At 39.3% G+C, this 65,762-nt stretch overlaps 3 non-coding genes across 3 annotated transcripts; all 3 read right to left on the bottom strand.

The window, feature by feature from the left end:
• Positions 1–17,244: 17,244 nt before the first annotated feature.
• Positions 17,245–17,348, bottom strand: LOC112739894 (small nucleolar RNA R71). Its single transcript, XR_003170831.1, has one exon. It is a non-coding gene; the product is annotated as a small nucleolar RNA R71 (small nucleolar RNA).
• Positions 17,349–36,440: 19,092 nt separating this feature from the next.
• LOC112739729 (small nucleolar RNA R71) lies at positions 36,441–36,548 on the bottom strand. The gene has a single exon (XR_003170665.1). It is a non-coding gene; the product is annotated as a small nucleolar RNA R71 (small nucleolar RNA).
• Positions 36,549–61,431: 24,883 nt separating this feature from the next.
• LOC112739870 (small nucleolar RNA R71) lies at positions 61,432–61,535 on the bottom strand. Its single transcript, XR_003170805.1, has one exon. It is a non-coding gene; the product is annotated as a small nucleolar RNA R71 (small nucleolar RNA).
• Between the last annotated feature and the right edge of the window lie 4,227 nt (positions 61,536–65,762).

Below are 65,762 nucleotides of genomic sequence, written 5' to 3'. Positions count from 1 at the left end.
GAAGCACTTGCAAGAGCTCAACCAGCGGCAGATAGCCCAAATGAAAACTTTCAATGAGTTCAGTGTACTCAATGAAGGAAGGCAACTACATAGGGAGGAGTTCTATGTAAACACTCAAGTCGAGTTGAACTACATGACCACTAATATGCATCATCTACACTATGCCATCCCACATATGATGAGGTCCAAAAAGAATTTGTAGAACAAGAAGAGAGGAAAGTGAAACAGCAAAAGGAGACACTCAAGAAGAAGATGGAAGATAGTGGTTTTTGGAAGAAGCTGCTTGGAAAAGGCAAAGGAAGTGGGAGCACAAGCACTCAAGAGAGACACAATGAGGACAAGCAAGGAGGGGAGCACGGGCATCCACATGAATGAAAGGTGGTGGAGTTCCTTTTAGTCCATTGTTTTATATGCTTTAAATAAGGAAGATCTTGTATGAAATAGAACCTACTTCCATGTTATGTTTAAACTTTTTTAAAATTCTGTCTTTTAAGTTTCCTTCTGAATAGGTCTATGATTTCTGGTTTAAATGTCACTGCATCATTCCCTTATTTACTTGTAAGCTTGTCCCTTTTTATCAAATGAAGAAGAGAATGTTTATGTTCTTAAAAGACCAGAGTAGGGTTCCTAATGTGGAAGTGCATTCATGAATCTTTGGGGTAGTCATAAGTTAGCTAAGTTGGTTCAACCATAAGGCTAGGAGGACAACTATCCATCCTGAATACTTTGCTTTGGATACACTCATGAGACTAAGTTAATAACAAGATCCTAAGAAGAGAAAAGGGAAAGAACAACGGAAGTGAAAAAATAAAAGAAAAAGAGTAAGCAATAAGGCTAGGCATCAATGGTTTTAAGCTTGAGGCAAGTGTCTGTGGTGCTCCTGTGTGAGGGATATGCTTGGATGAATAAGCTCTTAGGGGTGCCTTATCACTTGGTAACTTGGGTTAACTAACTCGGGATTATCAGCTAAAGTCCACTATCAAGAGTAACCTTCACTACAGAACACTTAGTAACCCAAAGAGGTGCTGGACACCAAGGTCTCAAGAAAAGAAATAAATAAACTAAATGCCTGTAGTGTGTATGTATAGGGGATAGGCTTGAGGGAGTAAGTCCTTAGGGGTGTCTCAACACCTAGCACCTTGAACCAACTGGTTCGGGAGTGTTGGCTGAAAGCTTATCTTAAAGAGTTGCCCCCTTACAGAGCACTTAGCCTAAATAACACAAATAACCCTTGAAATAACAATAAAAGGATCAATGAATAAAAGTCTCATGAGATATAAACAAAGTAAGTGTTTAGGGACATGATAAAGGTCTGAAAGCCAGTAATAGAATGAACCTAAGTTGCTATGCATGAAACCACCATAAAATCAGTAATATGACTTCCACAAGAATGACTCATTCCTCTGGATATTCCATTCATCATTTTCTTGTTCCAGTACTTGCTTAGGGACAAGCAAGCTTTAAGTTTGGTGTTGTGATGCCAGGGCATCTTGGCCAGTTTCACTGACCTTTTCTTTACTGTTTTTAGGTTAGTTTCATGCATTTCTTTAAGAAATAAGCTAGTTTTGGGTAAATATTCACTTATGCCTTGACTCAAGCATACATTGTGCATTTTACATGATTTCATGAGGATTTTGCATAAGTTTAGTGACAAATATTATGTTGCATTACTCATGACTTGGACTAGAGCTTTGATGCACTTTGTTGCTTGATTTCAGGACCAAAAAGGAGCAAGAAAAGGGGAGGTAACTTGCAAAGATTAATGAGAAAAGTGATTGCCAATAACACTCTCAAAAAGCCATCAATGCCCACGTTAGAGAGTCACGTTAACCAAGTTAACGTGAACTCTAGCGTGGAGAAAAGAAGTTGAGCCAACGTTAGTGACACTCAACATTGTCACTAACGTTGGCAATTACTCATAAGTGGCCACGTTAGAAGCCACGTTAACCTAGTTAACGTGGCCTCTAATGTTAAGGGGGAGGGAGAGAAGAAAACGTTAGTGACACTCAACATTGTCACTAACGTTGGCCTATGGTTCTAAGTACCACGTTAACTCCCACGTTAACTTGGTTAACGTGGGAACTAACGTAGAGGATGAAGAGTTGTCGACAACGTTAGTGACACTCAACATTGTCACTAACGTTGAAGCAACCACACAACCCCCAAGAGTCACGTTAACTTCCACGTTAACTTGGTTAACGTGGAAGCTAACGATGAGAAATGAAGGATGAGCCAATGTTAGTGACACTCAACATTGTCACTAACGTTGGGATGGCTAAAAGATGGCCACGTTAGAAGCCACGTTAACCTAGTTAACGTGGACTCTAACGTGAGACCTAGGGGCACACTGGAACGTTAGTGACAATGTTGAATGTCACTAACGTTCTTGAAGGATGGCAAAGGCCACGTTAGAAGCCACGTTAACCTAGTTAACGTGAGCTTTAACGTGAAGCAAGAAGGGGGCACACTGGAACGTTAGTGACAATGTTGAGTGTCACTAACGTTCTCGAAGGATGACAAGGCAACGTTAAAAGTCACGTTAACCTAGTTAACGTGGGTTTTAACGTGAGGCAAAGGGGTGCATTGGAACGTTAGTGATAATGTTAAGTGTCACTAACGTTCCCAAACTTGGACTTTCACTAAATGATTAACACTCCTTACGCCCTGAGCTTAAGTCTCTGCCCACTTCGCACTTTCTCTCTGCAAGTAAAGCCAAGTCCAAATAAAGAAAGGAACTGCTTCAAACTCAAGATCCAAAGGCCCAAGACTTGAAGAGTGAACTAGAAGCTGAGAAGAGTAGTATATATAGGAGTAGCTTTGAATTGTAAAATAGTTCTGGAGGTTGAGGAATTACTCTCTGTATTTACTTTCTTTGCAATTTCTAGTTTTATGATGTATTCTCCATCTTTATTTTCATTTTCAAGAGCTATGAACAACTAAACCCCTTTTATTGGGTTAGGGAGATCTGTTGTAATTTGATGGATCAATACTAATTTTCATTGTTCTTCTTCTATCTTTCCTCTTGATTTTACTTGAAAGCTTTCGATCTTCATCCAATTGAGTAGTTATCTTGGAAGAGAAGCTATTCAAACTTGGATCTCTTTTGAACCTTGGAAGAGGAATGAAGAGATCAAGCTAGAAATGCTTTCTCATGCTGGACCAAATTGGGTTTGGATGGGTATATGACTGTAACCCTCTCAATACTTGGTTTGGGAAATGCATGTGGTATAATCAGTGACCATACTTCATCTCTTCTCATGAGCAATTGACCAAGGAATTGGCTATTGATCAAGATTTGAGAGATTGAATTGCAAGGAATTGTAATTCAATCACTTAAGATTGCCAAGGAGATCAATGAGTGCATTGATTGAGGAAGAGATGAAAATGAACTTGATCCAGAGAATTGCAACATCTCCTAAGCCCAATGAACTCCCCATCTCTAATCTTACCCATTCTCTTTAATTTCTGCGATTTACTTTTATGAGCAAATCCCCCATTCCCATTTACAATTCTGCAATTTATTTTCAGTCATTTACTTCCATTCATTTAATTCTAGCATTTACTTTTCTGTTATTTACATTTCTGCCATTTTATTTTCTGCAACTCTCAACCCAATTTCTGGATTCGCTCAACTAGAACATTCTTCTAATTAAAGTTGCTTGTTCAATCAATCCCTGTGGGATTCGACCTCACTCTATTGTGAGTTTTTACTTGACGACAACTTCGGTACACTTGCCGAAGGAAGATTTGTTGAGAGACAAGTTTTCTCCGCATCAATTACCATAGTTGTGGTTATGGCAATGATAGGATTCCTTAAACTCCCACTCCCAAGTCAAGGCTCTTTTCGCATTTATAGCATTTTCACTAGTTTTGATGTCATTTTCTCTTTACTTGCATTAATTACAATTTTGATCATTCCTTAGTTCTTTTATTGATTAGTTCTTTTAATCTTTCGTTCTTTGATTGCAAAATCTCTTTTGCCCCCTTAAAAACCGAAAGAGAGACACTCTCAATTGCGTCCTAGGGAGAACGACCCGAGGTTTGATTAATCTCGGTTAATTAGAAATTTTAAACTTTGATGTTTGGGATTTAAATTACCGGTTCGGTCTATACTCACAACGGAATTACTTTATCTAGTTTTTCGAATTGGTACAAATCTCATCCATCACCTGCTCCAAAGCATCCTTAAGATCTATGCAGTCCTTTGTCCTATGACTGTAGGATTTATGGTAATCACAGTATTGTGATTTATTTAAGGAGGCTCTTGGTTGTATCTGTCTTGCCTTGGGTAATATGCCCTTATGCGATATCTGTTGGTAGACTTCTGCTAATGACGCCACTAGAGGGTATATGTGAAAAACTTCCCTACGCGAGGAATGGATAATTTCAGAATAGTTTGACCCAAGCTCCCAGCCTTGCTAGGTGATTGAGCTGGATTAGCTGGATTCTTCAGTTTAGTTGAAACAACCTTGGAAACATCCTCATCCCCATGTATTCCAGCATAATCTGATGAATTTCTTCCATAGATTTAACATTTTTAGAGGTGAGATGCCTTCTAAAATCACCTTCAAATAATCTAGCAATAAGAGAGAGGGATACAACCTTGAGAGTTCGAATGTTGACCTCTAGGAGAGCTTTATTGAAATGATCTAGGTAATCTCAGATGCTCTCCCCAATTCTCTATTTCACACCTAGTAATGAGATGGGATGCTTGGCCTGAATTCGTCTCGTAGTGAAGTGTGCTAAAAACTTTATCTTGATATCGCAAAATGAGGAAATAGAACCAGAGGATAGAGTATTAAACCAGGCCATTGCTGGTTCGGACAGTGTGACCAGGAACGCCTTACACCTTATCACATCTCCCACACCTTCCAAATTCATTCAGGCCTCGAAGGCATCAATGTGCTCTTGAGGATCTGACTTACCTTCATACTTTAGATCCATTGGCTTGTCGAAATGGTTAGGTAGTCTAACCTGGAGTACATGTGAGGCAAATGGAGTTTCTCCCGTGATGATCTGCTCCCGAGAATTCCTTTACCTTCTATGACGCGGACTCCTTTGCGGAGTTCGCTTTCTTTTAGACTGGGCAGATTGGAAATTGGATCTTCCCTGCCTTCCATGATCCCAATATAATTTCTCATGTTAGGGAGATCATCGTTGATTGTCCTCATGCTGATGACCTGGGGATCTTTCAGGGGTTACTCGCTCCCGGCTATCTCGTCGCCCTCTAGTTAAACAACTATGGGAGTGGAATCGCTGAGATTATGAGCGTTCTTCAAGCTTGCATTCTATTTTTGCATCTTCTGTTATATTTCTTGCATTCTCTTGCATCTTGTAACGTATTTCCTGCATCGTATGGATGTAGTCTATTGGTCCTAAGCCAACAAAATGTTGAGTTCCTGCATTGTGATCTTAATGATGTTAAAAACCCGGTGGAACTTGATGTTCGTCCGTGGAATTGGGGTTAGTTTCATGTCTATTTTCATGGAGTATTTCTTTTTGAGGAGTGTTTGGTAGTATAGTTGATTGTATCTTTTGATCAATCATGGTGTGAAACATTCAAGGATCCCCATAGATGGTGGCACAGTGCCAATGTTCGTACCTATAGCTAGATACGAGTATATGAGATTTGGAGACTCTGAAGTTAGACGTATCAACACCAAGCTGTGGAGCGATCTGCAAAGCACTCCGATGCTAAAGTCAGTAGTACTCTTAGGATAGCTGTAATGAAAAAAAATGTACCTGGTCTCTTGGCTCCCCTTTCCCTTATGTATACCTTTTTAAGGTATCTGTTGTGCGTTTATGCCTTTTGATTGATGGTGCATGAAATTGTGATCTCAACTACGCCAACAACTTGGTACGATCGTAATCTCAACTCTTTTTCACAACTCCGCACAACTAACAAGCAAGTGCACTGGGTCGTCCAAGTAATAAAGCTTACGTGAGTAAGGGTCGATCCCGCGGAGATTGTCGGCTGATGAGCGGATAATTTATACACTTTTTGGCATTGTTTTTAGTATGTTTTTAGTAGAATCTAGTTACTTTTAGGGATGTTTTCATTAGTTTTTATGTTAAATTCACATTTCTGGACTTTACTATGAGTTTCTGTGTTTTTCTGTGATTTCAGGTAATTTCTGGCTGAAATTGAGGGACTTGAGCAAAAATCAGATTCAGAGGTTGAAGAAGGACTGCTGATGCTGTTGGATTTTGACCTCCCTGCACTCAAAATGGATTTTCTGGAGCTACGGAACTCAAACTGACACGCTTCCAATTGCGTTGGAAAGTAGACATCCAGGGCCTTCCAGCAATATATAATAGTCTATACTTTTCCCAAGTTTAGACGACACAAACTGGCATTCAACGCCAGCTCTCTGCCCAATTCTGGCGTCCAGCGCCAAAAACAAGCTGCAAAGTGGAGTTCAACGCCCAAACTGGCACAAAAGCTGGTGTTCAACTCCAAGAATGACCTCTGCACGTGTAACATTCAAGCTCAGCCCAAGCACACACCAAGTGGGCCCCGAAAGTGGATTTATGCATCAATTACTTACTTCTGTAAACCCTAGTAGCTAGTTTATTATAAATAGGACCTTTTACTATTGTATTGACATCTTTGATGAGTGGTATGCTATCTTAGATCACATTTTGGGGGCTGGCCATCTCGGCCATGCCTGGACCTTTCACTTATGTAATTTTAACGGTAGAGTTTCTGCACTCCATAGATTAAGGTGTGGAGCTCTGCTGTTCCTCAAAGATTAATGCAAAGTACTACTGTTTTTCTATTCAATTCATCTTATTTCTCTTCTAAGATATTCATTCGCACTTCAATCTGAATGTGATGAACGTGACAATCATCATCATTCCCTATGAACGCGTGCCTGACAACCACTTCCGTTCTACATTAGATTGAATGAGTATCTCTTAGATCTCTTAATCGGAATCTTCGTGGTATAAGCTAGATTGATGGTGGCATTCATGAGAGTCCGGAAAGTCTAAACCTTGTCCGTGGTATTCCGAGTAGGACTCTGGGATTGAATGACTGTGACAAACTCCAAACTCGTGAGTGCTGGGCGTAGTGACAGACGCAAAAGGATAGTAAATCCTATTCCAATATGATCGAGAACCTCCAAGATGATTAGCCATGCAGTGACAGCGCATCGGACCATTTTCACAGAGAGGAATAGGATGCAACCAACTACAAGGGTGATGCCTCCAGACGATTAGCCATGCTGTGACAGAGCATTTGGACCATTTTCCCGAGAGAGATCGAAAGTAGCCATTGGCACCGGTGACATCCTTACATAAAGCCAGCCATAGAAAGGAGTAAGATTGATTGGATGAAGACAGCAGGAAAGCAGAGGTTCAGAGGAATGAATGCATCTCCATACGCTTATCTGAAATTCTTACCAATGAGTTACATAAGTATTTCTATCCTTATTTTATTAATTAAATTCGAAAACTCCATAACTATTTTATATCCGCCTGACTGAGATTTACAAGGTGACCATAGCTTGCTTCATACCAACAATCTCCGTGGGATTCGACCCTTACTCACGTAAGGTATTACTTGGACGACCCAGTGCACTTGCTGGTTAGTTGTGCGAAGTTGTGAACCATGGTATTGGCATCATGTTTTTGGCGCCATTGCCAGGGAAAGAAAGAGCAATGAATTTTACATAATCAAAGTGTAATCACAATTTCTGCGCACCATCGGCTTGAAGCAAGCTATGGTCATCTTTGTAAATCTCAGTCAGGCAGATTCAAATGGTTATGAGGTTTTGATAATTAAAATATAAATAAAATATAAAATAAGATAAAGATACTTATGTAATTCATTGGTGGGAATTTCAGATAAGCGTTTGGAGATGCTTTGTTGCTTCAGAACCTCTGCTTTTCTATTTTCTTCTTCCAATCATGCGTTACCTCCCTCCATGGCAAGTTGTATGATCCTCTCGGATGAAAACAAATACATATGCGCTGTCATCGCACAGCTAATCATCTGTTGGTTCCCGCTAGCATCGGAATAAGACCATTGTCCTTTTGCACACTGTCACTTGTGCCCTACATTCGCAGGTTTGAAGCTCGTCACGGTCATCCATTCCCAGATCCTACTCGGAATACCACAGACAAGGTTTAGACTTTCTGGATGCCAGGAATGGCTGCCAATAATTCTAGCCTATACCACGAAGGTTCTAATCTTAGATAAGAAACCCAAGAGAATATACTCCAGCTGTCATCCAATGACTACGTTGAACATCATGTAGATCACAATGTGGTTATCAGGCACGCGACCTTGGCTAAGCGAGTAACAAAGATTGGGTGATTGTCATGGGTTACACCTTCATTCTTACTTAACTGAATTAAGAACGAGAGTATATCTTGGAGAAGAAGTAGGCGTGAATTGAATAGAGAACAGTAGTAATTGCATTAATTCATGAAGAACAGCAGAGCTCCACACCTTAATCTATGGGGTGTAGAAACTCCACCGTAGAAAATACATAAGTGAAAGGTCTAGGAATGGCCGTGAGGCCAGCCTCCAAACGTGTACAATATGGTTTCTAAGATTAAAGTTAACCAAAGACATAAAATAAAACTCTAAAAGTAGTTTTTATACTAAACTAGTAGCCTAAGATTACAGAAAATTAGTAACTAAGTGCAGAAATCCACTTCCGGAACCCACTTGGTATGTGCTTGGGCTGAGCATTGAAGCTTTTTCATGCTTAGGCTGTTCCTAGAGTTAAACGCCAGCTTTGGTGCCAATTTGGGCGTTTAACGCCAAGATGTTTTAGGCTGACTTTGAACGCCAGTTTGGGCCATCAAATCTCGGATAAAGTATGGAATATTATATGTTGCTGGAAAGCCCATGATGTCTACTTTCGAACGCAATTAAGAGCGCGCCAATTGGACTTCTGTAGCTCCAGAAAATCCACTTCGAGTGAAGGGAGGTCAGAATCCAACAGCATATGCAGTCCTTTTTCAGCCTCTGAATCAGATTTTTGCTCAGGTCCCTCAATTTCAGCCTGAAAATACCTGAAATCACAAAAAAACACACAAACTCATAGTAAAGTCCAGAAATATGATTTTTTCATAAAAACTAATAAAAATATAATAAAAAGTAACTAAAACATACTAAAAACTATGTAAAAATAGTGCCAAAAAAGGTATAAATTATCCGCTCATCACAACACCAAACTTAAATTGTTGCTTGTCCCCAAGCAATTGAAAACAAAATAGGATAAAAAGAAGAGAATATACAATGACTTCCAAATTATCAATGAAGATTAGTTTTAATTAGATGAGCGGGACTTGTAGCCTTTTTGCCTCTGAACAGTTTTAGCATCTCACTTTATTCTTTGAAGTTCAGAATGATTGACATCTATAGGAACTCATAATTCAAATAGTGTTATTGATTCTCCTAGTTCAGTATGTTGATTCTTGAACACAGTAACTTTATGAGTCTTGGCCGTGACCCTAAGCATTTTGTTTTCCAGTATTATCACCGGATACATAAATGCCACAGACACATCACTGGGTGAACCTTTTCAGATTGTGACTCAGCTTTGCTAGAGTCCCCAGTTAGAGGTGTCCAGAGCTCTTAAGCACACTCTTTTTGCTTTGGACCACGACTTTAACCGCTCAGTCTCAAGATTTTTACTTGACACCTTCATGCCACAAGCACATGGTTAGAGACAGCTTGGTTTAGTCGCTTAGGCCAGGATTTTATTCTTGTGGGCCCTCCTATCTATTAATGCTCAAAGCCTTGGATCCTTTTTACCCTTGCCTTTTGGTTTAAAGGGCTATTGGCTTTTTTTGCTTGCTTTTTCTTTCTTTCTTTTTTCTTTCTTTTTTCTTTCTCTTTTTTTTGCCAATTTTTTTCGCAAGCTTCTGCTATTCACCGCTTTTTCTTGCTTCAAGAATCAATTTTATGATTTTTCAGATTATCAATAACATTTCTCCTTTTTCATTATTCTTTCAAGAGCTAACAATTTTAACATTCATAAACAACAAATTCAAAAATATGCACTGTTCAAGCATTCATTCAGAAAACAAAAAGCATTGCCACCACATCAAAATAATTAAACTAATTTCAAGATATAATTCAAAATCATGCATTTCTAGTTCTTTTGCAATTAAGAACATTTTTCATTTAAGAAAGGTGATGGATTCATAGAATATTCATAGCTTTAAGGCATAGACAATAGACACTAATGATCATGTAATAAAGACACAAACATAGATAAAACATATAGCATAGGGAACGAAAAACAGAAAAAATAAGAACAAAGAAATTAAAGAACGGGTCCACCTTAGTAATGGCGGCTAGTTCTTCCTCTTGAAGATCTTATGGAGTGCTTGAGCTCCTCAATGTCTCTTCCTTGCCTTTGTTGCTCCTCCCTCATGGCTCTTTGGTCTTCTCTAATTTCATGGAGGAGGATGGAATGCTCTTGGTGCTCCACCCTTAGTTGTCCCATGTTGGAACTTAATTCTCCTAGGGAGGTGTTGATTTGCTCCCAATAGTTTTGTGGAGGAAAGTGCATCCCTTGAGGCATCTCAGGGATTTCATGATGAGGAATTTCCTCATGCTCTTGTTGAGGTCCATGAGTGGGCTCTCTTGTTTGCTCCATCCTTTTCTTAGTGATGGGCTTGTCCTCTTCAATAAGGATGTCTTCCTCTATGACAATTCTAGCTGAATTGCATAGGTGACAAATGAGATGAGGGAAGGCTAACCTTGCAAAAGTAGAGGGCTTATCCGCCACCTTATAGAGTTCTAAGGATAAGATCTCATAAACTTCTACTTCCTCTCCATTTATGATGCTATGGATCATGATAGCCCGGTCTATTATAACTTCAGACCGGTTGCTAGTAGGAATTATAGAGCGTTGGATCAACTCCAACCATCCCCTAGCCATTGGTTTAAGGTCAAGCCTTCTTAGTTGAACCGGCTTGCCTCTTGAATCTCTCTTCCATTGAGCGCCTTCCACATAGATGTCCATAAGGACTTGGTCAAACCTTTGATTAAAGTTGACCCTTCTAGTGAAAGGGTGAGGATCTCCTTGTATCATTGGCAAGTTGAATGCTAACCTCACATTTTCCAGACTAAAATCCAAGTAGTTCCCCCGAACCATTGTGAGCCAATTCTTTGGGTTCGGGTTCACACTTTGCTCATGGTTCTTAGTGATCCATGCATTGGCATAGAACTCTTGAACTATTAAGATCCCGACTTGTTGAATGGGGTTGGTGAGGATTTCCTAACCTCTTCTTTGAATCTCATGTCGGATCTCTGGATACTCACTTTTTTTGAGCTTGAAGGGGACCTCGGGGATCACCTTTTTCTTGGCCACAACTTCATAGAAGTAGTCTTGATGCACTTTTGAGATGAATCTCTGCATCTCCCATGACTCAGAGGTGGAAGCAATTGTCTTTCCTTTCCTCTTTCTATAGGTTTCTCCGGCCTTAGGTGCCATTAGTGGTTATAGAAAACAAAAAGCTTTAGCTTTTTCCACACCAAACTTAGAATGGTTGCTCGTCCTCGAGCAAAAGAAGAAAGAAAGGAGTAGAAGAAGAAGAAATGGAGGAGATGGAGGGGGTTATAGGTTCAGCCAAGGTGGGTTGAGTGTGTATGAAGTGTGGAAATGAAGGTGGCAAGGAGGGGTATTTATAGGGTAAGTGAGAGAGGGTATTCGGCCATGTGTGGGTGGGTTTGGGAGGGAAATGGTTTGAATTTGAATGGTGAGGTAGGTGGGGTTTTTGGGGAAGAGTTTTTTATGGGATTGGTCAATGGTGTTTGGGGAAGAGTGTTATGGAAAGGTGTGAAGGTTAGAGAAGAAGAAGTGGAGTAGGTGGGGATCCTGTGGGGTCCACAGATCCTGAGGTGTCAAGAAATTTGAGTCCCTGCACCAATTTGGCATTCAAACGCCCATTTTGTGCCAAATCTGGTGTTTAACGCCAGCTCTGCTACCTTTCCTGGCGTTAAACGCCAGCTAGATGCCCATTTCTGGCGTTTAACGCCAGCCTATGCCAGACAGCCCTTTCTGGCGTTAAACACCCAAAGTGCTGCCCATTCTGGCATTTAACGCCCAGAATGCTGCCAGGCTGGGCGTTAAACGCCCATTCTGCTATCCTTACTGGCGTTTAAACACCAGTAAGCCTGTCCTCCAGGGTGTGCTATTTTTGATGCTGTTTTTCATTCTATTTTTTATTTTTCAGTTGTTTTTGTGACTTCACATGATCATCGACCTAAAAAAAATATAAAATAACAGTGGAAAATAAATAAATATAATTAAATAACATCGGGTTGCCTCCCAATAAGCGCTTCTTTAATGTCAATAGCTTGACAGTGAAGCTCTTAGAGAGCTTCACAGAAACTCAGAGCTTGATGTTGGCCTCCCAACTCCAGACTTAGAAGTTGAGTGTGGGGGCTCTGTTTGACTCTGTATTGAGAGAAGCTTTTCATGCTTCCTCTCCATGGTTATAGAAGAAGATCCTTAAGCCTTAAACACAAGGTTGTCCTCATTCAATTGAAGGACTAACTCTCCTCTGTCCACATCAATCACAGCTCTTGCTGTGGCTAGGAAGGGTCTTCCAAGGATGATAGATTCATCTTCATCCTTCCCCACATCTAGGATTATAAAATTAGCAGGGATGTACAGGCCTTCAACCTTCACTAAGACATCCTCTACAAGTCCATAAGCCAGTTTCCTTGAATTGTCTGCCATCTCTAGCAAGATTCTTGCAGCTTGCACCTCAAAGATCCCTAGTTTCTCCATTACAGAGAGGGGCATAAGGTGTATACTTGACCCAAGCTCACACAGGACCTTCTTAAAGGTCATGGTGCCTATGGTACAAGCTATTAAGAACTTTCCAGGATCCTGTTTCTTCTGAGGTAATTTCAGTTGAACCAAATCATTCAGTTCTTTGATGAGCAATGGAGGTTCATCCTCCCAAGTCTCATTACCAAATAACTTGGCATTCATCTTCATGATTGCTCCTAGATATTAAGCAACTTGCTCTTCAACAATATCTTCATCCTCTTCAGATGAAGAATACTCATCAGAGCTCATGAATGGCAACAGTAAGTTCAATGGAATCTCTATGGTCTCTATATGAGCCTCAGATTCTTTTGGTTCCTCATTAGGGAACTCCTTGGAGGTCAGTGGGCATCTATTGAGGTCTTCCTCACTGGAAATCACTGCCTTTTCTTCCTCTCCAGGTTCGGCCATGTTGGTTATATTTATGGCCTTGCACTCTTGACGAGCGGATAATTTATACGCTTTTTGGCATTATTTTTAGTATGTTTTTAGTAGAATCTAGTTACTTTTAGGGATGTTTTTATTAGTTTTTATGTTAAATTCACATTTCTGGACTTTACTATGAGTTTTTGTGTTTTTCTATGATTTCTGGTATTTTCTGGCTGAAATCGAGGGACTTGAGCAAAAATCAGATTCAGAGGTTGAAGAAGGACTGCTGATGCTGTTGGATTCTGACCTCCCTGCACTCAAAGTGGATTTTCTGGAGCTACAGAACTCAAAATGGCGCGCTTCCAATTGCGTTGGAAAGTAGACATCTAGGGATTTCCAGCAATATATAATAATCCATACTTTGGCCGAGTTTAGATGACGTAAAAGGGCGTTGAACACCAGTTCTACGCTGCTGTCTGGAGTTAAACGCCAGAAACACGTCAGAAGCCAGAGTTGAACGCCAGAAATATGTTATAAACTGGCGTTCAACTCCAAGAATGACCTCTACACGTGTAACATTCAAGCTCAGCCCAAGCACACACCAAGTGGGCCTCGGAAGTGGATTTATGCATCAATTACTTACTTCTGTAAACCCTAGTAGCTAGTTTATAATAAATAGGACTTTTTACTATTGTATTAGACATCTTTGGAAGATCCTGAATTGTATTTTTGATCCTGTGATCTCGTTTTAGGGGCTGGCCATTCGGCCATGCCTGGACCTTTCACTTGTGTATTTTCAACGGTAGAGTTTCTACACTCCATAGATTAAGGTGTGGAGCTCTGCTGTTCCTCAAAGATTAATGCAAAGTACTACTGTTTTTCTATTCAATTCAACTTATTCCGCTTCTAATATATTCATTCGCACTTCAACCTGAATGTGATGAACGTGACAATCATCATCATTCCCTATGAACGCGTGCCTGACAACCACTTCCGTTCTACCTTAGATTGAATGAGTATCTCTTGGATCTCTTAATCAGAATCTTCGTAGTATAAGCTAGATTGATGGTGGCATTCATGAGAGTCCGGAAAGTCTAAACCTTGTCTGTGGTATTCCGAGTAGGACTCTGGGATTGAATGACTGTGATGAACTTCAAACTCGTGAGTGCTGGGCGTAGTGACAGACGCAAAAGGAGGGTGAATCCTATTCCAGTATGATCGAGAACCTCAGATGATTAGCCGTGCTGTGACAGAGTATTTGGACCATTTTCACAAGAGGATGGATTACAGCCATTGACAACGGTGATTTCCTTACATAAAGCCAGCCATGGAAAGGAATAGGATTGATTGGATGAAGACAGCAGGAAAGCAGAGGTTCAGAGGAACGAAAGCATCTCTATGCGCTTATCTGAAATTCTCACCAATGATTTACATAAGTATTTCTATCCTTATTTTATTATTTATTTTCAAAAACTCCATAACTATTTTATATCCGCCTGACTGAGATTTACAAGGTGATCATAGCTTGCTTCATACCAACAATCTCCGTGGGATCAACCTTTACTCACGTAAGGTTTATTACTTGGACGACCCAGTGCACTTGCTGGTTAGTTGTATCGATGTTGTGAATGAAAAACGATTTATTAAGACATTCATACAGAGTTTCTTGCGCCGTTGCCTGAGATCACAATTTTGTGCACCAAGTTTTTGGCGCCGTTGCCGGGGATTGTTCGAGTTTGGACAACTAACGGTTCATCTTGTTGCTCAGAATAGGTAATTTTCTTTTTGTTTCCTTTTCAAAAAATTTTTCAAAAATCTTTCAAAAATTTCTCCTTTGTTTTCGAAAAAATTTTAAAATAAAAATGTTTTCAAAAATATATTTTTTCTTCAGAATTTTTAAGAATGAATTCTAGTGTTTCATGAAGCATGTTGAAGCCTGGCTAGCTGTAAAGCCATGTCTGACCCTTCTGGGTAGGGAATGTCAGGCGTGTCATGTCTGAGTTACATACTAAAGCTTGGCTGGCTATTAAGCCAAGCCTGACCCTTTGATTGGAGCTTTAGACTAAAGAGCATAAGATTCCTGGAATTCATATTAAAAATTTTGGAATCCTTATTTTTCTTTTTCCAAATGATTTTCGAAAAAAAAATTAATTAAAAGAAAATAAAAAAAAAATCATAAAATCATAAAAATAAAAAAAATATTTTGTATTTCTTGTTTGAGTCTTGAGTCAGATTTAAAGTTTGGTGTCAATTGCATATTCATCTTGCATTTTTCGAAAATTCATGCATTCATTGTGTTCTTCATGATCTTCAAGTTGTTCTTGGCAAGTCTTCTTGTTTGATCTTGATGTTTTCATGTTTTGTATCTTTTCTTATTTTTCATGTGCATTTTTGCATCCATAGAGTCTAAACATGAAAGATTTCTAAGTTTGGTGTCTTGCATGTTTTCTTTGCATTAAAAATTTTTCAAAAATAAGTTCTTGATGTTCATCATGATCTTCAAAGTGTTCTTGGTGTTCATCTTGACATTCATAGCATTCTTGCATGCATTCATTGTTTTGATCCAAAATTTTCATGCATTGAGTCTTTTTCATGTTTTTCCCTCTCATCATTAAAAATTCAAAAAAATAAAAAAAAATCTCTCCCTTTTTCACTCATAAATTTCGAAAATTTGAGTTGACTTTTTCAAAAATTTTTAAAATCTAGTTGTTTTTATGAGTCAAATCAAATTTTCAATTTAAAAATCTTATCTTTTTCAAAATCTTTTTCAAAAATCAAATCTTTTTCATTTTTCTTAGTTATTTTCGAAAATTTTAAAATATTTTTCAAAAATCTTTTTCTTATATTTATCACATAATTTTCGAAAATAACATCATCAATTAATGTTTTGATTCAAAAATTTCAAGTTTGTTAATTACTTGTTAAGAAAGATTCAAACTTTAAGTTCTAGAATCATATCTTGGGATTTCTTGTGAATCAAGTCATTAATTGTGATTTTAAAAATCAAACCTTTTTCAAAACTAATTTTAATCATATCTTTTTCAAAAACTTGATTTCAAAATATCTTTTCTAACTTCCTAACTCCTTATCTTTTCAAAATTTGTTTCAACTAACTAACTAACTTTTTGTTTGTTTCTTATCTTTTTCAAAACTACCTAACTAACTCTCTCTCTCTCTCTAATTTTCGAAAATATCTTCCCTCTTTTTCAAAATTTCTTTTTAATTAACTAATTATTTTCATTTTTGATTTTAAATTTCGAAAATTACTAACCTTTTTCAAAAACTATTTTCGAAAATCACTAACTCTTTTTCAAAAATAATTTTCGAAAATTCCCTGTCTCTCTCATCTCCTTCTATTCATTTATTCATCTACTAACACTTCTCTTCATCTCACATCTCTGCTCTCCTCACCCTTGTGTTTCTTTCTTTACATTACATTCTTTTCTTCTTCTTTTCTTCTACTCACACAGGGACCTCTATACTGTGGTAAAAAAGGATCCCTATTATTATTATTTTTCTGTTCCCTCTTTTTCATATGAGCAGGAGCAAGGACAAGAACATTCTTGTTAAAGTAGATCCAGAACTTGAAAGGACTCTGAAGAGGAAACTAAAAGAAGCTAAATTACAACAAGCCAGCAAGCACCTTTCAGAAATTTTCGAACAGGAAGAGGAGATAGCAGCCGAAAATAATAATAATGCAAGGAGGATGCTGGGTGACTTTACTGCACCTAATTCCAATTTACATGGAAGAAGCATCTCCATTCCTGCCATTGGAGCAAACAATTTTGAGCTGAAACCTCAATTAGTTTCTCTGATGTAGCAGAACTGCAAGTTTTATGGACTTCCATCTGAAGATCCTTTTCAGTTCTTAACTGAATTCTTGCAGATATGTGATACTGTTAAGACTAATGGAGTAGATCCTGAAGTCTACAGGCTCATGCTTTTCCCTTTTGCTGTAAGAGACAGAGCTAGAATATGGTTGGACTCTCAACCTAAGGATAGCCTGAACTTTTGGGATAAGCTGGTCAAGGCTTTCTTAGCCAAGTTCTTTCCTCCTCAAAAGCTGAGTAAGCTTAGAGTGGATGTTCAAACTTTCAAACAGAAAGAAGGTGAATCCCTCTATGAAGCTTGGGAGAGATACAAAGAACTGACCAAAAAGTGTCATTCTGACATGCTTTCAGAATGGACCATCCTGGATATATTCTATGATGGTCTGTCTGAATTAGCTAAGATGTCATTGGATACTTCTGCAGGTGGATCCATTCACCTAAAGAAAACGCCTGCAGAAGCTCAAGAACTCATTGACATGGATGCTAATAACCAGTTCATGTACACTTCTAAGAGGAATCCTGTGAGTAATGGGACGCCTATGAAGAAGGGAGTTCTTGAAATTGATACTCTGAATGGCATATTGGCTTAGAATAAAATATTGACTCAGCAAGTCAATATGATTTCTCAGAGTCTGAATGGAATGCAAGCTGCATCCAACAGTACTCAAGAGGCATCTTCTGAAGAAGAAGCTTATGATCCTGAAAACCCTGCAATAGCAGAGGTAAATTATATGGGTGAACCTTTTGGAAACACCTATAACCCATCATGGAGAAATCATCCAAATTTCTCATGGAAGGATCAAAAGCCTCAACAAGGCTTTAATAATGGTGGAAGAAATAGGTTTAACAATAGTAAACCTTTTCCATCATCCACTCAGCAACAGACAGAGAACTCTGAACAAAATACCTCTAATTTAGCAAACTTAGTCTCTGATCTATCTAAGGCCACTGTGAGTTTCATGAATGAAACAAGGTCATCCATTAGAAATTTGGAGGCACAAGTGGGCCAGCTGAGTAAAAAGATCACTGAAATCCCTCCTAGTACTCTCCCAAGCAATACAGAAGAAAATCCGAAAGGAGAGTGCAAGGCCATTGAATTAATCACCATGGCCAAACCTGTGAAGGAAGGAGAGGACGTGAATCCCAAGGAGGAAGACCTCCTGGGACGTCCAGTGATCAATAAGGAGCTTCCCTTTGAGGAACCAAAGGAATCTGAGACTCATCTAGAGACCATAGAGATTCCATTGAACCTCCTTATGCCCTTCATGAGCTCTGACGAGTATTCATCTTCTGAAGAGAATGAGGATGTTACTGAAGAGCAAGTTACCAAGTACCTTGGTGCAATCATGAAGCTGAATGCCAAATTATTTGGTATTGAGACTTGGGAAGATGAACCTCCCTTGTTCACCAATGAACTAAGTGATATGGATCAACTGACATTGCCTCAGAAGAAACAGGATCCTGGAAAGTTCGTAATACCTTGTACCATAGGCAACATGATCTTTGAAAAGGCTCTGTGTGACCTTGGTTCAGGGATAAACCTCATGCCTCTCTCTGTAATAGAGAAACTGGAAATCTTTGGGGTGCAAGCCACTAAAATCTCATTAGAGATGGCAGACAATTCAAGAAAACAGGCTTATGGACAAGTAGAGGACGTGTTAGTAAAGGTTGAAGGCCTTTACATCCCTGCTAATTTCATAGTCCTAGATACTAGGAAGGATGAGGATGAATTCATCATCCTTGGAAGATCCTTCCTAGCCACAGCAAGAGCTGTGATTGATGTTGACAGGGGTGAATTAGTCCTTCAATTGAATGGGGACTCCCTTGTGTTTACAACTCGAGGTCATCCTTCTGTAAACATAGAGAGGAAGCATAAAAAGCTTCTCTCACTGCAGAGTCAACCAGAGCCCCCACAGTCAAACTTTAAGTTTGATGTTGGGAGGCCACAACCAAACTCTAAGTTTGGTGTTGAACTCCCATATTCAAACTCTAAGTTTGGTGTTGGAGAGTCTCAACAATGCTCTAAACATCTATGAGGCTCCATGAGAGCCCACTGTCAAGCTATTGACATTAAAGAAGCGCTTGTTGGGAGGCAACCCAATTTTTATTTATCTAATTCTATTTTTCTTGTTCTTTCATGTTTTATTAAGTTCATGATCATGTGGAGTCACAAATAAATATAAAAATTGAAAATGGAATAAAAAACAGCAGAAGAAAAATCACACCCTGGAGGAAGACCTTACTGGCATTTAAACGCCAGAACAGAGCATGGTTCTGGCGCTGAACGCCCAAAATGGGCAGCATCTGGGCGTTTGAACGCCAGAATTGCACCCTGGAGAAAAGCTGGCGCTGAACGCCCAGAACAAGCATGGTTCTGGCGTTCAAAGCCAGAAATGGGCAACAAATGGGCGTTCAACGCCCAGAACAAGCACCAATCTGGCGCTGAACGCCCAGAGTTGTGTGCAAGGGCATTTTGCATGCCTAATTGGGTGCAAGGTTGTAAATCCTTGAACACCTCAGGATCTGTGGACCCCACAGGATCCCCACCTACCTCCACTCACTTCTTCTCACCCCTCTTTCACACAATCCCATAAACACTCTTCCCCAAAACTCTTCACCAATCACCTCAATCTCTCTTTCCTATCACCACTTCACCACTCACATCCACCCACTATTCCCCATAAACCTACCTCATGAACACCACCTACCTTCAAAATTCAAAATCAATTTCCCACCCAAACCCACCCTATATGGCCGAAACCTTACCCCCTTCCTTCCCTATATATAGCCCTCCATTCTTCTTCAAATTCACACAACAAAACCCTCTCTTCCCCTTCTTGACCGAAACACATTTCTCTCTCCCTCTCCTCAATTTCTTCTTCTTCTTCATCTATTCTTTCTTTTCTTGCCCGAGGGCGAGCAAAATTCTAAGTTTGGTGTGGTAAAAGCATAAGCTTTTTGTTTTTCCATTACCATTGATGGCACCTAAGACCGGAGAATCCTCTAGAAAAGGGAAAGGAAAGACAAAAGCTTCTACCTCCGAGTCATGGGAGATGGAAAGATTCATCTCCAAAGCTCATCAAGACCACTTCTATGATGTTGTGGCCAAGAAGAAGGTGATCCCTGAGGTCCCTTTCAAGCTCAAGAAGAATGAGTTTCCGGAGATCCGACATGAAATCCAAAGAAGAGGTTGGGAAGTTCTAACAAAACCCATCCAACAAGTCGGCATCCTAATGATTCAAGAGTTCTATGCCAATGCATGGATCACTAGGAACCATGATCAAAGTAAGAACACGGACCCAAAGAATTATATCACCATGGTTCGGGGGAAATACTTAGATTTTAGTCCGAAAAATGTAAGGTTGGCGTTTAACTTGCCTATGATGCAAGGAGATGCACGTCCCTACACTAGAAGGGTCAACTTTAATCAAAGGTTGGACCAAGTCCTCATAGACATATGTATGGAAGGAGCTCAATGGAAGATTGACTCCAAAGGCAAGCCGGTTCAACTAAGAAAACTGGACCTCAAGCCTGTAGCTAGAGGATGGTTAGAGTTCATACAATGCTCCATCATCCCCACTAGACACCGATCCGAAGTTACTGTGGATCGGGCCATCATGATTTATAGCATCATGATTGGAGAGGAAGTAGAAGTTCATGAAGTCATCTCCCTTGAACTCTACAAAATAGCCGAAAAGTCCTCCCCCATGGCAAGGCTAGCTTTACCTCATCTTATTCGCCATCTATGTTACTCAACTGGAGCTTTCATAGAAGGAGACATTCCCATTGAGGAAGAGAAGCCCATCACTAAGAAAAGGATGGAGCAAGCAAGAGAGCCCATTCATGGAGCTCAAGAGGCGCAGGAAGCTCATCACCATGAGATCACGGAGATTCCTCAAATGCATTTTCCTCCACAAAACTATTGGGAGAAATTCAACACCTCCCTAGGAGAATTAAGTTCCAACGTGGGACAACTAAGGGTGGAACATCAAGAGCACTCCATCATCCTTCATGAAATTAGAGAAGATCAAAAAGCAATGAGGGAGGAGCAACAAAGACAAGGAAGAGACATAGAAGAGCTCAAGGACATCATTGGTTCCTCAAGAAGAAAACGCCACCATCACTAAGGTGGACTCATTCCTTGTTCTTACATTCTCTATTTTTTGTTTTCTATGTTAAGTGCTTATCCATGTTTGTGTCTTATTACATAATCATTAGTAGTTAGTAACTATGTCTTAAAGTTATGAATGTCCTATGAATCCATCACATCTCTTAAATAAAAAATATTTTAATTCAAAAGAACAAGAAGTACATGAGTTTCGAATTTATCCTTGAACTTAGTTTAATTATATTGATGTGGTGACAATGCTTCTTGTTTTCTGAATGTATGCTTGAACAGTGCATATGTCTTTTGAAGTTGTTGTTTAAGAATGTTAAATATGTTGGCTCTTAAAAGAATGATGATAAGGAGACATGTTATTTGATAATCTGAAAAATCATGAAAATGATTCTTGAAGCAAGAAAAAGCAGCAAAGAACAAAGCTTGCAGAAAAAAAAATAAGCGAAAAAAAATTTAGAAAGAAAAAGAAAAAGCAAGTAGAAAAAGCCAAAAGCTCTTAAAACCAAGAGACAAGAGCAAAAAGCCAGTAACCCTTAAAACCAAAAGGCAAGGGCAAATAAAAAGGATCCCAAGGCTTTGAGCATCAGTGGATAGGAGGGCCTAAGGGAATAAAATCCTGGTCTAAGCGGCTAAACCAAGCTGTCCCTAACCATGTGCTTGTGGCGTGAAGGTGTCAAGTGAAAACTTGAGACTGAGCGGTTAAAGTCAAGGTCCAAAGCAAAAAAAGAGTGTGCTTAAGAACCCTGGACACCTCTAATTGGGAACTTTAGCAAAGCTGAGTCACAATCTGAAAAGGTTCACCCAATTATGTGTCTGTGGCATTTATGTATCCGGTGGTAATACTGGAAAACAAAGTGCTTAGGGCCACGGCCAAGACTCATAAAATAGTTGTGTTCAAGAATCATCATACTGAACTAGGAGAGTCAATAACACTATCTGAACTCTGAGTTCCTATAGAAGCCAATCATTCTGAACTTCAATGGATAAAGTGAGATGCCAAAACTATTCAAGAGGCAAAAAGCTACAAGTCCCGCTCATCTGATTGGAGCTATGTTTCATTGATAGTTTGGAATTTATAGTATATTCTCTTCTTTTTATCCTATTTGATTTTCAGTTGCTTGGGGACAAGCAACAATTTAAGTTTGGTGTTGTGATGAGCGGATAATTTATACGCTTTTTGGCATTGTTTTTAGTATGTTTTTAGTAGAATCTAGTTACTTTTAGGGATGTTTTTATTAGTTTTTATGTTAAATTCACATTTCTGGACTTTACTATGAGTTTGTGTATTTTTCTGTGATTTTAGGTATTTTCTGGCTGAAATCGAGGGACTTGAGCAAAAATCAGATTCAGAGGTTGAAGAAGGACTGCTGATGCTGTTGGATTCTGACCTCCCTGCACTCAAAGTGGATTTTCTGGAACTACAGAACTCAAAATGGCGCGCTTCCAATTGCGTTGGAAAGTAGACATCAGGGGCTTTCCAGCAATATATAATAATTTATACTTTGGCCGAGTTTAGATGACGTAAAAGGGCGTTGAACGCCAGTTCTACGCTGCTGTCTGGAGTTAAACGCCAGAAACACGTCACAAGCCAGAGTTGAACGCCAGAAATACGTTACAAACTGGCGTTCAACTCCAAGAATGACCTCTACACGTGTAACATTCAAGCTCAGCCCAAGCACACACCAAGTGGGCCCCGGAAGTGGATTTATGCAACAATTACTTACTTCTGTAAACCCTACGTTGAAAATAGGACTTTGGAAGATCTTGGATTGTATTTTTGATCCTGTGATCTCGTTTTGGGGGCTGGCCATTCGGCCATGCCTGGACCTTTCACTTATGTATTTTCAACGCTAGAGTTTCTACACTCCATAGATTAAGGTGTGGAGCTTTGCTGTTCCTCAAAGATTAATGCAAAGTACTACTACTTTTCTATTCAATTCAACTTATTTCGCTTCTAAGATATTCATTCACACTTCAACCTGAATGTGATGAACGTGACAATCATCATCATTCCCTATGAACGCGTGCCTGACAACCACTTCCGTTCTACCTGAGATTGAATGAGTATCTCTTGGATCTCTTAATCAGAATCTTCGTGGTATAAGCTAGATTGATGGCGGCATTCATGAGAGTCCGGAAAGTCTAAACCTTGTCTGTGGTATTCTGAGTAGGACTCTGGGATTGAATGACTGTGACGAACTTTAAACTCGCGAGTGCTGGGCGTAGTGACAGACGCAAAAGGAGGGTGAATCCTATTCCAGTATGATCGAGAACCTCAGATGATTTGCCGTGCTGTGACAGAGCATTTGGACCATTTTCATAAGAGGATGGATTGCATCCATTGGCAAGGGTGATGCCTCCAGACGATTAACCATGCAGTGACAGCGCATCGGACCATTTTCCAGAGAGGATAAAAAGTAGCCATTGACAACGGTGATGTCCTTACATAAAGCCAGCCATGGAAAGAAGTAGGATTGATTGGATGAAGACAGCAGGAAAGCAGAGGTTCAGAGGAACGAAAACATCTCTATGCGCTTATCTGAAATTCTCACCAATGATTTACATAAGTATTTCTATCCTTATTTTATTATTTATTTTCGAAAACTCCATAACTATTTTATATCCGCCTGACTGAGATTTACAAGGTGACCATAGCTTGCGTCATACCAACAATCTCCGTGGGATCGACCCTTACTCACGTAAGCTTTATTACTTGGACGACCCAGTGCACTTGCTGGTTAGTTGTATCGAAGTTGTGAATGAAAAACAATTTATTAAGACGTGCGTACAGAGTTTCTTGCGCCGTTACCTGAGATCACAATTTCGTGCACCAACTCTCTTTTTAGATTCTCTTCTGTATTGCTTGGGAGAGTACTAGGAGGGAGTTCAGTAACTCTTTAACTCAGCTGACCCACTTGTACCTCCAAATTTCTAATGGAGGACCTTGCTTCAGTCATGAAGTTGAGAGTGGTCTTAGATAGATCAGAAACTACAGTTGCTAAGTTAGAGTGGCTCTACTTAGAATTCTCTGTCTATTGCTGAGAAGATGATGGAAAAGGTTTGCTATTGCCAAACCTGTTTCTTCCACCATTATTATTATTGAAGCCTTGATTAGGCTTCTATTGATCCTTCCATGAGAGATTAGGATGATTCCTCCATGAAGGATTGTAAGTGTTTCTATAGGATTCTCCCATGTAATTCACCTCCTCCATTGCAGGATTCTCAGGGTCATAAGCTTCTTCTTCAGAGGAAGCTTCCTTAGTACTGCCTGATGCAGCTTGCATTCCAGACAGACTCTGAGAAATCATATTGACTTGCTGAGTCAATTTTGTTCTGAGCCAATATGACATTCAGAGTATCACTCTCCAGAACTCTTTTCTTCTGAGTTATCCCATTATTCACAGGATTCTTTTTAGAAGTATACATGAACTGGTTATTTGTAACTATTTTAGTGAGTTCCTGGGCTTCTGCAGTCGTCTTCTTCAGATGAAGAGATCCACTAGCAGAGTGATCCAATGACATCTTAGACAGTTCAGACAGACCATCATATAATATACATATGATGCTCCATTCTGAAAACATGTCAGAAGGACACCTTTTGATCAATTGCTTGTATCTTTCCCAAGCATCATAGAGGGATTCACCTTCCTTCTGTCTGAAGGTTTGGACTTTCACTCTAGGCTTACTCAACTTTTGAGGTGGAAAGAATTTGGCCAAGAAAGCATTGACCAACTTTTCCCAAGAGTTTAGGCTATCTTTAGGTTGTGAGTCCAACCATGTCCTAGCTCTGTCTCTTACAGCAAAGGGAAAAAGCATAAGTCTGTAGACCTCAAGATTAACCCTATTGGTCTTAATAGTGTCACAGATTTGCAAGAATTCAGCTAAGAACTGATGAGGATCTTCCAATGGAAGTCCATGAAACTTGTAATTCTGCTGCATCAGAGAAACTAATTGAGGCTTGAGCTCAAAGTTGTTTGCTCCAATTGCAGGAATTGAGATGCTCCTTCCACAGAAGTCAGAAGAGGGTGTAATAAAGTCACCAAGTATCTTCCTTGCATCTCTACCATTGTTGTTGGGTTTGGACATCTCTTCTTCTTTTACGAAAAATTCTGTCAAGTTTTCTCCAGAGTGTTGTGCTTTAGCTTCTTTTAGCTTCCTCTTTAGAGTCCTTTCAGGTTCCAGATCAGCTTCAATAAGAATGTTCTTATCCTTTCTCCTGCTCTTATGAAAAAGAAGAGAACAGAGAAGAATAGGAATTCTCTATGTCACAATATAGAGATTCCTTTATGTGAGTAGAAGAATAGAAGAGTAGAATGAAGAAGGGCGGAGATGAAGAATTCGAACACAGAGAGGGAGAGAGGGTTCGAATTATAAGAAGAAGAGAAGTGTTAGTAAATAAATAATTAAATAGAAAGAGATGAGAGAGAGAAAATTCGAATTTTAAATTAAAATAAAAGAAAAATATTTTTGTTTTTATTTTAATTATTAGTTATAATTCGAAATTTAAGATAGAAAATAAATTAAAATTAGAAAAATTTTTTTGAAAAAGTGGTTAGTGATTTTCGAAAATTGGAGAGAGAAAAGTAATTAGGTGGTTTTAAAAAAGATATGATTGAAATAGAAAACTTTTAAAATCAAACAAAAAGTTAAGTAGTTAATTGAAAAAGATTTGAAAATCAATTTTGAAAAGATAAGAAGTTGGAAAAGATTTTGAAATTAAGTTTTGAAAAAGATATGATTGAAAAAAGATTTGAAAAGGAAATTAAAAAGATTTGATTTTGAAAATTAAAGTTGATTACTTGACTAACAAGAAACTAAAAGATATGATTTTAGAATTTAAAGATTGATCCTTTCTTAATAGGCAAGTAACAACTTGAAATTTTTGAATCAAAACATTAAATGTTAGCATTAATTTCGAAAATATGAAATAAAAATAAGAAAAAGATTTTGAAAATCAAATTTTTAGAATTTTCGAAAATATTGAAAAAAATAAAAAAGATTTGATTTTTGAAAAAGATTTTAAAAATATGGAATTTTTAAATTGAAAATTTGACTTGACTAATAAGAAACAATTAAATTTTAAAACTTTACGACTAAATCAATCTAAAATTTCGAAAATTATGAGCAAAATAAGGGAAAGATATTTTTTTATTTTTGAATTTTTAATGAGGAGAGAGAAAAACAAAAAAATGATGTAAAACACAAGAAATTAAGATCAAAACTAATAATGCATGCAAGAACACTTTGAAGATCATGATGAACATCAAGAACTTATTTTTGAAAATTTTTAAGAAAAAAAAACATGCAAGACACCAAACTTAAAAATTTTTAAACTTTAGACACTAATAATTCAAGAATGCATATGAAAAACAAGAAAAGACACCAAACAAGAAAATGCAAAGATCAAATAAAGAAATTCATCAAGAACAACTTGAAGATCATGAAGAACAATTCCATGCATGGATTTTCGAAAACTTTAAAGAAAATTAAAAATATGCAATTGACACCAAACTTAAAATTTGACACTAGACTCAAACAAAAAACATAAATTTTTGGTTTTTATGGTTTTATTAATTTTTTTGTATTTTTCGAAAGTTATCTGGAAAAAAGAAAAATAAGGATTTCAAAATTTTATAAGAATTCCAAGAATCATGCAATATTAGTCTAAACCTTTAGTCTAAAAAGATTAGACATGGCTAGCCAAGCTTCAGCAGGATATTACATACAACAGCTAAATTGATGAGAAAGACAAAGAAGCTCTTCTAAGGATAAGTGAAACATCGGTCCAAAAGATTAGACATGGCTTAACAGCCAGCCAGGATTCAACATATCTCATGAAACTCTAGAATTCATTCTTAAAAATTCTGAAGAACATATATTTTTATTATTATTAAAATTTTTTTTGAAATTTTTTCGAAAATAAAAAGAATAAAAACAAAAAGCTTAAAATTAAAATAAAATTACCTAACCTGAGCAACAAGATGAACCGTCAGTTGTCCAAACTCGAACAATCCTCGGCAACGGCTCCAAAAACTTTGTGCACAAAATTGTGATCTCAACTGCGCCAACAACTTGGTACGCACGATCGTAATCTCAACTATTTTTCACAACTCCGCACAACTAACCAGCAAGTACATTGGGTCATCCAAGTAATAAACCTTACGTGAGTAAGGGTCGATTGATAAACCCCGATTTTGTGATTTATCTTGTGCTTATTTTGGGGGATTTTGTCACTTTTTCTCGCATTTATTCAATGAAATAGCATGGTTTTGTAATTCTCCCTTGAATTTTGCTTAAGTGTAAAAACATGCTTTTTAGGCCCTAAATTGGTGATTTTAATTCACTTTAATTCCATTCTATGCTTTGATGTGTTTGATGAGTGATTTCAGGTCCGTAAGGCAAGTATTGGATGGAAGAAATGAGGAGAAAAGCATACAAAAAGGGAGAATGCATGGAGAAACAAAGATTGGAAATGCACCAAAGGACGCGCACGCGCACCAGTCACGCACGCGCAAAAGTGATTTCGCCTATGGACGCGCTCGCATACATGCCGCGTCTGCGCGGGTTGAGAATTTGCCAGCGACGCACGCGTGCACATGGCGCGTACGCGCCGATACTCTCACGTGGCCCACTTGAAGGCTGCTGGGGGCGATTTCTGAGCTGTCCAGGCCCAAATCCAACTTGTTTCTGAGTGTATTTCATGCAGAATTGAAGTCCAAGCAAAGGGGGAGCAATTAGTTTAGCCAACATGAGCCTTTAGTTAGTTTTCTAGAGAGAGAAGCTCCCTCTTCTCTCTAGAATTAGGTTAGGATTAGGTTAGAATATTTTAATTTCATGTTCAATTACTTAATCTCATCTTGTTTCTTCCATAATTTCTCATTTGTACACCTTGATCCTCTTAGTTTTTATGCTAGTTTCTTAATTTGCTCTCGTTTGTGATGATGACTCATGTTGGATTTATTCACATTTAATGCAATTTTGATGTTGATGTTTCTTTAATTGATGAATTGAGTTGTGACCTCACTTTTCTTGCAATTAATAGTGGTAGATTTTAGTATCTTTGCAATTTATGATGTCAACTTTTATTGCACTCTAAGTGTTCGATGAAATGCTATCTTTAGTTCTTGAGTAGTTTTATCAACTCTTGGTCTAGGCAAAGGGACTCGAGTGATCTTGAGTTTTTGGATACAATGGATTTGGTAGTTTGAGAACCCCGTGTGATCAATTTGAAGCTCATTGACGCTAATCCACTACTAAGCCAATTGATAGGGAGGTTAGGACTTATGGGTGGATGTGATTAGGCCTATTTGACATACTTCCAGTCTAGGAGTAAATGTTACGTACTTAAGGCTTCGAGAAGTAGACTTAATGGGTTGGCCTCTCATAATTGTCAATAATTGGTGTTAACTAGGATTGTGATCTCAAGTATCCAAGTCTTAGCCAAGATTTATTTATTTTGCTTTCTTTACTTACTTGCTCAATTTACTTTCTTGGCATCTCATAAACAAAACCCCCTTTTTACCCCATCATAGCCAATACGCATGCACTCCATTGGTTCCTAGGGAGACGACCCGGAGTCCAAATACTCTGGTTAATTCTTATTGGGGTTTGTACTTGTAACGAAACCACAATTTTAATTTGATGCGAGAGTTGTTTGTTGGTTTGGAGCTATGCTTACAACAAAATTCTTCTTTCTATAAGAGAAATTGCTTACCGACAAAGAATTCGCTTATCAAATTAATGGCGCCGTTGCCGGGAACCCAATGGTGCTATATTATTGGCTATTGTACATATTGTGAATAGCTTGAACTTTGGTTTGTTTGCCAGTTTTTACTAGTTAGGATTTTATCTTCTTTATTTCTTATTGCCCTTTTGTCTTTATTTTCTATTTCATTATGAATTCTCATCCTTTTTGGCTATGAGTGTAGTTCAAACTATGTTGTAGAAAATGGAAGCTCCAATGAGGATATGCAATCAGGGATTTGGGAATCAAGGATGGGAGGAACCTCAAGCTTATGAACAACCTTCATGGCAACAACCTCCTACGAACTCCTATGGGTATAATTCTGATCCTAACGTACGCCAGTCCAATGTGTGTGATGACCCTTGTTGTGGTTGTCAACCACAATCGTCATATGCATGTGACCCCATTCCTCAATATAGCCACACATCATACTCACAAGCCTCACACCACCATTCCACTCTACATGACCATAACTCATGCATACCATATCAACCACCGTTCGAATCACATATGGAACGACCACCATCCCAATACCAATGTCCCCAAGAACCACAATTCCCACATACACCACCTCAAGAACTCCACCAACATGAACCACCTTCCGATTACAACAATCTTCCCTTAACCGAGGAACCCTCTCTTCCACCACCACCTCCCGACGAAGCTTTCATATCAGAACTGAGAGACCTTGAATCTTGCATCTTAAGGCGGCAAGAGGAGGATGAAACCAAGTTTAAGGAGCTAAGAGTAAAGATAGCTAGCATGGTAGAAGCCGTGAATCACTTAACGTCTCACCTAAGTTCATGCACTTTAAGTACCCCATTGTTGAATGTGGAGAAACAATCAAAGAGCTTAGTGAGAGTATGAACTTAAAGCTCCATGGTGAGGAAGGAGAATTGAAGCAAGAAGGATGACAAGGGGAGAAGATAGAGATTAGCAAACAAAAGGAAGTAGTGGATGGATGTTTGGGATACGTTGAGCACATAAAGGAATCTCGAATTGAAGAACCCTCTTCCAAGAAGCTTGAAGGGGATGTCGAAGAAAAGAGTAATGTTGCAGAAGTAAATAGAGAGTCGAAGGAAGTTGATCAAGAAGTAGGTTCCATCATTAGTGATTTTTTACCCATGTTGATCAACCCCCTTGACGATCTTGTTGAACCCTTCCCCAGTGGATTAGAAAGCAAGGTTGAGGAAGACCTGAAACCTCCAAGGCCTACTGAAGATGAAGAACTGGGAGAAGTATTCCAAGCAACAAGCGCTCCTATCTATGATGATTTCGAATCAACATATGAACCGTCCGAGTTTGAAGAGTCCTTCCCCAAAATGTCTAGATTCGATGATGAGGTAGATTTTACTTTACCTCCTATCTATGACGAGAGTGATAGGGAAGAAATAGAAGAAATTAGTAAAGAAGGATGTGAACTTGAGGAAGCTCGGCATGAGGAGGAACTTGAAGAACCTCGCCAAGTAGTGAAAACCTTTAGAAGAGGATGGACAGGAGTAGAGCATGCTTTATCAAGATCTTTGGGAACTCCCCCACCTAGTTCGTTATCCAATCCTCCGCTTGAGTGGGTAAAACTTCTAACTCTCGGCTTCACTATCCCACTTGAGTATGGTTTGCTTGAAATGGATGGCCAACTTAGGGTGCTTTGTGGAATTAAGCGAAAGAGGAGGATGTTTGGTGGTTGGCGTTCTAAATCTAGGCTCATTATGGTGGGAAGCTCGAAATTGGAGAGCATGGGTTGGTGTAATGCTCGATTAATTAGGTCTAGGAGAGTAGTTTGGTGCTTCCATGAGAATTTTGTTTTCTCGTCGCCCGAACAAAGTCAAGGCAATCAACTACAAGATGTGTGCGAGGACAAGATATGGGATCCTGGATTATCTTACGATAGTCAATCTCGGGAGCTCACGTCTTGGAAAGGACCTCACCAAAGCTTAATGAAGAAGGTTGGAACTTCTGACAACCAATTGAAGGACAAGCACTCTTGGAGGTTGAAGGATGGATACAAGTACAAGCCACCTTGACAAGGAGCCTCCCAATGTCCAACTTAAGGACTTAAACTAAAAGTGCTTGGTGGGAGACACCCCACCATGGTAAACTCTTTCCATTCTCTTGTAGATATAATGAATGAATGAATTGGGTTCCATTGTATATAGTTTCTTTACTTCTTGGTATATTTCCATTTGCTTGCTAAGGTGTTTATACATTCTATGCCTTAATAACGGATAAATCTTTGAATTGAGTTTTTGCTTGAATTGCAAGTTTTCTCAAGTTATTTGAAGAATCCCCTATGATTCAAAATACGCTTAATCTTGCATCTTAGCTAGTTTAGAGTTTCAGAGAAGAATGGGAAAGTTATGAGCTCTTTTTGACGCTCATTAAAAAAAAACCAACCTACGCGCAAGCGCAAGGCGCGCGCGCGCGTAGGATGCTCGTTTCGACTAGCTGGGCCAAGGACCAGAGAGTTGTGCCACTTTTGGGCTAACTCTGTGTCTCAATCCACGCGGACGCACGCTGTACGTGTCCGCGCCACTCCCTGTTTCTTCATACACGCGTTAGCGTACTTCACGCCTCCACGCCCATTCCATAAGCTCATACCATCCACGCGAACACGCACGGTGCGCGCCCACGTCGATGCGTTTTAGCATCACCCAGGCCAAAGGACCCGAGAGTTGTGCCAACTCTGGGCCTCTTTTGTGCCTCTGGCCCAGCATACCCGCGCGAATGCGCACTGTACGCGTCCGCGCCAACTATTAACTCGTCCATATACGCGTAGGCGCGTATGGCGCCTTCGCGCCATGTCCCTATTTCTATCACCCACGTGGATGCGCACGGTGCACGCTCGCATGGATTTAAAAACCCCATTTAACCAGAGACGCAAAGCCCTAGCGCATTCGCGCAACACACCTTTCGTCCCCAACGTTCCATTTCTTTTCCACCACCACCTCCCTCCTCTGTTCAGCAACCAGCGGCTGCCCTCTGGCGAGCGACCACGACCATCGCCGCCATCACCGCGCAACCTCCACTCTCTCACTCTCTCTCACTCCACTCGACCCCTCTCTGCCTCAGCTCCCTCTCTCGAGGCCAGCCTCAACGCCGCCTCAGTGCCACCGCGACCACCATTGTCGCCGGTACGAGCTCCACAGCCACGCCAAACCACCACTCCACTTCGCCTTCATTTCATTTACCCCGTTTAGTTTATGCACCCCAGGTTTCTGTTTCCCTGTTCTACTTCTTTTTACTGCTTATTGTAATTCCATTAGTGTAGTTAGAATTAGTTTAGTTAGTTAGTTTAGTTTGATTTAGGTGGTTAGCGAATCTGGGCTAAGTAGTGGATTCAGGCATTGTTTGAATTTCTGTTGCTGTGCGAAATTGCTCTGTTTTGCTGCTGATGAGCGGATAATTTATACGCTTTTTGGCATTGTTTTTAGTATGTTTTTAGTAGAATCTAGTTACTTTTAGGGATGTTTTCATTAGTTTTTATGTTAAATTCACATTTCTGGACTTTACTATGAGTTTGTGTGTTTTTCTGTGATTTCAGGTATTTTCTGGCTGAAATTGAGGGACTTGAGCAAAAATCAGATTCAGAGGTTGAAGAAGGACCGCTGATGCTGTTGGATTCTGACCTCCCTGCACTCAAAGTGGATTTTCTGGAGCTACGGAACTCGAAATGGCGCGCTTCCAATTGCGTTGGAAAGTAGACATCCAGGGCTTTCCAGAAATGTATAATAGTCCATACTTGGCCCAGGTTTAGACGACGCAAACTGGCGTTCAACGCCAGCTCTCTGCCCAATTCTGGAGTTCAGCGCCAGAAATGGATCAAAAACCAGAGTTGAACGCCAGAAATGGATCAAAACCTGGCGTTCAACTCCACAAATGGCCTCTGCACGTGGAAAGTTAAAGCTCAGCCCAAGCACACACCAAGTGGGCCCCGGAAGTGGATTTATGCATCAATTACTTACTTTTGTAAACCCTAGTAGCTAGTTTATTATAAATAGGACATTTCACTATTATCTTTGGAACCATCTTTGAATCTTTTGATCATTTTTAGATCTCTAGACCTCCATGGGAGGCTGGCCATTCGGCCATGCTTACCCTCTATTCACTTATGTATTTTCAAAGGTAGAGTTTCTACACTCTATAGATTAAGGTGTGGAGCTCTGCTGTTCCTCAAAGATTAATGCAAAGTACTACTGTTTTCTATTCAATTCATCTTATTTCAATTCTAAGATATTCATTCACACTTCAATCTGAATGTGATGAACGTGACAATCATCATCATTCCTTATGAACGCGTGCCTGACAACCACTTCCGTTCTACCTTCGACTGAATGAGTATCTCTTAGATCTCTTAATCAGAATCTTCGTGGTGTAAGCTAGAATGATGGCGGCATTCAAGAGAATCCGGAAGGTCTAAACCTTGTCTGTGGTATTCCGAGTAGGATTCAATGATTGAATGACTGTGATGAGCTTCAAACTCGCGATTGCTGGGCGTAGTGACAAACGCAAAAGGATAGTAAATCCTATTCCAGCATGATCGAGAACCGACAGATGAATAGCCGTGCCGTGACAGGGTGCGTTGATCATTTTCACTGAGAGGATAAGATGAAACCATTGACAAGGGTGATGCCTCCAGACGATTAGCCGTGCCGTGACAGGGCATTTGGATCATTTTCCCGAGAGAAGACCGAAAGTAGCCATTGACAATGGTGATGTATCACATAAAGCCAGCCATGGAAAGGAGTAAGACTGATTGGATGAAGATAGCAGGAAAGCAGAGGTTCAGAGGAACGAAAGCATCTCTATTCGCTTATCTGAAATTCTCACCAGTGATTTACATAAGTATTTCTATCCCTATTTTATTAATTATTTTCGAAAACCCCATTACTATTTTATATCCGCCTGACTGAGATTTACAAGGTGACCATAGCTTGCTTCATACCAACAATCTCTGTGGGATTCGACCCTTACTCACGTAAGGTATTACTTGGACGACCCAGTGCACTTGCTAGTTAGTTGTGCGAAGTTGTGAACCATGGTATTGGCATCATGTTTTTGGCGCTATTACCAGGAAAAGAAAGAGCGATGAATTTTACATAATCAAAGTGTAGTCACAATTTCTGCGCACCAAGTTTTTGGCGCCGTTGCCGGGGATTGTTCGAGTTTGGACAACTGACGGTTCATCTTGTTGCTCAGATTAGGTAATTTTCTTTTTGTTTTCTTTTCAAAAATTTTTCAAAAATATTTCAAATTTTCTCACATGTTTTCGAAAAAAAAATGTCTTCAAAAATATATTTTTCTTCAGAATTTTTAAGAATGAATTCTAGTGTTTCATGAAGCATGTGAAGCCTGGCTGGCTGTAAAGCCATGTCTAAATTCATTTGGACTGAGGCTTGCAATTTGTTATCAAGAGCAAGCTAGTTGTTGCTAATCCACCTGCTGCTGTTCCTGATTTACATGCTGAAGCTTGGCTGGCCATTGCCCATGTCTAGTGTTTTGGACCGGAGCTTTCATTGAAAGCTTGACTGGCTAGTGAGTCATGTCTAATTCCTGGACTGAAGCTTTAGACTAACATGGCAAGATTCCTGGAATTCATAATAAAAATTTTGGAATCCTTATTTTCCTTTTTCAATTAATTTCGAAAAATCTAAAAAAAAATTAGAAAATCATAAAAATCAAAAATATTTTTCTGTTTCTTGTTTGAGTCTTAAGTCATGTTATAAGTTGTGTCAATTGCATGTGCATCTTGCATTTTTCGAAAATTCATGCATTCATAGTGTTCTCCATGATCTTCAAGTTGTTCTTGGTAAGTCTTCTTGTTTGATCTTTGCATTTGCATGTTTTGTTTCTTTTCTTGTTTCTCATATGCATTCTTGAATTCTTAGTGGCTAAGCATTAAAGAATTCTAAGTTTGATGTCTTGCATGTTTTCTTTGCATTAAAAATTTTTCAAAATTATGTTCTTGATGTTCATCATGATCTTCATAGTGTTCTTGGTGTTCATCTTGACATTCATAGCATTCTTGCATGCATCACATGTTTTGATCTAAAAATTTCATGCATTGCATCATTTTACTTGTTTTTCTCTCTCATCATAAAAATTCAAAAATAAAAAAAAAATATCTTCCCCTTTTTCTCTCATCAAATTCGAAAATTTGGATTGACTTTTTCAAAAATTTTAAAAATCAAGTTGTTTCTTATTAGTCAAATCAAATTTTCAATTTGAAAATCTTATCCTTTTCAAAATCTTTTTCAAAAATCAAATCTTTTTCAAATTTCTTAGTTATTTTCGAAAATTCCAAAAATATTTTTCAAAAATCTTTTCCTTATTTTTATATCAAATTTTCGAAATTAACAATAACAATTAATGTTTTGATTCAAAAATTTCAAGTTTGTTACTTGCTTGTTAAGAAAGATTCAAACTTTAAGTTCTAGAATCATATCTTGTGATTTCTTGTGAATCAAGTCATTAATTGTGATTTTAAAAATCAAATCTTTTTCAAAAACTAATTTCAATCATATCTTTTCAAAAATATCTTCTTATCTTACCTTTTTCAAAAAAAAAAGTGATTTCAAAAATATCTTTTCTAACTTCCTAACTTCTTATTTTTTCAAAATTTGTTTCAACTAACTAACTAACTTTTTGTTTGTTTCTTATCTTTTTCAAAACTACCTAACTAACTCTCTCTCTCTCTCTCATTTTCGAAAATATCTTCCCCCTTTTTCAAAAATTTCTTTTTTATTATTTTAATTTTTTATTTTTATTTTCGAAAAACCACTAACCTTTTTCAAAAACTATTTTCAAAAATCAACTAACTCTTTTTCAAAATTATTTTCGAAATTTTCCCTCTCTCATCTTATTCTATTTATTTATTCATCTACTAACATCTCTCCCTCACCCACCAAAAATCCGAACCCTCTCTCTCTCTTTCTGAGTTCAGATTTTTCTCTTCTTCTTTTCTTCTACTAACAATAAGGAACCTCTTTACTGTGACATAGAGGATTCCTCTTCTTTTCTTTTTTTCTCTCCTCTTTCTTATGAGCAGGGACATAGAAAAAGGCATTCTTGTTGAAGCTAATCCAGAACCTGAAAGGACTCTGAAGAGGAAATTAAGAGAAATTAAATTACAACAATCCAGAGACAACTTGATTGAAAATTTCGAACAAGTAAAGGAGATGGCAGCCGAACCCAACAACAATGCAAGGAGAATGCTTGGTGACTTTACTGCACCAAATTCTAATTTACATGGAAGAAGCATCTCCATTCCTGCCATTGGAGCAAACAAATTTGAGCTGAAACCTCAATTAGTTTCTCTGATGCAGCAAAACTGTAAGTTTCATGGACTTCCATCTGAAGATCCTTTTCAGTTCTTAACTGAATTCTTGCAGATATGTGATACTGTTAAGACTAATGGAGTAGATCCTAAAGTCTATAGGGTCATGCTTTTCCCTTTTGCTGTAAGAGACAGAGCTAGAGTATGATTGGACTCTCAACCTAAGGATAGCCTGAACTCTTGGGATAAGCTGGTCAAGGCTTTCCTAGCCAAGTTCTTTCCTCCTCAAAAGCCGAGCAAGCTTAGAGTGGATGTTCAAACCTTCAAACAGAAAGAAGGTGAATCCCTCTATGAAGCTTGGGAGAGATACAAAGGACTGACCAAAAAGTGTCCTTCTGACATGCTTTCAGAATGGACCATCCTGGATATATTCTATGATGGTCTGTCTGAGTTATCTAAGATGTCATTGGATACCTCTGCAGGTGGATCCATTCACCTAAAGAAAACGCCTGCAGAAGCTCAAGAACTCATTGACATGGTTGCAAATAACCAGTTCATGTACTCTTCTGAAAGGAATTCTGTGAATAATGGGACGCCTATGAAGAAGGGAGTTCTTGAAATTGATACTCTGAATGCCATATTGGCTCAGAACAAAATATTGACTCAGCAAGTCAATATGATTTCTCAGAGTCTGAATGGAATGCAAGCTGCATCCAACAGTACTCAAGAGGCTTCTTATGCAGAAGAAGCTTATGATCCTAAAAACCCTGCAATGGTAGAGGTGAATTACTTAGGTGAACCTTTTGGAAACACCTATAACCCATCATGGAGAAATCATCCAAATTTCTCATGGAAGGATCAAAAGCCTCAACAAGGCTTTAGTAATGGTGGAAGAAACAGGTTTAACAATAATAAACCTTTTCCATCATCCACTCAGCAACAGACAGAGAACTCTGAACAAAATACTTCTAAATTAGCAAACTTAGTCTCTGATCTATCTAAGGCCACTGTAAGTTTCATGAATGAAACAAGGTCTTCCATTAGAAATTTGGAAGCACAAGTGGGCCAGCTCAGTAAAAGGATCACTGAAATCCCTCCCAGTACTCTCCCAAGCAATACAGAAGAGAATCCAAAAGGAGAGTGCAAGGCCATTGACATAAGCAAAATGGCCGAACCCAAAGAGGGAGAGGAGGACGTGAATCCCAAGGAGGAAGACCTCCTGGGACGTCCAGTGATCAATAAGGAGCTTCCCTCTGAGGAACCAAGGGACTCTGAGGCTCATCTAGAGACCATAGAGATTCCATTGAACCTCCTTATGCCATTCATGAGCTCTGATGAGTATTCATCTTCTGAAGAAAATGAGGATGTTACTGAAGAGCAAACTGCCAAGTTTCTTGGTGCAATCATGAAGCTGAATGCCAAATTATTTGGTATTGAAACTTGGGAAGATGAACATCCCTTGTTCACCAATGAACTAAGTGATCTGGATCAACTGACATTGCCTCAGAAGAGACAGGATCCTGGAAAGTTCATAATACCTTGTACCATAGGCACCATGATCTTTAAGGCTCTGTGTGACCTCGGTTCAGGAATAAACCTCATGCCACTCTCTGTAATAGAGAAACTGGGAATCTATGGGGTGCAAGCTGCTAAAATCTCATTAGAGATAGCAGACAATTCAAGAAAATAGGCTTATGGACAAGTAGAGGACGTGTTAGTAAAGGTTGAAGGCCTTTACATCCCTGCTGATTTCATAGTCCTGGATACTGGAAAGGAAGAGGATGAATCCATCATCCTAGGAAGACCTTTCCTGGCCACAGCAAGAGCTGTGATTGATGTGGACAGAGGAGAATTGATCCTTCAAGTAAATGAGGACAACCTTGTGTTTACAACTCAAGGATCTCTCTCTGCATCCATGGAGAGGAAGCATAAAAAGCTTCTCTCAAAGCAGAGTCAACCAAAGCCCCCACAGTCAAACTCTAAGTTTGGTGTTGGGAGGCCACAACCAAACTCTAAGTTTGGTGTTGAACTCCCATATCCAAACTCTAAGTTTGGTGTTGGAGAGTCTCAACAATGCTCTGAACATTTATGAGGCTCTATGAGAGCCCACTGTCAAGCTATTGACATTAAAGAAGCGCTTGTTGGGAGGCAACCCAATTTTTATTTATCTAACAATATTTTTCTTAGTTATATGTCTTTATAGTTCATGATCATGTGGATTCACAAAATGAATATAAAAATTGAAAACGGAATAAAATACAGTAGAAGAAAAATCACACCCCGGAGGAGCATCTGCCTGGCGTTCAACGCCAGAACAGAGCATGGTTCTGGCGTTCAACGCCAGAAATGGCCAACAAATGGGCGTTGAACGCCCAAAATGGGCACCAACCTGGCGCTGAACGCCCAGAGTTGTGTGCAAGGGCATTTTACATGCCTAATGGGTGCAGGGATGTAAATCCTTGACACCTCCGGATCTGTGGACCCCACAGGATCATCTCAGGATCTGTGGACCCCACAGGATCCCCACCTACCTCCACTCACTTCTTCTCACCCCTCTTTCACACAATCCCATAAACACTCTTCCCCAAACCTCTTCACCAATCACCTCAATCTCTCTTCCCCATCACCTCTTCACCACTCACATCCATCCACTCTTCCCCATAAACCTACCTCATAAACTCCACCTACCTTCAAAATTCAAAACCAATTTCCCACCCAAACCCACCCATATGGCCGAAACCTTCCCCCACCTCCCTCCCCTATATATAGCCCTCCATTCTTCCTCATTTTCACGCAACACAACCCTCTCCTCTCTACTTGGCCGAAACACATTTCACCCCTCTTCTCCATATTTTCTTCTTCTTCTTCATCTATTCTTTCTTTTATTGCTCGAGGGCGAGCAATATTCTAAGTTTGGTGTGGTAAAAGCATAAGCTTTTTGTTTTTCCATTACCATTAATGGCACCTAAGACCAGAGAATCCTCTAGAAAGGGAAAAGGGAAGACAAAAACTTCCACCTCCGAGTCATGGGAGATGGAAAGGTTCATCTCCAAAGCCCATCAAGACCACTTCTATGATGTTGTGGCCAAGAAGAAGGTGATCCCTGAGGTCCCTTTCAAACTCAAAAGAAATGAGTATCCGGAAATCCGACATGAAATTCAAAGAAGAGGTTGGGAAGTTCTAACAAATCCCATCCAACAAGTCGGCATCCTAATGGTTCAAGAGTTCTATGCCAATGCATGGATCACCAAGAACCATGATCAAAGTAAGAACCCGGATCCAAAGAACTATGTTACAATGGTTCGGGGGAAATACTTAGATTTTAGTCCGGAAAATGTGAGGTTGGCGTTTAACTTGCCTATGATGCAAGGAGATGCACGCCCCTACACTAGAAGGGTCAACTTTAATCAAAGGTTGGACTAAGTCCTTATGGACATATGTGTGGAAGGAGCTCAATGGAAGATTGACTCCAAAGGCAAGCCGGTTCAACTAAGAAGTTTATACCTCAAGCCTGTGGCTAGAGGATGGTTGGAGTTCATTCAATGCTCAATCATTCCCACTAGCAACCGATCTGAAGTTACTGTGAATCGGGCCATCATGATTCATAGCATCATGATTGGAGAGAAAATAGAAGTTCATGAAGTCATCTCTAATGAACTCTACAAAATAGCCGAAAAGTCATCCCCCATGGCAAGGCTAGCTTTTCCTCATCTTATCTGCCATCTATGTTACTCGGCTGGAGCTTTCATAGAAGGAGACATTCCTATTAAGGAAGAGAAGCCCATTACTAATAAAAAGATGGAGCAAGCAAGAGAGCCCATTCATGGAGCTCAAGAGGCACAGGAAGCTCATCACCATGAGATCCCGGAGATGCCTCAAATGCATTTTCCTCCACAAAACTATTGGAAGCAAATCAACACCTCCCTAGGAGAATTAAGTGCTAACATGGGACAATTAAGGGTGGAACATCAAGAGCACTCCATCATGCTCCATGAAATAAGAGAAGATCAAAAAGCAATGAGGGAGGAGAAACAAAGACAAGGAAGAGACATAGAAGAGCTCAAGGACATCATTGGTTCCTCAAGAAAGAAACGCCACCATCACTAAGATGGATTCATTCCTTGTTCTTATTTCTTCTGTTTTTTGTTTTCTATGTTATGTGCTTATCTATGTTTGTGTCTTTATTACATGATCATTAGTAGTTAGTAACTATGTCTTAAAGTTATGAATGTCCTATGAATCCATCACCTCTCTTAAATGAAAAATGTTTTAAATCAAAAGAACAAGAAGTACATGAGTTTCGAATTTATCCTTGAACTTAGTTTAATTATATTGATGTGGTGACAATGCTTCTTGTTTTCTGAATGAATGCTTGAACAGTGCATATGTCTTTTGAAGTTGTTGTTTAAGAATGTTAAATATGTTGGCTCTTGAAAGAATGATGACAAGGAGACATGTTATTTGATAATCTGAAAAATCATAAAAATGATTCTTGAAGCAAGAAAAAGCAGCAAAGAACAAAGTTTGCAGAAAAAAAAAGAGAAAAAAAAAATAGGCGAAAAAAAAATATAGAAAGAAAAAGAAAAAGCAAGCAGAAAAAGTCAGTAACCCTTAAAACCAAAAGGCAAGGGCAAATAAAAAGGATCCCATGGCTTTGAGCATCAGTGGATAGGAGGGCCTAAAGGAATAAAATCCTGGCCTAAGCGGCTAAACCAAGCTGTCCCTAACCATGTGCTTGTAGCGTGTAGGTGTCAAGTGAAAACTTGAGACTGAGCGGTTAAAGTCAAGGTCCAAAGCAAAAGAAGAGTGTGCTTAAGAACCCTGGACATCTCTAATTGGGGACTTTAGCAAAGCTGAGTCACAATCTGAAAAGGTTCACCCAATTATGTGTCTGTGGCATTTATGTATCCGGTGGTAATACTGGAAAACAAAGTGCTTAGGGCCAAGGCCAAGATTCATAAAAAAGCTGTGTTCAAGAATCATCATACTGAACTAGGAGAATCAATAACACTATCTGAACTCTGAGTTCCTATAGATGCCAATCATTCTGAACTTCAATGGATAAAGTGAGATGCCAAAACTATTCAAGAGGCAAAAAGCTATAAGTCCCGCTCATATGATTGAAGCACTGTTTCATTGATAGTTTGGAATTTATAGTATATTCTCTTCTTTTTATCCTATTTTATTTTCAGTTGCTTGGGGACAAGCAACAATTTAAGTTTGGTGTTGTGATGAGCGGATAATTTATACGCTTTTTGGCATTGTTTTTAGTATGCTTTTAGTAGAATCTAGTTACTTTTAGGGATGTTTTCATTAGTTTTTATGTTAAATTCACATTTCTGGACTTTACTATGAGTTTGTGTGTTTTTCTGTGATTTCAGGTATTTTCTGGCTGAAATTGAGGGACTTGAGCAAAAATCAGATTCAGAGGTTGAAGAAGGACCGCTGATGCTGTTGGATTCTGACCTCCCTGCACTCAAAGTGGATTTTCTGGAGCTACAGAACTCGAAATGGTGCGCTTCCAATTGCTTTGAAAAGTATACATCCAGGGCTTTCCAGCAATGTATAATAGTCCATACTTTGCCCAAGTTTAGACGACGCAAACTGGCGTTCAACGCCAGCTCTCTGCCCAATTCTGGAGTTCAGCGCCAGAAATGGATCAAAAACCAGAGTTGAACGCCAGAAATGGATCAAAACCTGGCGTTCAACTCCACAAATGGGCTCTGCACGTGGAAAGTTAAAGCTCAGCCCAAGCACACACCAAGTGGGCCCCGGAAGTGGATTTATGCATCAATTACTTACTTCTGTAAACCCTAGTAGCTAGTTTATTATAAATAGGACATTTCACTATTATCTTTGGAATCATCTTTGAATCTTTTGATCATTTTTAGATCTCTAGACCTCCATGGGAGGCTGGCCATTCGGCCATGCTTACCCTCTATTCATTTATGTATTTTCAACGGTAGAGTTTCTACACTCCATAGATTAAGGTGTGGAGCTCTGCTGTTCCTCAAAGATTAATGCAAAGTACTACTGTTTTCTATTCAATTCATCTTATTTCCCTTCTAAGATATTCATTCGCACTTCAATCTGAATGTGATGAACGTGACAATCATCATCATTCCCTATGAACGCGTGCCTGACAACCACTTCCGTTCTACCTTCGACTGAATGAGTATCTCTTAGATCTCTTAATCAGAATCTTCGTGGTGTAAGCTAGAATAATGGCGGCATTCAAGAGAATCCGGAAGGTCTAAACCTTGTCTGTGATATTCCGATTAGGATTCAATGATTGAATGACTGTGACGAGCTTCAAACTCGCGATTGCTGGGCGTAGTGACAGACGCAAAAGGATAGTAAATCCTATTCCAGCATGATCGAGAACCGACAGATGAATAGCCGTGCCGTGACAGGGTGTGTTGATCATTTTCACTGAGAGGATAAGATGAAACCATTGACAAGGGTGATGCCTCCAGACGATTAGCCGTGCCGTGACAGGGCATTTGGATCATTTTCCCGAGAGAAGACCGAAAGTAGCCATTGACAATGGTGATGTATCACATAAAGCCAGCCATGGAAAGGAGTAAGACTGATTGGATGAAGATAGCAGGAAAGCTGAGGTTCAGAGGAACGAAAGCATCTCTATTCGCTTATCTGAAATTCTCACCAGTGATTTACATAAGTATTTCTATCCCTATTTTATTAATTATTTTCGAAAACCCTATTACTATTTTATATCCGCCTAACTGAGATTTACAAGGTGACCATAGCTTGCTTCATACCAATAATCTCCGTGGGATTCGACCCTTACTCACGTAAGGTATTACTTGGACGACCCAGTGCACTTGCTGGTTAGTTGTGCGAAGTTGTGAACCATGGTATTGGCATCATGTTTTTGGCGCCATTACCAGGGAAAGAAAGAGCGATGAATTTTACATAATCAAAGTGTAGTCACAATTTCTGCGCACCAGCTGCATTGCTCTGTGTTCATGTAATTTGTTCATGCTACTTACTTGTGATGGATTGGTGAAGGGAATGCTGATTGAAGCAACTGCTCCTGTTATCTGTTTTATCTGAATTGCTTTGTTGCTGAACTGTTGGCTATCTGTTATATTCATATGAATTCATATATGTATGATTTTGTATTTCTAATTGTTAATGATTTCATATGGAATCTGCTTTGACTGTTTGAATTTGGAAAATAGCCAATTTGCTGCTGAAATACTGCCGAATTTTTCTTAACCATAGTCCTTAAATCAACCTTGTTTGATGGGTGTAGCAACCTCTAGTTGATGATTTCTGTTCAATTAGAAGCTTGTTGCTTAAATGGTTTTGGAAAACCCTTAGGGACAAGTTTTGGTCTTGTTTAAACTCTTTGCTTGTGATGCATAATGATTTGCGTATAGGCATTGAATGGTTTTAATAAATTTCCTAAGCGACCATCACTTGTGATTTCCTTAAATTTTGTGCCTCTTTTGCATACACACACGAGTTTGAATGTTCTAATCTATGTGACTAAATAGTTCTTTATGTTCTTATATAGTCTCATCAAGTCACATAGACCATGAGGTTTCCAATTCATATTTGAACTTGTGACTTGTATGCATTGCTGGAGTTGGTGTTAAATGTGCTTGATTCACTTGTTTCTCAAGGTTTTGATTTCACCAACATTACTAGTGATCCTTGCATTGATTGATGGTTTGTTTTACATTAGTTGCTTTCTAGCTATATCATATTTCATCATCAATGACTTATTGCAATTCATAATTGTGAACATGCTTACATCCCTGTTTTGTGCATTCCTTTCGAATTGAACTAGTAATCACCATATCACTGATTTTCAAACTGATTTTTTACTTTAACTTGTTTAACCGATTAACCTCTTTTGGTTTTCAACTTAACTCTTTATATCATTATTTTGGATATGGTGCTTTCTAAGCTCAGTAAACGAATAATGTGCAAAATATGGTGTGAATTCTTGGTTTGAAGTTTGGTTTAAATTCTGAATTCTGTTTGCTTACATTCCAAGAAATCTCCTTTCTTTCTTCACTTCATGAGTACGCTTTGCTTTGAGTGCTTTACACCTACTTGGCTATATGCTTATATTGTATTATCTCTGTTTTTCAGGATGTCGGATAAAGGAAAAGCTATAGCCACCACTTCCAAAAAGAGGAAGCGCTCCAAGACCTCTACCCCCTCACCATATGCTAACTATGCCAAGAATCCGTTGAATGAAGAAGATATAGAAAATCAGTCACTTCCATCCACTGATTCAACCAAATTCTCCAACCTCTACTGCGAGTGATGAGCGGATAATTTATACGCTTTTTGGCACTGTTTTTAGTATGTTTTTAGTATATTTTAGTTAGTTTTTATTATATTTTTATTAGTTTTTATTTAAAATTCACTTTTCTGGACTTTACTATGAGTTTGTGTGTTTTTCTGTGATTTCAGGTATTTTTGGGCTGAAATTGAGGGACCTGAGCAAAAATCTGATTCAGAGGCTGAAAAAGGACTGTAGATGCTGTTAGATTCTAACCTCCCTGTACTCGAAGTGAATTTTTTGGAGCTACAGAAGCCCAATTGGCGCTTTCTCAATTGCGTTGGAAAGTAGACATCTTGGGCTTTCCAGCAATATATAATAGTCCATACTTTGCCTGATATTTGATGGCCCAAACCGGCGTTCCAAGTCAGCTTAAGAATTCTGGCGTTTAACGCCAGAACTGGCATAAAAACTGGAGTTAAACGCCCAAACTGGCACAAAAGCTGGCGTTTAACTCCAAGAAAAGTCTCTACACATGAAAGCTTCAATGCTCAGCCCAAGCACACACCAAGTGGGCCCCGGAAGTGGATTTTTACACTAAACACCCTAGCTTACTCATTTTCTGTAACCCTAGGTCACTAGTTTACTATAAAAACTACTTTTAGTGATTCATCTTGTACCTCATGACACTTTACACGTTTCATATTGTATTCTCTACGGCATGAGTCTCTAAACCCCGTTGTTGGGGGTGAGGAGCTCTGCTGTTCTTCATGAATTAATGCAATTACTACTGTTTTCCATTCTATCACGCTTGCTTCTATTCTAAGATATTCATTCGCACTTCAACCTGATGAATGTGATGTTCCGTGACACTCATCATCATTCTCACCTATGAACGCGTGCTTGAAAACCACCTCCGTTCTACCTTAGATTGAATGCATATCTCTTAGCCTCATGATTCAGATCAGAGTCTTCGTGGTATAAGCTAGAATTATTGGCGGCCATTCCTGAGATCCGAAACGTCTAAACCTTGTCTGTGGTATTTTGAGTAGGATCTGGGAAGGGATGATTGTGACGAGCTTCAAACTCGCGAGTGTTGGGCGTAGTGACAGACGCAAAAGGATCAATGGATCTTATTCCGACATGATCGAGAACCGACAGATGATTAGCCGTGCGGTGACAGCGCATTTGGAACATTTTAACTGAGAGGACGGGAAGTAGCCATTGACAACGGTGATGCCCAACATAAAGCTTGCCATGGAAGGAGCCTTGCGTGCATGAAGAAGAAGATAGTAGGAAAGCAGAGATTCAGAAGACAAAGCATCTCCAAAGCCCCAACCTGTTCTTCATTACTGCATAACAAGTATTTATTTCATGTTCTTTTACATTTTACAATTAAATCTGAGAATTATTTATATCTTGACTAAGAGTTACAAGATAACCATAGCTTGCTTCAAGCCGACAATCTCTGTGGGATCGACCCTTACTCACGTAAGGTATTACTTGGACGACCCAGTGCACTTGCTGGTTAGTTGTGTGGAGTTGCAAAAGTGTGATTGTAATTTCGTGCACCAAGTTTTTGGTACCGTTGCCGGGGATTGTTCGAGTTTGGACAACTGACGGTTTATTTTGTTGCTTAGATTAGGAATATTTTATTTTTTTTTTGGTTTAGAGTCTTTTATTTGAATTTAGTTTTATATTTTAAGTTTGGTGTCAATTGCATGATTTTATTTTCTTTTAATTTTTCGAAATTGCATGTCCTTAGTTCTTTCTTGATCTTTAAAAATTCTAAGTTTGGTGTCTTCTTTGTGTTTTCCTTTAAATTTTTGAAAAGTTGTGTTTGATTTTCTAAAACTTTAAAGTTTGGTGTGTTTTGTACTTTTATTTACAAAAAAATTTTTTCAAAAATTTGTTCTTGGTGTTCATCTTGATCTTCAAAGTGTTCTTGGTGTTCATCTTGGCATTTAAAGTTTTCTTGTTTGTTCTCTTTGTTTTGATATAAAATTTCTAAGTTTAGTGTCATTTTGTTGTTTTTCTCTTTCCACATTAAAATTCAAAAATCAAAAAAATATCTTTTCCTTATTTTACTCATAAATTTCAAAATTTTGCATTAATTTAGTCAAAGATTTTCAAAATCATATCTTTTTTTAGTCAAGTCAAAATTCTAATTTCAAAAATTGATCTTTTCAAATATCTTTCAAAAATCAAATCTTTTTAATTTCTTCAATCATATCTTTTCAATCATATCTTTTTTTTTTAATTTGCAATCATATCTTCTCAATCATATCTTTTTCAAAATAATTTTCAATCATATCTTTTTGATTACTTTTTCCAAAATCTTTTTAATTAATTAATTAATTTAGTTTTCAATTTGCTTTGATTTTATTTTCTTTTAGTTTTCGAAATTTTATTTTATTTTCCATTTATTTTATTTTATTATTTTCGGTCACTTTGAATTAAAAATAATAATAATAATAATAATAATAATAATAATAATAATAATAATAATAATAATAATAATAATAATAATATAATTTAATTACAATTCATATCAATTCCCTTTTCTCCATCATGGACATAAGTGGAAACGAACAGTCCAGAAGGACTCTGGGGTCATATGCTAACCCCATTACAGCTGCATATGGGAGTAGCATCTGTATACCTCCCATCAAAGCAAGCAGCTTTGAGCTAAATCCTCAGCTCATTATCATGGTGCAGCAAAATTGTCAGTATTCCGGTCTTCCACAGGAAGAACCTACTGAGTTTCTGGCACAGTTCTTACAAATTGCTGACACAGTACGTGATAAAGAAGTGGATCAGGATGTCTACAGATTATTACTGTTTCCATTTACTGTAAAAGATCAAGCTAAGAGGTGGTTAAATAACCAACCCACAGCAAGCATAAAAACATGGAGACAGTTATCAGACAAATTCCTGAATCAATTTTACACTCCAAAAAGGATGACACAGCTAAGGCTGGACATCCAAGGCTTTAAACAAGAGGATCATGAATCCCTTTATAATGCATGGGAGAGGTACAGAGGGATGCTGAGAAAATGCCCCTCTGAAATATTTTCAGAGTGGGTACAGTTAGACATCTTCTACTATGGGCTTACAGAAAAAGCTCAGATGTCTCTAGACCACTCCGCTAGTGGATCTATACACATGAGAAAAACAATTGAAGAGGCTCAAGAACTCATAGATACAGTTGCTAGAAATCAACATCTATACTCAAACAGTGAGTCCTCCATAAAAGAAGAGGCTATGGCAGTAACCACTGATCCTAATCCTCAAGAACAGATTGTGAACTTAATCAGCAATTACTCCTTATGACAAAACAATTAGCAGAATTCAAAGAGATGCTCCAAGACACTAAAAATGCTAACAAGAATATAGAAGCACAATTGAATCAAACAAGACAGCAGCTATCTAAACATATAACAGAAGAATGCCAAGTTGTCCAACTAAGGAGCGGGAAGACATTGAACAACTCAGCTCAAAGTAACAAAAAGTCAAGAAAGGAACAAATGACAGAGGATGACCAAACCACTGCCCAAAATCCCTCTGAGGACATCAAGAGCCCAGAGAGGAATAACTCTGGCGTTCAAACGCCAGAAAAGGGGGAAAAGTTGGCGTTAAACGCCCATTCCTTGTCCAGTTCTGGCGTTCAAACACCAGAAAAGGGTGGGAAGCTGGCGTTAAACGCCCATCCAGTACCCAATCCTGGCGTTCAAACGCCAATGAGGGATCAGAAACCTGCAAGTGCTGATAGTAACCCCTCTAAGAAGGCTTCTCCAACCACTTCTGTAGGGAATAAACCTGCAGCAACTAAGGTTGAAGAATATAAAGCCAAGATGCCTTATCCTCAGAAGCTCCGCCAAGTGGAACAGGATAAATAATTTGCCTGCTTTGCAGACTATCTCAGGACTCTTGAAATAAAGATCCCGTTTGCAGAGGCACTTGAGAAAATACCCTCTTATGCTAAGTTCATGAAAGAGATCTTAAGTCATAAGAAGGATTGGAGAAAAACTGAAAGAGTGTTTCTCACTGAAGAATGCAGTGCAGTAATTATGAAAAGCTTACCAGAAAAGCTTCAAGATCCAGGAAGCTTAATGATACCATGCACATTAGAGGGTGCTTGCACCAAGATAGCTCTATGTGACCTTGGAGCAAGTATCAACCTAATAACTGCATCCACTATCAGAAAGCTTGGGTTGACTGAAGAAGTCAAACCAACCTGGATATGTCTTCAACTTGCTGATGGCTCTATTAAATATCCATCAGGCATCATTGAGGACATGATTGTCAAGGTTGGGCCATTCACCTTTCCCACTGACTTTGTAGTGCTGGAAATGGAGGAGCACAAGAGTGCAACTCTCATTCTAGGAAGACCGTTCCTAGCAACTGGATGAACTCTTATTGATGTACAAAAAGGGGAAGTGACCCTGAGAGTCAATGAGGATGAGTTCAAGTTAAATGCTGTCAAAGCTATGCAGCATCCAGACACATCAAATGACTGCATGAGAATTGATATTATTGACTCTTTGGTGGAAGAGATCAATATGACTGAAAGTCTTGAATCAGAGCTAGAGGACATCTTTAAAGATGTTCAGCCTGATCTGGAGGGACCAAAGGAAATAAAAGAACCTCTAAAAATCCCTCAGGAAGAGGAGAAACCTCCTAAACCCGAGCTCAAACCACTACCACCATCCCTGAAATATGCATTTCTGGGAGAGGGTGACACTTTTCCAGTGATCATAAGCCCTGCTTTAAATCCACAGGAAGCGAAAGCACTAATTCAAGTGCTAAGGACACACAAGACAGCTCTTGGGTGGTCCATAAGTAATCTTAAGGGCATTAGCCCTGCAAGATGCATGCACAAGATCCAATTGGAGGATGATGCTAAGCCAGTGGTTCAACCACAGAGGCGGCTAAATCCAGCCATGAAGGAAGTGGTGCAGAAAGAGGTCACTAAGTTACTAGAGGCTGGGATTATTTATCCTATTTCTGATACCCCTGGGTGAGCCCTGTCCAAGTTGTCCCCAAGAAGGGAGGCTGGTGCACGAAATTGGAAATCACAATTCTTCACAAATTCGCACAACTAACCAGCAAGTGCACTGGGTCGTCCAAGTAATACCTTACGTGAGTAAGGGTCGATCCCACGGAGATTGTTGGCTTGAAGCAATCTATGGTTACCTTGTAACTCTTAGTCAGGAAAACAATAAAACAATTCACTTATCAAATTTGCTTGCAAGGAATAAAAGAGCATGAAATAAATACTTATTATGCAGTAATGGAGAATATGTTGGAGTTTTGGAGATGCTTTGTCTTCTGAATTTCAGCTTTTCTCTTGTATTCCTCTTCCCTCATGCATGAAAAAGTTCAAAGTTCCTTCCATGGCAAGCTCTATGTAAGGTGTCACCATTGTCAATGGCTACTTCCCATCTTCTCAGTGAAAATGGTCCAAATGTTCTGTCACAGCACGGCTAATCATCTGGAAGTTCTCGATCATGCTGGAATAAGATTGACTATCCTTTTGCGTCTGTCATTACGCCCAGCACTCACGAGTTTGAAGCCCGTCACAGTCATCCAATCCTAGAATCCTACTCGGAATACCACAGACAAGGTTTAGACTTTCCGGATTCTCATGAATGCCGCCATCGATCTAGCTTATACCACGAAGATTCTGATTAAGAAATCTAAGAGATAATCATTCATTCTAATGTAGAACGGAGGTGGTTGTCAGACACATGTTCATAGATTGAGGAAGGTGATGAGTGTCACGGATCATCACCCTCTCCATAGTTAAGCGCGAATGAGTATCTTAGAGAGGAACACGTATGTTTGAATGGAAAACATAAGTACTTGCATTAATTCATTGAGACGCTGCAGAGCTCCTCACCCCAAACAATGGGGTTTAGAGACTCATGCTGCCAAAAGGTACAAATTTCAGATCTAAAATGTCATGAGATGAAAATTAAATCTCTAAAAGTTGTTTAAATACTAAACTAGTAACCTAGGTTTACAGAAAATGAGTAAACTATGATAGATAGTGCAGAAATCCACTTCTGGGGCCTACTTGGTGTGTGCTGGGGCTGAGACTAAAGCTTCTCACGTGCCTGGGCTGTTTTGGGTGTTCAACGTCAGGCTGTAACCTGTTTCTGGCGTTGAACTCCAACTTGTAACGTGTTTCTGGCGCTGGACGCCAAACTACAACATGGAACTGGCGTTGAACGCCAATCTACGTCATCTATCCTTGATAAAAGTATGGATTATTACATATTTCTGGAAAGCCCTGGATGTCTACTTTCCAACGCAATTGGAAGCGCGTCAATTGGACTTCTGTAGCTCCAGAAATTCCATTCCGAGTGCAGAGAGGTCAGGATCCAACAGCATCAGCAGTCCTTTTTCAGCCTGAATCAGATTTTTGCTCAGCTCCCTCAATTTCAGCCAGAAAATACCTGAAATCACAGAAAAACACACAAACTCATAATAAAGTCCAGAAATATGAATTTTGCCTAGAGACTAATGAAGATAAACAAAAAACTAACTAAAACATACTAAAAACTATATGAAATTAACCCCAAAAAACGTATAAAATATCCGCTCATCACAACACCAAACTTGAACTGTTGCTTGTCCCCAAGCAACTAGACAAATAAAATAGAATACAAATGAGTCAAGAAACAATAATATCTCAGAGTTTTTGAGTGAAGCTCATATTCTAATTAAATGAGCGGGGCTAGTAGCTTTTTGCTTCCGAACAGTTTTGGCATCTCACTTTATCCATTGAAGCTCAGAATGATTGGCATCTATAGGAACTTAGAATTCAGATAGTGTTATTGATTCTCCTAGTTCAGTATGTTGATTCTTGAACACAGCTACTTTTATGAGTCTTGGTCGTGGCCCTAAGCACTTTGTTTTCCAGTATTACCACCGGATACATAAATGCCACAGACACATAATTGGGTGAACCTTTTCAGATTGTGACTCAGCTTTGCTAAAGCCCCCAATTAGAGGTGTCCAGGGTTCTTAAGAACACTCTTCTTTTTGCTTTGGACCTTGACTTTAACCGCTCAGTCTCAAGTTTTCACTTGACACCTTCACGCCACAAGCACATGGTTAGGGACAGCTTGGTTTAGCCGCTTAGACCAGGATTTGATTCCCTTAGGCCCTCCTATCCACTGATGCTCAAAGCCTTGGATCCTTTTTATTACCCTTGCCTTTTGGTTTTAAGGGTTATTGGCTTTTTCTGCTTGCTTTTTTTTTTGCAAGCTTTGTATTCACTGCTTTTTCTTGCTTCAAGAATCATTTTTATAATTTTTCAGATTACCAATAACATGTCTCATGTTTATCATTCTTTCAAGAGCCAACATATTTAACATTCAAGAACATCAAATTCCAAAGACATATGCACTGTTCAAGTATTCATTCAGAAGGCAGAAAGCATTGCCACCACATGTAATTAATCAGAATTTCTTGTATTAAAAACTCGAGAAATATTGCCTCCTTATCCTAAAGAAAATCTTCTATTTAATTCATGTTTAATGATGATGAGAAAAATAAATTATAGCTTAATTGGAGATAAAATCAAAATATAGATACTAATTACTACTACTTATATGTAACTTCTAAGGTAAAGCACAAATAAGAGCAATTATCACAGGGTTAAGGCTAAGATTAGAACTCAACAACCTTGAGGTTGGGAAGTGGATGTTCCTCTACTCTGTGGGGTGCTTGGTCCTTCAAGAGATAACTTCTGACGCTTCAGTTCCTTGAAGTCACGCCCTTGCTCCTCTTGTTCCCTGAGCAGTTTGCAGAGCATGCTATGTTAATTTTGCTGTTCTTCTTTTATTTGGTCCATAGCTTCTTGCAACTTAGTAACAGATGCTTCAAGATGTTTCCAGTATTCAAATTGAGGGAGTTCTGGTAGAAATTCTTGCGCCCTCCTCTTGATGGGGTCATCCTGCATTTGTTGTTTTTCCATTGTGATTTTAGTGATTGGTTGCTCCACTGAGATATATGATGCCAGGGCATTTTGGCCAGTTTCACTGACCTTTTCTTTACTGTTTTTAGGTTAGTTTCATGCATTTCTTTAGGAAATAAGCTAGTTTTGGGTAAATATTCACTTATGCCTTGACTCAAGCATACATTGTGCATTCTACATGATTTCATGAGGATTTTGCATAAGTTTAGTGACAAATATTATGTTGCATTACTCATGACTTGGACTAGAGCTTTGATGCACTTTGTTGCTTGATTTCAGGACCAAAAAGGAGCAAGAAAAGGGGAGGTAACTTGCAAAGATTAATGAGAAAAGTGATTGCCAATAACACTCTCAAAAAGCCATCAATCCCCACGTTAGAGAGTCACGTTAACCAAGTTAACGTGAACTCTAACATGGAGAAAAGAAGTTGAGCCAACATTAGTGACACTCAACATTGTCACTAACATTGGCAATTACTCATAAGTGGCCACGTTAGAAGCCACGTTAACCTAGTTAATGTGGCCTCTAACGTTAAGGGGGAGGGAGAGAAGCCAACGTTAGTGACACTCAACATTGTCACTAACATTGGCCTATGGTGCTAAGTACCACGTTAACTCCCACGTTAACTTGGTTAACGTGGGAACTAACGTAGAGGATGAAGAGTTGTCGACAACGTTAGTGACACTCAATATTTTCACTAACGTTGAAGCAACCACACAACCCCCAAGAGTCACGTTAACTTCCACGTTAACTTGGTTAACGTGGAAGCTAACGATGAGAAATGAAGGATGAGCCAACGTTAGTGACACTCAACATTGTCACTAACGTTGGGATGGCTAAAAGATGGCCACGTTAGAAGCCACGTTAACCTAGTTAACGTGGACTCTAACGTGAGACCTAGGGGCACATTGGAACGTTAGTGACAATGTTGAATGTCACTAACGTTCTCGAAGGATGGCAAAGGCCACGTTAGAAGCCACGTTAACCTAGTTAACGTGAGCTTTAACGTGAAGCAAGAAGGGGCACACTGGAACGTTAGTGACAATGTTGAGTGTCACTAACGTTCTCGAAGGATGACAAGGCAACGTTAAAAGTCACGTTAACCTAGTTAACGTGGGTTTTAACGTGAGGCAAAGAAGTGCATTGGAACGTTAGTGACAATGTTAAGTGTCACTAACGTTCCCGAACTTGGACTTTCACTAAATGATTAACACTCCTTACGCCCTGAGCTTAAGTCTCTGCCCACTCCGCACTTTCTCTCTGCAAGTAAAGCCAAGCCCAAATAAAGAAAGGAACTGCTTCAAACTCAAGATCCAAAGGCCAAAGACTTGAAGAGTGAACTAGAAGCTGAGAAGAGTAGTATATATAGGAGTAGCTTTGAATTGTAAAATAGTTCTGGAAGCTGAGGAATTACTCTCTGTATTTACTTTCTTTGCAATTTCTAGTTTTATGATGTATTCTCCATCTTTATTTTCATTTTCAAGAGCTATGAACAACTAAACCCTTTTCATTGGGTTAGGGAGCTCTGTTGTAATTTGATGGATCAATACTAATTTTCATTGTTCTTCTTCTATCTTTCCTCTTGATTTTACTTGAAAGCTTTCGATCTTCATCCAATTGAGTAGTTATCTTGGAAGAGAAGCTATTCAAACTTGGATCTCTTTTGAACCTTGGAAGACGAATGAAGAGATCAAGCTAGAAATGCTTTCTCATGCTGGACCAAATTGGGTTTGGATGGGTATGTGACTGTAACCCTCTCAATACTTGGTTTGGGAAATGCATGTGGTATAATCAGTGACCATACTTCATCTCTTCTCATGAGTAATTGACCAAGGAATTGGCTATTGATCAAGATTTGAGAGATTGAATTGCAAGGAATTGTAATTCAATCACTTAAGATTGCCAAGGAGATCAATGAGTGCATTGATTGAGGAAGAGATGAATATGAACATGATCCGGAGAATTGCAACATCTCCTAAGCCCAATGAACTCCCCATCTCTAATCTTACCCATTCTCTTTAATTTCTGCGATTTACTTTTATGAGCAAATCCCCCATTCTCATTTATAATTCTGCAATTTATTTTCAGTCATTTACTTCCATTCATTTAATTCTAGCATTTACTTTTTTGTTATTTACATTCCCGCCATTTTATTTTCTGCAACTCTCAACCCAATTTCTGGATTCGCTCAACTAGAACATTCTTCTAATTAAAGTTGCTTGATCAATCAATCCCTGTGGGATTCGACCTCACTCTATTGTGAGTTTTTACTTGACGACAACTTCGGTACACTTGCCGAAGGAAGATTTGTTGAGAGACAAGTTTTCCCCGCATCAAGTTTATGGCGCCGTTGCTGGGGATTGATTGTGCATCAACAATGATTAGATTGGAAGATCACTAGATTGAGCATTTTATTTTGTGAATTTTATTTTTCTGTTTGAGTGATTTACTTTTTGTTTTAGTTAAACTTCTTCCCTTCTCCCTCTACCCGTTTGTTTTTCTTTGTTATTTTCAATTCTGTTTGCTAACCCACTAACTGTTTGATATATTGCATCACCCACAACTAACAATAACTCTGACACAAATACTGTCTGCACTTATTTTCTCTGCTTGTACTTGTTGGTTGTATGACAGAGAGAAGAAGCGGGGCTTCAACTTCCTTTGATTTTGAACCAGAGAGAACCTTCCTTAGACTAAGGAGGGAGGCAAGAGGAAAATGAGTAGTTGGTGCTGAAGAAGAAGAGGAACAGTTTGAGGAATACTTTGAACCAAACATGGAAGAAAACATGGAAAATCATCATAAAGAAGAGACTCACAACCATGGCAGAGGAGGTGGAGCAAATCATGCTGGGGAGGATAGAAGAGTTTTGGGCTCTTACATTAATCCAAACCCAGGCAATTGTGGAAGTAGCATCCAAAAGCCAACAATCCATGCCAACAACTTTGAACTTAAACCACAGCTCATCACCCTTGTTCAGAACAACTATTCGTTTGGAGGAGGTGTTCAAGAAAATCCCAACCAACATTTGACCACCTTCCTGAGAATATGTGACACAGTGAAATCTAATGGTGTTCATCCTGACGCCTATAGATTGCTCTTATTTCCCATCTCACTCAGAGACAAGGCAGCCAAGTGGCTGGAATCCTTCCCAAGGGAGAGCTTGACAACTTGGGAGGATGTGGTGAACAAATTCTTAGCAAGATTCTACCCTCCTCAACGAATCAATAGGCTGAGAGCTGAGGTTCAAACCTTCAGGCAATAGGATAGTGAGACTCTGTATGAAGCATGAGAGAGGTTCAAAGACTTAACAAGGAGGTGTCCACCTGACATGTTCAACGAATGGGTCCAGCTGCACATTTTCTATGAAGGGCTCTCTTATGAGTCAAAGAAGGCAGTAGACCATTCATCTGGAGGGTCCTTGAACAAGAAGAAGACCATTGAGGAAGCCATAGATGTTATTGAAACAGTAGCAGAAAACGACTACTTCTATGCTTCCGAAAGAGGGAACACAAGAGGAGTGATGGAGCTAAACAATGTAGACGCTCTGCTGGCCCAAAATAAGCTCATTACCAAGCAGCTGGCTGACCTCACCAAGAAGATGGAGATGAACTAAGTAGCAGCAATCTCCACTTCATCAACAACACAAGAAGGAGTAAACCAAGAAGCAGAAGGGAGTCAGGAGCAAGCCAACTACATTGGGAATTCACCAAGGAAAAACTATGATCCATACTCCAAGACTTACAACCCTGGATGGAGAAATCACCCGAACTTTGGGTGGGGAAGTGAGCAAGATCAAAACCAAGACCAGAGACGTTACAACTCCAACAACAATGCAGCTCACCAGCAATTCACCCAGAGGACATCTCAACACCCCCACAACAATACTTCTCCACACACTTATCAAAACCAAAACAGCACATCTGCTCCGAATCACTCATCAATTGATGACAAGCTCTCTAAGATTGAAACCTTCATCGAAGGAATATGCAGAGACATTCAAGACAGTAAAGCATTCAGAGAGGAAGTGCAGTCAAACATGCAGAATCAAAATGCTGCCATCACAAAACTGGAGACACAAATCAGCTTTTTTTTTAAGCAGCTTCCGAACCACAATTTTTGCTATGATGCCCATTCAAGCAAAAGGGAGGATTGTCAAGCTATCACACTTAGGAGTGGGAAGGAACTAAAGGAACATCCCCAAAAACCACTAGAAGAAAGCTCAATTGAAAAGGAAGAGGAGCAAGATGGAATGCAACCCCCCATGCCAAGTTTGCAGAAAGAGAAAAAGATACCCCAACTCAACGTCTCAAGAGCTCCATACCCCCAGCTATTGAAGAAAAAGGAAGATGACAACCAGTTCTTGAGATTTTTGGAAATCTTCAAGAAGCTACAAATCAACATACCATTTGCTGAAGCCATAGAACAAATGCCACTTTATGCCAAGTTTTTGAAGGAGCTAATGACTAAGAAGAGAAGCTGGAAGAACAATGAGACTGTGATACTAACTGAAGAGTGCAGTGCTATCATTAAGCATAAACTACCTCAGAAACTGAAGGATCCTGGGAGTTTTCAGATCCCTTGCATTATAGGAGAAATCACAGTAGAAAAGGCTCTTTGTGACTTAGGGGCCAGCATCAATTTGATGTCAGTAGCTATGATGAGAAAAATGAAAATTGAGGAGGCTAAACCAACAAAAATGGCTCTACAACTGGCAGACCGATTGTTCAAATTCCCTCACGGGATAGTGGAGGATTTGCTAGTAAAAGTAGGAGATATCATATTCCCAGCAGATTTGTGGTGCTGGACATGCAGGAAGACGCCAAAACCTCCATCATTTTGGGAAAGCCATTCTTGGCTACTGCTGGAGCTGTCATTGATGTTCAAAAGGGTGACCTCACCCTTAGATTACACAATGAAAAGATGACATTCAATGTGTTCAAGGCCATGAGTTATCCACCGGAACAATTGGGGGAATGCATGAGGTTAGATGCACTTGTGGATGAAGTGCAGGAGAATCTTGAAGAAGATGAACCTGAAGAGAACGAGAGATTGGTGGAGGAAGAATCTGAATCAAGTGAAGAGGTAGCTACAACAGAAACATACATACTAGATGCACCAAAGGAAGGGAGCAAAAAATCAGAAGCACCCAAACTTGAACTCAAAGCATTGCCATCCACTCTCAAATATGCATATCTAGGAGAAAATGAAAACTACCCAGTGATCATAAATTCATCCCTCAGTCAAGATCAAGAGGACGAGCTACTCAAGGTGCTGCGGGAGCATAAGGATGCCATTGGATGGACCCTTACTGACTTGAAGGGAATCAGTTCAGCCATATGCATGCATAAAATACTGTTGGAAGATGACGCCAAGCCATCCATTCAATCCCAAAGAAGGCTGAACCCAATCATGAAGGAAGTGGTACAGAAAGAGGTTATGAAGCTTTGGCAAGGAGGAGTCATATACCCAATTTCGGACAGCCCTTGGGTTAGCCCCATACATGTTGTACCAAAGAAGGGAGGGATCACTGTGGTTACCAATGAGAAGAACGAGCTCATACCTACAAGGACCGTCACAGGATGGCGGATGTGCATAGATTACAGGAAGCTCAATGAGGCTACACGAAAGGACCATTTTCCCCTTCCATTCATGGATCAGATGTTGGAAAGACTTGCAGGGCACGCTTATTATTGTTTTCTCGACGGTTATTCAGGATACAACCAAATAGTGGTTGATCCAAGAGACCAAGAGAAAACCTCATTTACCTGTCCGTATGGAGTGTTTGACTATGATGCCAAGGCATCTTAGGCTAGTTTCACTAGCATTTTTCTGTTAGTTTTAGTTGTTTTATGCATTTTCTTGAGCTTAAAGTAACCAAGAATGGTTAAATGAATAACAAAGCAATGAACCATCCAAACAGTATGATTTTGATGCAAATTCCATGAGTTTTAGTTATATTACTTGAATGCTATGAATGGAAGAATTCTCATGAAATTTTGCAAGACTTTGATGAAATTGTTTGGATGATTTCAGGGAAGAAGAGGCTAGGCAAGGAAGCAACAAAATCAATAAAGGAAGCTTGAATATCACATGTGGAGTTTAAGTTCCAGTTTAAGCTTAAACTGGAGCTTAAACGCCAGAATCATGAAGGCTAAGAAATGCTGAAACTGAAGTTTAACCTCCAGTTTAACCTTAAACTGGAGGTTAAACGCCAGAATGAAAGTTTCACCAAAGAAGCATTTCCACGTTTAACCTCCAGTTTAACCTTAAACTGGAGGTTAAACGCCAGAATAAGAATGCCACTCAGGAAGCATTTCCACGTTTAACCTCCAGTTTAACCTTAAACTGGAGGTTAAACGCCAGAAATGGGAAATGCACCAGGGAACCATTTCCACGTTTAAGCTCCAGTTTAACCTTAAACTGGAGCTTAAACGTGTTCGACCAAGTTTTCTCCTCCAGGGTTGCTTTTTCCATTTCCACGTTTAAGCTCCAGTTTAACCTTAAACTGGAGCTTAAACGTGTTCGACACCTCCAGGGCTACCTTTCTCAGCTTCCACGTTTAAGCTCCAGTTTAACCTTAAACTGGAGCTTAAACGTGTTCGACCTCCCAGATGGCTTTCTCTATCTCCACGTTTAAGCTCCAGTTTAACCTTAAACTGGAGCTTAAACGTGTTCGACCTCCAGGGCTTCCTTTCCTATCTCCACGTTTAAGCTTCAGTTTAACCTTAAACTGAAGCTTAAACGTGTTCGACTAAGTCACCCTCCAGGGCTGCCTTCTTCCATTTCCACGTTTAAGCTTCAGTTTAACCTTAAACTGAAGCTTAAACGTGCTTCCACAAAAGGCATCACTGGAAGTGTCTGGCGTTTAAGCTGCAGTAACGCCACTCTTGGAAAAGGTTTCTGGGCCAAAAATATTGCGGTTTAAGTTAGTATTTGAGCACAAACATTAACTTAAACTTACTCTGGTATGAAACCCAATTGAATATCATGGTTTATGGGATTGGGCCTGAAGGATTGATGAGTCTGAAATTTCAATTTATTGAGTCATGTGTCATTATTTGATTATCACTAAGTTGGCTCAATGAATGTTACAGAATTTGGATCAACAGCCTCATCAAGATTATGGATCATAAACCCAAGGCAAAAGGAAAGCAGGGAGAGGCCTCAAAGCCCAAGAAACACAACAGAAGCTCAATATAGAAAGTGTATAAATAGGATAGAATTTAAGTTAGGAAAGATTTTTACCTTTTCATTTTTGGCTAGTTTTCATATCTTTGTAATTGAATTCAAAGCTATGACTCACTAAACCCCCTTTCATTGGGTTAGGGAGCTCTATTGTAATTCAATGAATCAATAATAGTTTATCTTCTTCTTCAATCTTTTCTCTTGAATTTTGTTAGAAAGCTTCTCGATCTAATTCCATTGGGTAGTTGTCTTGGGAAAGAAACTACCCATAATTGGAATCCTTCGGAACCTTGGGAAAGGAATGGAGGATTCATGCTAGAGAAGCTTTCTCACAGTGAATTGGATTGGGGTTTGGATGGATATTGTGACATGTAATCCTACCAAATTGTGGTTCATGAAACTGTGTGGTATAATCAGTGATCGAGCATCATCTCTTCTTATGAACATTTAAACCAAGGGATTGGGAATTTGTTTGTTTTTAGAGAGAATTGGTGAGCCAAGGGATTGGGATCCAATCATATAAGATTGCCAAGCAAAATTCAATGAACGCATTGGTTGAGGAAGAGATAAACATGTTTTGATTCGGAGATCTCAATATCTCCTATAACCCAATGAATTCCCCATTTCTGATTTCCACTTTCTCTTTACATTCTGCAATTAAATTCATGCAATCACCCCCATTCCCTTTTAATTTCAGCAATTTAGCTTCTGCTCTTTACTTCATGCAATTTAAGATTCCGCCATTTCAATTTCTTGTCATTTACGTTTCCCGCCAATTTTACATTCCGCAATTCTCATCTAAATTTTGATTCCGCTCAACTAGAACACACTTCTAATCCGAATTGCTCACTCAACCAATCCTTGTGGGATTCGACCTCACTCTATTGTGAGTTTTTACTTGACGATAACCGGTGCACTTGCCGGAAGGAATTTTGCCGATCGTGCAATTTCCTAAATCGTGGCATAACAAGTTTATGCGCATCAAGTTTATGGCGCCGTTGCCGGGGATTGGTTTTCGATTGACAATTCTCAAATTGGAAGTTAACTAGATTGAGCATTTTTTTTTGTTTTGATTAATTCAATACAAGTTACTTGTTGAATTTTAATTTCTGCACTCTGTTACATGCTTTCTTTCTTTATGCCTTTAAATTCAAGCAACTAACTCACTGACTCACTAACTGTTTGAATTAATTCCTCAACTGCTCTAACCGTACTCTTCTATTAACCAAGAGTATTTCACTTGTTTGTTGCCTGTGCTGTGTTCTTGTATGACAGGTAGGAGAGGAGAGACATCAACTCCTCCATATACCGAACCAGAGAGGACCCTTCATAGACTTAGAAGGGAAGCAAGAGGGAAGAGAGTACTGGGAGAAGAGGAATCTGAAGGAGAATCTGAGGACAATTTTGAGGAAGCTTTAGATCTCAACATGGATAGAGAAGTTCACAACCATGAGAGAGCTGATGGAAACAATGCCATTCCTGAGAGGAGGGTTCTTAGTTCATACATAAACCCAACCTCTGGGAATTGTGGTAGCAGCATCCAGAAACCACCCATTCAGGCCAACAATTTTGAGCTCAAACCACAGCTAATATCACTTGTGGAGAATCATTGTTCATTTGGTGGAAGTGCTAATGAAGACCCAAACCAACATCTCACAAAATTCCTGAGAATTTGCGACACTGTGAAGTCCAATGGAGTCCAGGAAGATGCCTATAAACTGCTTTTGTTCCCATTTTCACTTAGGGACAAGGCAGCTAAGTGGCTGGAATCATTCCCAAGGGGGAGCCTAACAACCTGGGACGAGGTGGAAAGCAAGTTTCTGGCACGTTTCTACCCCCCACAAAAGGTCAATAGGCTTCGATCTGAGGTTCAGACTTTTAGACAACAAGATGGTGAAACTCTCTACGAGGCATGGGAGAGTTTCAAGGATTTGACAAGGAAATGCCCACCAGACATGTTCCATGACTGGGTGCAATTGCATATTTTCTATGATGGACTGTCTTATGAATCAAGGAAGGCTGTAGACCATTCATCAGGAGGTTCATTGAACAGGAAAAAGACTGTGGAAGAAGCCATTGAAGTGATTGAGACAGTGGCTGAGAATGAGTACTACTATGCATCAGAGAGACACAACACTAAGGGAGTCATGGAGCTGAACCATGTTGATACAATTCTAGCCCAAAACAAGGTGTTTGCCAAGCAACTAGCAGAGCTCACCAGGAAATTAGAAACAAAACAAGTGGCTGCAATACACACACAAGATCAAGAGGAAGAAAGTACTGAAGGAGGTGATTGGGAAGAGGCTAATTATGTAGGAAATCAACAAAGGCAACCATATGATCCACATTCCAACACTTACAACCCAGGCTGGAAAAATCACCCAAACTTTGGGTGGGGAAACCAGCAAAACCAACATAACAAGTCCACATACCAAAACTCCAACCAAAGATCATACCAAGCCACATAAAACACTTACTCTCAACCACCATATCATGGCCAAAATAATCAACCTACCCAACCTAACCCGAACCAACAATTTCAAGATCAATTAAACAGGATAGAAGGAGTGCTGGCACACATGGGTCAGGACATAATTGAATTGAAAAGCTTCAGGGATGATGTGAGATCTACCTTAAGAAACCATGGTGAAAAACTCAAGAGGATGGAGTCTCAAGTAGGAGAGCTATCTCAACAGGCCCCCAAATCAACTGCAGTGTTCCCTAGTGACACAGAAAAGAATCCTAAAGGGGAACAAAAGGGAGTGAGATGGGAAGAATGCAAAGCCATCACCATATTGAAAGAAGTCTCAGAAGAAGAAGGAATCAGATCCTCAGAACAGGAGCCAGAAATCTTGAAGGAAGGTGTGGAGGAAGCTAAGCAGGAAAGTGAAACTGAGCAAGCCAAGGGACTGCAAAAAGGCACGATGGAAACATACCAACCAAAAGCACCATTTCCTCAGAGGTTAGGAGGAGGTGAAAAAGGGAAAACCTATTCAAGGTTTTTAGAGACATTTAAGTCTCTCCATATCAATATTCCCTTTCTTGAGATTCTCCATCAAATGCCTACACACATCAAGTATTTAAAGGAATTGTTGAGCAAGAAAAGAGTTTTGAAGGGAGGACAAACGGTAACAATGAACAAAGAATGCAGTGCCCTCATCAAGAAGGACACAGTCTCTAAGAAAACAGACCCACGAAGTTTTCATATCCCTTGCATCATAGGGGAAACAAAAATTGACAGAGGATTCTGTGATCTAGGAGCTAGCATAAATGTGATGCCTCTAACTCTTATGAAGAGGCTACAACTGAATGAGGTGAGATCCACTGATGTAATCATACAACTGGCTGACAAAACTCAGAAGCAAGCTGAAGGGGTAGTTGAGAATGTGCTGGTGAAAGTGGGGGATTATTACTTCCCCACAGACTTTGTCATTTTGGAGATGGAGGAAAGCTACTTACACCCTATCATTCTGGGCAGACCATTTCTAGCCACTACTAGAGCGCTCATAGATGTAGAACAAGGAGAGCTAATTCTGAGAATACATGATGAACAGCTCATTTTCAAAGTTTTCAAACCTGCATCTGAGCCTGAACCAGAACCTGAAAAGCCTAAGGATGATAGTAGCCATCTGTGTTTGGAGGAAAGTAATCCAGTAGCTGAAACTCTAAAACAGTCCTTGGAAGGCAAACAAGAGTTGCAAGAGTTAAAGCCACAAGAATCAATGGAAACAGATCAGAAGGATCCTCCTGGCATAAGGGTCAATGAAGAAATTCTCAAGAGAAAGGGAAGAATGATAGGGAAATTGCCAAGAGGGTGGAGAAACAAGAAAATTCCCACTGAAGGTTTTTCTCCGGGAGATAAAGTGATATCAAGTCACTATCTGCCAATCCCACCTGGCCTCAAAACCATTCCTTCCCAGCTCCCTCAAGTGTTCACAATCAGGAAAGTTCTTTCTATGGAACATTTAGAGGTCATGAAGGAATCAAGTGGGGACGTTTTCATAGTGAGAGGAGAAGACGTCAAGCACTACAATCCACTCTAACAAGGGACAACCGTCAAGCTAGTGACGTTAAAGAAGCGCTTCATGGGAGGCAACCCATGTTTTAATATCCTTACTTTTTTTGTTTTGTTGTGCATTTAATAAAGCATGGTTTCTTATGCATGAACTTGAATCCTCAGGACAACTGCTGAAAGAGTGCACTAAACATTGCATGTAAAATACAATTTGTCTCTAAGTTTGGTGTGCCTGAAGGCACCCCAAATTTTATTCAAAATGCATTCAATTTTTCATTCAAAGTGCACAACCAAACATTAAGTTTGGTGTTCCTCTTTGAACACGGTTCATGAAAAGCAAGAAGTTCCTCTGGATTTCGAAATTCATGACAAGTATACCATTCGCATGTTTTAATACTTTGGTTTCAATTACTTAGGGTAGTAAATTTGTTTAGAATCAAAGAGCCAAAGTGACTATGATTTATTAGAATTATGCACATTCATTAAGGACAACCAATATGGATTTCATGTCATCAGGAGACTTTACCAAACACTAAGTTTGGTGTCCAGTAATAAGTGTGCATACATATAAAAGTCACGGCTATAAGCTCATGAAGTCAATCATTGATTTACATGTGCAAGTACTATTCATCATTCACATGGACCGAAAAATGATAGCAAACTTGTTTGTTTGTGCAGGTACAAAAGAAAAGACAAAAATGGAGGAAAAAGACAAAGGGAGGTACGGTGCTTGGTCAAAAAGAAAGTTCACAAGTCTTTGAAACTAACACATGGGAAAAGGAAGTTCTGCAAGAAAAGATAGCTACATGTACAACCTAATGCACCCAGAATACTTCCAAGAAAATGAAAAGCAATTCGTCCTTCTCCCTAATTCATATATTTACCATCAAGCCACCCTTCACAAACCACCCTAGCCGTCCATTTTTCACTTACGGGCACTATAAAGAACCACTTGAGGAACGAGTTCCACACCACCAAATCTCCTTCATGCACATTTTCTTTCATCATAGCATAACTATCTTTTGCCGAAAACAACCTCACCACACCTCCAACAACACTTCTTGCTTCTCCTTGTCAACTTTAGCTTGTCACTTACCAAAACTAAAGAACCAATGGCAGCCTCATCTAGCCACAAAAGAAGAAAAGACAAGCAACCAATGGAGGAGAACAGGGAATTCGATGCATGGAGATACAAATCAGTTTTCCATGAAATTCAAGCTGAATGGATGAGACCTAAAAGGGTACTAGCTGAGGTTCCCTTTGACCTTGAAAAGGATGAGTTCCCAGGTGTTTGGGAGAAGATCAAAAAGAGGAAGTGGGAGCTCCTGACTAAGCCAATCACTAAAATCAACATCAACTTGGTGAAGGAGTTCTATGCAAATGCAGTGAGGGAAGACTCAACCAAGAAACCCACACACAAAAGCTATGTGAGAGGGGTGGAAGGTGACTTCAGTCCCAAAGCAATCATGAAAACTCTTGGCCTGAAAAACATACATTTCAGCCAAGCAAGTTATGAAGAAAGGATGATAGGAGAACCTGACTATACAACTATTGCTGAAGACCTTTGTGCCATCAGAGCTGAATGGGTAAGAAAAACAAGAGGGGCTCCAAGAGTCTTGAGAAGGGGAGACCTAACACCGGAAGCTAAAGGGTGGTATGCAATAGTTAGGAGATCCATCCTACCCACTGCAAACTCTTCAGAAATAGTCCCTAAAAGAGCCATCTTGCTACATTGCATAATGGTGGGAGGGGAGATTAAAGTTCATAAACTCATTGCTGAACAGATACAAGAGCTTAGTGAGAAAAGTGACCCTGAATCCTGGCTCCACTTCCCTAGCACCATCATTAGACTATGCATCGATGCCCAAGTACCACTTGAAGATGAAAGACCTAATTGGCTACATCCTGGAATGGCCATAACTGCGTACAGAATGACTCTTGGCCCAATTGCTCCAAGACATACAAAAAGAAGAAATGAAGAAGGGCAACAAGCAGAAGCAGAGCAAGAAGCAGAGCAAGAAGGACAAGAAGGAGAGGACGGAGAAGAAGAGCAAGAAGAGCAAGGAATTCCAGAAAGAAGACAACAAATTCCCAGAGACCCCATGGATATGAGCAGAATGCAGGAAATCATAGAAGGAATGTCTCAACAATACATGAGGTCTCAGGAGA

The sequence above is a fragment of the Arachis hypogaea genome, chromosome 13 (assembly GCF_003086295.3).
Source record: "Arachis hypogaea cultivar Tifrunner chromosome 13, arahy.Tifrunner.gnm2.J5K5, whole genome shotgun sequence".
Lineage (NCBI taxonomy): Eukaryota > Viridiplantae > Streptophyta > Magnoliopsida > Fabales > Fabaceae > Arachis > Arachis hypogaea.
This window is presented reverse-complemented; position numbering and strand designations above follow the sequence as displayed.